This window comes from Mizuhopecten yessoensis, unplaced genomic scaffold (assembly GCF_002113885.1).
Source record: "Mizuhopecten yessoensis strain PY_sf001 unplaced genomic scaffold, ASM211388v2 scaffold715859, whole genome shotgun sequence".
Taxonomy (NCBI): domain Eukaryota; kingdom Metazoa; phylum Mollusca; class Bivalvia; order Pectinida; family Pectinidae; genus Mizuhopecten; species Mizuhopecten yessoensis.
The window spans coordinates 1-57,240 of record NW_018479827.1 but is presented as its reverse complement, the minus strand read 5'-3'; the positions used below and the strand labels follow the sequence as shown (position 1 = coordinate 57,240).

Below are 57,240 nucleotides of genomic sequence, written 5' to 3'. Positions count from 1 at the left end.
ACTGTGTAAGATTAAAGTACATGTATTTGTTACTGTGTAAGATTAAAGTACATGTATTTGTTACTGTGTAAGATTATAGTACATGCATTTGTAACTGTGTAACATTATAGTACATGTACATGTATATGTTACTGTGTCAGATTAAAGTACATGTATTTGTAACTGTGTAAGATTATAGTACATGTATTTGTTACTGTGTAAGATTAAAGTACAGGTATATGTTACTTAAGATTATAGTACATGTATATGTTACTGTGTAAGATTAAAGTACATGTATTTGTTACTGTGTAAGATTAAAGTACATGTATTTGTTACTGTGTAAGATTAAAGTACAGGTATATGTTACTGTGTAAGATTAAAGTACATGTCTTTGTTACTGTGTAAGATTATAGTACATGTATTTGTTACTGTGTAAGATTAAAGTACAGGTATATGTTACTGTGTAAGATTAAAGTACATGTATATGTTACTGTGTAAGATTAAAGTACATGTATATGTTACGGTGTAAGAGTACTTTTCATAATGTACATGTATCAAAAACTGAGCATTAAAATATTGAATTAAATTGAATTGAAATTGTATAAAAATGTTCAATTCTGCACTATCATACCGTATGGCATTTTAATGTTTTGTAAATTCTGTCACTGTTTTTGTCTTGTCCGTTATGTCGTAAAACACAAGGAATAAGGAAGAATCTGAATGCAACCTCGGTATAAAAACCCCTTTCATCAGGGATGTGGCAATGACTTCGATCGTGGCGTACATTTACATATCCCTACACGGCCTTACTACATTGGATGTTAATCCCCTTCTAGAGATCAAACGGATATAATCGACCGGTGACAATCACCTCTAAAAGCTGACTCATGATTTAGACCATGGGCCTTCGGGTCGAGTGACGTCACGTGCAAGTCTAGACTGCTGTTACGTCATCATGGGCCACCATCTTACCGGGTCAGTTGGCCACTTTCCCGCCCACTACAACCGTAACACCCTAGGCGTTGTGAATGAATAGGGAATGAGTGTAATCACGTTGGTGTGTATCAGATAGGACAAGCTCGTGCTGATTTGGCATAATGTGATGATACATATGTTATCAAAATTAATTAAAAAGTTATATCTGTAAAAAAATGAAAAACAGAAACATACAGATAATTCAACATTCATTCAGATATATGTCTTCTTGTCAGTGGGACATATTTGTATTTTATCGGTAATAGGAACATGCATATGAGTATCCAAGACCTGAACAGTGAAAATCATAATATCTTCAACTAACTCTGTTAGGGCACCGTATATTCCGAGTTTTTTTCGATTACAACACTATGCATACGGAAACCGGAAACACATAATTAGATTTGAACAGCAAGTTCAAGGCCAGTTAGGAAACGATATTGCAAGTAACCTTTTTGGGGGTTAAATTGATAAAGATATCTGGGAGTTGTTGGAAAGATTGTGAGTAGGATTTTTTTTTTAGATCAATGGCTTATATAACGTAGGTTCTTCTTAAAAGAACAAAATATTAAAATTATCAATAATACACGAATCTTTCGGGCGAATAGTTTTGAAAAAAAGTTGCCCGTAGTTGAAATATGCTGAACCACTTCAGGGAAGTAGCTTTTCAGATTGACAATGCTATATACAATGTTTATACAATATGTACTTCGAATGTTTTGCTATTGTTTAATTTCAAACGAGTAAACAACTTGTGAAATAAACGCATCTATTATGCTGGGATGTCATTGGGGACAAGAGGAAAGGAAGTTAAATAAAAAATATCTGACCATTCCTCACCCGAAGAACTTTAACATGCGAAGACAGGAAAATTGAATAAAAAGGAGGAAATACTGTAAAAAATGGAAAAACCGCATCGCTGATTTATCGTACTGCATTACTGATGATTGTCCGTGAAGGAGAAATTCGGGGTCATAGGTCAGGATTCTAACCAATCAAATGAAAGAAGTCATGTGTAATTAACCGACACCTCTACCGTTTAATGAATGGCCCCGGAACCCCCGGATTCGATGACAACTTCACGGTTTGAAGGTGATGGTTTACATTAGTATAATGGTACCTAGTTGGTCTCCTGTTCATATTGTATGTATTATAATATGTTAGACATGAAATACATGCATATTGAAATTAAATGAATAAACCTTGAAGATTTAATTAAAATATTTAAATATATTAAAAACTTAATTCTTTCCTTACTCCTGCATAACTTTACCTTTAAAAAAAATGTAGGACCAAGTGCAATCTCTGACCTTACAATGTTAAAATAACTAAAAAGTTTTCAGTTTCTCAAACAAATTTTACCTGATGGCCCATATCAGTAAGATTTTAAGTCGATAATAATAATAATATCACTTCACATTTGTCAACTTCGACACTTCCATTTCCGATTCTACTTCCGGTTGAACAAAAACCGTTAAAGTGTTAAATGGTGTGTGTGTGTGATCTGATTAACCGATAAAGTAAACATTGTCCTACCATAGACCTTACAGAGAAGTACTTTAATGGGCTGATTACCGTTCCACGTTACCACACAATTAAACCCTCGTCTATGGTAACATTAACAGTACACGAACTTTATCACACTTCCCATCTAATACCTATGACTTTTCACTTAAACTCTCACAGGAGCGTGTAAACCCACTCTTCCGTAAGAGATAAATTGTCGGCATAATTATTCCATTAGATCTGGTTTGGCCAGGTGTATCGGCTTTTGGTTTCCACAGAACATGATGTGAGTCATTTGGGTCTAAGACTCTTCCTTTGTGTATAATGGTATCTGTCTGTCAAACGGATTTGTGGTTAGATTCTTTTAAAGAGCTGTTCAAAGTAAAGGAAAGTTGTATATCAGAACCTACCGTTGCATTAATACTTAAAATAATATACTTTAAACCACTAAAATGCAGTCGACCCAAACCTGTATTACATTTATAATTAAGCATTGTTTACCTGGGTCTACCAACCGGAACGATAGCACGTGAAGCTGACAATGCTTTCTATGAGGGTCTGTCGCCTACACCGATTTGACCTATCACCTGCTGTTTAACCCTTGACCTTTCTGTTTGCGGTTGTTGTCAAGGATGACGCATCGTATATACCTGTAGATAGGTAATTCGGCTGTCAAGTGCAACATGAATGTTGTGATTGTGGTGATAGTACGTAACACCTGCTTCCGACCGTAGACAATCTATCAACACTTCCGCGTGTTATTACACACAATGAAAAATATGCAATTTTAGACGTTTTTATCTCGTAATTTCTGTCGATCCTGACCAATTTGTCAGCACTTCCGGCGCCATATGTGCAGCTTCTAACATAGATTTTTGCTATAGATTGTTGATTCGCCGTGTTCTTCACAAAATTTGTCCCGTTTCTTCCGTCTTTCCGATAATTTTAAGTGTACTGTTCACACACATAAATTCGTGGATTCAAATAGCATTATTATGGTTTGTGTTTATCTCTGTCATTTAACATGCATACAACCTGAAATAAAGCATTTGTTTAAAAAAAATAACTATTTTTGAATGGTCACCAAGACAATATTCTCGTCTGACATGTTTGCTTAATATATCATATAGTGTACGTTTAGTTTCAATACAAATATTGCCAATTATCTTACATCTTAAATTGAAACCACAGTACGTATAATATCCGTATGTTCTTCAAAAAGGCGACTGACCAGGGCCACCTCCGTTTGAAGTGGACCCAACAGTGTGTGTCTATAATCTAAAATTGAACAATGTCTCATCTCAGATTATAAATCTGGAGTTCCTACGAATATCATCATGAATTGCAGTTTTATTAACTACCGTATTTGTTCTACTTCCGAGAATCACGGCGATATCCTCAGTCTTAGTCACGCCCAGTCTTCAATCCTTGAACCGGATCTACGAACCAGGCGTACATTAATACCATAACATGACCCTACTGTTTGTATCATATTTTGTTCATATTTGTGTTAGGTGTCTGCAGGTGTTTTGACGTATTTTACCGCTGTTGAGTAGGTGTCGTTCAATTGTAACATGATAAATAAACAATGCCTGCAATGATTTATTGAATTACGGTAATATTCCCTGATCGTATATTTGGTGCAGGTTTGTGTGTTTATTTTGTATCTGAATATGGTAGCTATAGAATTGATGCACATTTCCCGTGGTGCATGATACATCGGCAGGCCAGCTAATGTGTAGGCGTACACTTCGTCTTCGGAAAAACCACAACTACTGTAGATGATTAAATCTGTCGCATTGACTCTTGAATAACATATTGAAGTAGACGTTATCGTTTAAGGGAATCACATTGTCATATAAAGGCCTAGGTACCACTGCACAGTCAGTATAATCGCGAAGAAGGTTTTTTATGAATTTCAGTAAGTTATTAAGATAGTCATCTTTCGCTTTGATGTGGTACATATGTGATTCCTGAAAGGCTACATCGGTGGAATGTAGGATTGGCAGTAGGTCCCGATTTCTATCCCTGTTTTNCCCCCCGAAGACAAATTTAAACTCTTCCAATACAAACGTTGGAATAGGTTATTATGAAAATTCAGGGGTTAATGAGTTGATAAAAATTATTCTAATTTTAAACAACTAGAATACATCGAAGGAAAAGGACGTCAATAAATATTTTGTATTAACTTGAATTTCGGCTCCTTATCTCAAAGGAGAGTCTGTCTGTTCGGTTCAATCGTAGAGAAGCAGTACTATAGATGTGGTTACCGGAAATGAGTTTTTTTATGATTATTTAAATGCATGTTTGTTTTCACACTTTAGTTTTGCATGTTCGCAACAGCTATGGTCACGTGACAACGGCTGTCACAGAAGATGGGGTCAACACGACAAAATGTCACCGTGAAAACCCATCATCATTCTGACTACTAGCTCACAAGGGCCGAATTCGTTCATCGCAATCCAAACGGTAAAACCGATTGATAAGCTCGGACCTAGTAATTTGATGCTGCTTTCAGGCAAGCCTTGCAAGCCTAGCTGTATATCTCGAAAATGTTATATTGTTCTTACCAAAAAAAAGACAAACCGGTTGAACCGGAAACGCGAAAGGGGCCTAGATAAACCTAAGGAGGTGTACCCCCATGGGTGAACAATAGAACAAAGAAAAGATGGATGTTCCAAGTGGAAGATGGGGGCAACAGTTCAATCATATTCTCTCTGGTGTTGGACTGGGTGAAAACGTCCGAGAGCCCAGTCCCATCCCGGTCTCACACCCACGTAAGTCACATGAGTTGAAATGCAGGTGAAATACACATCCGCACACTTAGACAAACCGTCAAACGAACCGCAAAAACGTCGACGTTGCGAAAGGTCATGATATCTAAACGAAAAGTGCGACTCTCCATCAGAACGTATGACAGTATCCGGTTATTGATATTTAATGCAATACATATGTTCTCCAGATAGGCTGGCTACGTACGGCACGGAAAATACGGACGCAGCAAATATTTTACGCTAATTCAGCACAACTTTAAACACAAGATATAATAATTTGCATCCATTCTCAATTATCGTGAAAGGAATGCCGTTTAATTTTACCACGCATGAGTGACTATTTCACAACGTCTATTTTTATACGGACAGGAATTTCATTCATGGTCGGGATAGGGACTAGAAGAGTGACAGGAAGATTGAGTCGGCGTTGTGTGGGGGCGGGCCCTCCAGGTCAGCATGGTGTGGACGGCAATCGATTACCACATTAATTCTATAGAATGGAAATCACTGCATGTCAAAGACGGTGAAAGGGTGACAGCGGGAGCTGATCTAAACACACATTACCTGTTGTTGATCAGTCCTAATTACGCCGTTTTAGGATTGGTCACGGTACATACAATACACTGATAAACTGCATCACGTGTGGCGATCATCTATAGGAACGCTTTTCAGTTTTCAGTTTCTTTATTTCCGACAACAGACTCAAAGGTTAAATGGCAAACAGTTGCATCATGTAGTACATGTACAATATATTATCATACAAATTTAAATTGATAAAGCGGAGAGTGAGCTTACAAAGTACATAAGTAATGTTCCATACCGGACATTGATTTCTCTACGTTTTCTCGTCGCACAATATAAATACTTTCCGAGATTACATAATTCTTTTACATTATAAGTACTCTATAATTTCGCTAACTTCTGTGATAGAATCGCTTGATATATTTACATCTCAGGTCTTGATATAATGGACATTTTAGGATGAAGTGAAATTCATCTTCTATATCACCAGAAGCACAGCGAGTACATGATCTGTTCTGTCGAACAACGTTGATCCGTCTACCCACTTCAGTATTTAAATTATGAGACGACAATCTTAAACATGTTATAAGACGTTTGTACTTTGGTTCTACAGATTGACATAAGTAAAATTGAAGACAAAAAATATCAATAAGGTGTTTGTATGTTTAACCTTTAGATGACCTTGATGCATTTGCTAACATATTCTGTCTACAATTATCTTTAACAATCTTTGTTCTATAATCTTAAAAGCAACATTAACAGGTAAATTGTTTTTGAACATACATTCCAAACCAATACTAGACAACTCATGCTGAATATTAACTATCCAGCCATCATCTACATTAACACATTCATCATAACGTGATTTTAACATACATGCAATTGTCACTCTGTTTCACCTTAAGCAAGTATCTAAAAATCGTTAATTTTCTTTGTATTATTTTAGGTATATCTATATAGCTACCATAAAATTCATGGTAAATATATACGCTTATATAAAGTGTGGAACTCCACGCTAAATAAAATCGTCTATTTTAAAGGGGGAAAAACCCACAATTTATATACACATTTGAAAATTGAATAAGAATAATGATGCATTGATAAACAGACACAAATAAATTTACAATTATTAGGTTTGGAAACTTCCAATGTTAACGTAAGTCCAGGTAAGATACGGCTCCATACCTTGCATATCATTGGTCACAAAGTTAAATGTTCCCCTGTGCATCGTGTGCTACGTACACCACGCCTATTTCGTCTCACTCTGATTAACAACCTACAGCTAAAAGCAACAAGCAAATTCATGGAAATTCTATCCCCCGCTTGCAGGTCATATTGTAGGTAAACATTATTGAGGTTAGGTTAAAACATGTGAGTATCGTGCTGTTGAGACATAATGTATAGCTTGAAAGTTGAAGGGATAAAAGCCCTATACCTCATTGATTATCCGTAAAAACTTAGCATGAGTTGGGTGTGCATAAGGAATTTGGTTGAAACATCTTAACAATAAATACAGCAACAAGCGCTATTTGTAATGGGAGACCATTACAGATGTCTCCCAAAATGCCCCACTAGTCGCAATGATGCATCAGAAAAGGATCGCATTGCCATAGTACACCTGCAAAGTACATACTAAATTTGAGTGAAATTGAGCAATTTCTAAATTGCATCCAATCGGAATCCTCTGTGTAGTTGCTATTGGAACGTATGCGATTGAACTTGCAGTCCCCTAATACCCCTATATATCAATTTTCATCGAAATCAAACAATATCTAAATTGCGACCAATCAGAAGCCTCCGTGTGGTTGCTATGGTAACGAAACTTATGCGGTTTTATTCGCAGTCCCCTAATATCCCTATATACCAATTTTCATAAAAATCGAACAATATCTAAATTTCGACCAATAAGAAGCCTCCATGTGGTTGCTATGGAAACGAAACATATACCACTCTATAACGATTTTTATCAAAATCGAACAATATCTGAATTTCCACCAATCAGAAGCCTTCTTGTGGTTGATATATGGTTGCTATGGCAACGAAACATATGCGATTGAATTCGCATTCCCCTAATATCCCTATATACAAATTTTCATCAAAATCTAACAATATCTTAATTTCGACCAATCAGAAGCCTTCGTGTGGTAGCTATGGCAACGAAACCGATGCGGTTGAATTCGCAGTCCCCTAATATCCATATATATATCAATTTTTATCAAAAAGTTTGAAGAAAATCGGTTAACATTTGTTATAGCTATTGTACAGAAACAAAATCCAGCAGATAAATACGTTTTTCGTTATTCAAGGGGCCATAACTTCGCCAAATGGGGTGTTGTGGTTGATATATGGTTGCTATGGCAACGAAACATATGCGATTGAATTCGCAGTCCCCTAATATCCCTATATACCAATTTTCATCAAAATCGAACAGTATCTAATTTCGACCAATCAGAAGCCTCCGTGTGGTTGCTATGGTAACGAAACTAATGCGGTTTTATTCGCAGTCCACTTATTTCCATATATACAAATTTTCATCAAAATCTAACAATATCTTAATTTCGACCAATCAGAAGCCTCCGTGTGGTTGCTATGGTAACGAAACTATTGCGGTTTTATTCGCAGTCCACTTATTTCCATATATAGAAATTTTCATCAAAATCCAACAGTATCTAATTTCGACCAATCACAAGCCTCCGTGTGGTTGCTATGGTAACGCAACTAATGCGGTTTTATTCGCAGTCCCCTTATATCCATATATATGGCAATTTTCATCAAAATCGAACAGTATCTAACTTCGACCAATCAGAAGCCTTCGTGTGGTACCTATGGCAACGAAACCGAAGCGGTTGAATTCGCAGTCCCCTAATATCCATATATATACCAATTTTTATCAAAAAGTTTGAAGAAAATCGGTTAACATTTGTTGTAGTTATTGCACGGAAACGAAGCGCGGCAGATAATGACGTTTTTCATTATTCAAGGGGCCATTACCCCGCCAAATGGGGTCCGCTGAAAATGATCATCGAGCTTGGCATTTAACCCTGTGACCAAGTTTGAAGAAAATCGGTTAATATTTGTTGTAGTTATTGCACGGAAACGAAGCGTGACAAACAGACGGGCAGACAGACAGACCCATATTAATATCCCCCGTTTTGGTGAAAGCGGGGGATAAAAGTAGCCCGTTATCGGTTTAAAACTAATCCGGTCAGCTTAACTGTGCGAAAATACTCATGTTCTTACAGAATATTTCTCAAAAATTATAATGTTGAAAAAAATGACATCAAAATTAAACAGCTTACTTATAGATCCTGCTGTAAAAATTCCGCGTCTATAAATACCTCGATCTCATTGGGGATTTTGTGTAAATTTACCAACGTCTTCATAACCTAGTTCGTCACACAAACAAAGTAGGTTTGAACGGGTGTTGTCATGATAGAATGCGTCTCGTCAAATCAAACGACAGTGCTGCATTAATAGTTTTATATAGTTTAGTTTGGCCCAGAATGACGGAAATTGTCAATGGATGGTAAAATAATAAAGCACCATCTTCTAATATATTACTGTACATCTACCATGGAGCACAAAACGTTTGCATTTCCTGTAACTTCAATGAAACATTGATGTCAGAGAGTGTTTGAAATAGTCATTAGTTTTGTCTCAAACAAATAAACAAATAAATCACCTAATAGTTTTTTACATTGTGAACACATGACAATATACATGACGGTAGCATCAAATTGAAACGCAACTATTTTATTTACTGGTGATTTCCATCAGTTCGTGGGAAACAAGTACAGCATAGTGATTGTTCGGCTACTCGGACGAAATCAAACGATATTGGTCAACAACTACAAAGTGTACCGGTCATAAGACAACAGATGGCGCCTCGATCTCTAAGGTCATTTCAAAATGCTATGTCATTGTAGTCTCGATTAACCAGACTCTTGTTGTATGCGCATGTTACGTCAAAGTGATCAAGCGTCTGACTCGAATAAAACTTGAATATGACTCATATCACTGAAATGCCATAATCAGTACAGAGTAGTATTTGACACTTCCACGGTCACATCATTCTAACATCGGGTTAGACAGAGATGTTTGGGGAGATGATGCCTTAAAGAAGAAGATAACAGTGACAACAAAAAGACATATGACAGGTTGTTGCAATGGGGACAGCAGATTAATTCTACAAGGGGTCATCGTACAAAGTAAGCGCCCCCTTACGACCATTTGTAATGTCCTTTTTCACTGTTGTTTAATTCATCTTTCCAAACGCTTTGTTGCCGGTGGTCCGTTAAAACGTCACAGCTTTTGCTTACCGGAAGTGTTTACTAAGGACTGATTTTAAGGCTCAAAGAGCAAAGGTCAAGGTCGCTGTTGATAAAAATCATTCCAATGCTATGTCTATATCTCATCACTGAAAATGTAATAACTAGAAAAAATGTTTGTTAAACATCCATGTGTCCCCGTTGAACATCCACGTGTCCCCGTTAAACATACACGTGTCCCCGTTAAACATCCACGTGTCCCCGTTGAACATCCACCTGTCACCGTTAAACATACACGTATCCCCGTTTAACATACACGTGTCCACGTTGAACATCCACGTGTCCCCGTTGAACATACACGTGTCCCAACTTAAATATATACGTGTCCCAACTTAAACATACAAATGTCTCCGTTAAAATACACGTGTCCCCGTTAAACATCCACGTGTCCCCGTTGAACATCCACCTGTCACCGTTAAACATACACGTATCCCCGTTTAACATCCACGTGTCCCCGTTAAACATACACGTGTCACCGTTAAACATACACGTGTCCCCGTTAAACATACAAGTGTCCCCGTTAAACATACAAGTGTCCCCGTTAAACATACACGTATCCCCGTTAAACATACACGTGTCCCCCCGTTAAACATACACGTGTCCCGGTTAAACATACAAGTGTCCCCGTTAAACATACAAGTGTCCCCGTTAAACATACACGTATCCCCGTTAAACATACACGTGTCCCCGTTAAACATACACGTGTCCCTGTTAAACATTCACGTGTCCCCGTTAAACATGAACGCATCCCCGTTAAACATTCAAGTGTCCCCGTTAAACATACACGTATCCCCGTTAAACATACACGTGTCCCCGTTAAACATACACGTATCCCCGTTAAACATACACGTGTCCCCGTTAAACATACAAGTGTTCCCGTTAAACATACACGTGTCCCTGTTAAACATTCAAGTGTCCCCGTTAAACAGACACGTGTCCCCGTTAAACATACACGTGTCCCCGTTAAACATTCACGTGTCCCCGTTAATCATACACGTGTCCCCGTTAAACATACACGTGTCCCGGTTAAACATACAGGTGTCCCCGTTAAACATCCACGTGTCCCCGTTAAACATACACGTGTCCCCGTTAAACATATATGTGTCCCCGTTAAACATACAAGTGTCCCCGTTAAACATACAAGTGTCCCCGTTAAAATACACGTGTCCCCGTTAAACAGACACGTGTCCCCGTTAAACATTCACGTGTCCCCGTTAATCATACACGTGTCCCCGTTAAACATCCACGTGTCCCCGTTCCTGTTTTGGCGCTAATCGCAAAGACTAACCAAAGAAATGGAGCCAAAGCCAAAGTATACACTAAGTCGTTGAATCGGAAAATATAGGTCGCAGTGACATTCGTCTGAATAAATTATTGCAGTGTTCCTCAACATATATCTTTATAGTTATGACGTTTACTACTGTTGGACCTACAGTGTTAGAGCAATGGAGTTAAACGCAAAGTGTTTTCAACGTCAGCGCAGTGCAACGGTTACAGTGACCTACATTTAAAATATTTTGATGTCATACTCCCGAATATATATATATACATATACTTATGTTTAGCGGCTATACAATCTGGGTGATATTTTGGCTGTCCGTTAAATTATGCATTTGTAAATTAATGAGAAGCTCCCATTTAACGTTTAAATTGTAGAAATAGCAATATCTGCCCCTGCAAACAACGTCTACTTAATTACATGTATATATATCATTCTTTTCTTGGAAATTAAACAAATGACGTAAACAGAATTTGCTTATTTTAGACACCGTCAGCACTACCAACAGCTAATAAATGACAAGTTTAAGTCATCGCCACTAACTTGTGATGATTCAGGCGGTACATACGTAGAATAAGGTGTATGTGAGAGATACAGGTCAAGTGCTGTCCCCGCATTTCGTGATACACGCTGCACTAATGGGACGTGTGACGTCACGCCAGTCCCGGAAGTCATGAAGCGCTCCACACTCTGCCTTGTTACATCACTTCATCTCGAATATGAATAGATATAAACATTTTTTGAAATGAAATATATAAACTTAGTGTAACAACGGACCAAGATATGAATTGTGATAAGTAACATGACCCAGTGTTACGTCCCTTTGCATCTGTTAAAAACTTGCAAAAAGAGGATCTACACGGAAAATATACCATTTTATTCGTGTTATCATGAAAATAACCATAACAATGAAATGGATGACAGTTTACAGGTCCGTACTATGGCCATGGCTACAGATTTATCTAACATCCGGGCTCTTTCGGAAATTCCTTTGTTTGAATAGTCAACAACATATGAATACTGTAGTTTTCTGTGCGAATTAATGGTGAGAAATGAAGTTTTCTACAATATTCGAAGTCTAAGACTTATCTTATCCAACTTAAACATAATTGTGCAATTGTCATGAATCTAAAAATTGTACATACTTTGTGAGTCCTATGAAGACGGGTGCCTTTGGGAGAACCACAGTTTACTAAAAATGTAACATAGAATCAAGGTCCAAGATATTAAAATCGGGTAGCAAGTCTGTTTGGGTTTATTCAATGTTTCCTGAGCAGAAGGCACAGAGAAATTTAAAAAAAAACGGTTCTACAGGGGGTCCCACATCATGTTTGGAAAAGAGCGAATACTTTGGTGAAAGATCTAACTGTCCGGTTGTAACATGTCAACAACAGTAGCGACTCGAGATAGTCATCAGTAGAATTCGGGTTTTAAAAGGTACCTAAATAACACAAGTTTGATGTAGCGTTGTACCTATGTTTACGTCACTGTACAAAAACGTTTAAAGATCTACTTCCTTTTTGTCGACATCCTTTTAAGTTGAAAAATTGACAAAAAATATGAATAAACAAATTTGTTTTGACAGAAATGCTTGTTTATTGCTTTTTGAAATAATACGAAAATAGATTGGTTTGGCGTTCCTTTACAGACTCTCCCAATGGTTGACATTGTTTCATGTTGAAAAACAGCACTTGTAAATGAACAAACAACATATTTTGACACACAGCAGGTTTATTGCCTTTTATATATAGAATAGGCTGTGTATGGGACTATTATATCGAAGTATGTGGTGTATATTTGGTGGTGGCGAGTAGTTAAAAGCGTTTCCTGTATTAAGTGTATTGTTTTGCATATCTCCGTATATGTCGCCCATATACTTGTATCCTTAATTACGCATAACCTTATAAGGGCACAAGCCATTTTACACACTTAGTGAAGATTTGTGATTAATTTATGAATTTTCNCCCAACCCCCAACCCCCAACCCCAAAAGAAATGGTACCAAAGAGTAAAAATGTAACAATATCTCATATTTAAGTGTTTTTACATAAATGAGAAAAAGTAAAACATTGCATGACGTAAACATGTATGACGTAAGAAGTAACGTCAAAGCAGCGGATACAGTTTTACGTCTTCGCGGCAGCCAGCGACAAATTAGAAAACGATGTCTGAAGATTACGGAGCCATTTAAAGCGTCATCTCACTGAAATATCATAGCCTGGTCACGGAACAAAGAAACACAGCAGGTCACACTATTCTGATGAAACTAAGCAGGTCACACTATTCTGATGAAACTAACCAGGTCAAGTTATTCTGATGAAACTAACCAGGTCAAGTTATTCTGATGAAACTAATCAGGTCAAGTTATTCTGATGAAACTAATCAGGTCAAGTTATTCTGATGAAACTAATCAGGTCAAGTTATTCTGATGAAACTAATCAGGTCAAGTTATTCTGATGAAACTAATCAGGTCAAGTTATTCTGATGAAACTAATCAGGTCAAGTTATTCTGATGAAACTAATCAGGTCAAGTTATTCTGATGAAACTAATCAGGTCAAGTTATTCTGATGAAACTAATCAGGTCAAGTTATTCTGATGAAACTAATCAGGTCAAGTTATTCTGATGAAACTAATCAGGTCAAGTTATTCTGATGAAACTAAGCAGGTCAAGTTATTCTGATGAAACTAATCAGGTCAAGTTATTCTGATGAAACTAATCAGGTCAGGTTTTTCTGATGAAACTAAGCAGGTCAAGTTATTCTGATGAAACTAAGCAGGTCACATTATTCTGATGAAACTAAGCAGGTCAAATTATTCTGATGAAACTCAGCAGGTCACATTATTCTGATTAAACTAAGCAGGTCACATTATTCTGATGAAACTTAGCAGGTCAAATTATTCCGATGAAACTAAGCAGGTCACATTATTTTGATGAAATCCCAGCAGGTCAGTTAATCTGATAAAGACACCAATGTCTAAAAATTGAAACAACACCGAACAAAGCTTTAGAGTCTTATTAACAGCTAAGGTCATTAGGATGAGCCTCCTGCGTATTGTATCATTGGGGTAGTTCGAGTCTGATTAGAGTACTACTTCACGGAAATACCATGCTGAAGGAAGCCAGCACAGTAGTCCATCCGCTCACAGTATACCTACAACGGATAAACCAGCGTTTTGCGCTTACCATAGATAAGCAATTTAAAAACGATAAATTCTGGGTTTTTTCTGTGTGACCTAGAAGAGGATACAAACATCTGTATGATAGGGTAAATAAACTTCCATAGCGTCTACACCTCGTCTTCTCCTCTATAAATGTTACGAAGATAACCTACACATCGTCAAACACGGTGTGACAGGTGATGATTAAACACTAATATAAGTTATTTATAGAGATTTTAAATCGTTCTCGTTCCATATCATTCACTTTGTAAACAGCTTCAATTTGAGCGTGACTTCCCAAGCTCAATAAAAAAATAAAAAATAAATTCAAACCAGTGATATCGTTGTTTCACGAACTACTAATCAAAGCACTACATATATAAAGTTAAATTAAACAGATTCGATAGCCCTTATTCGGAATGGCCTCATTTTAGGAGCGGATCCAGGGCAGGGCCTTGGTAGGAGAACAAGGAGGTGCAACAAGTCTGGTGGATTCATCTGCGAACCCGAGTATAGACAGCTACACGCATGGTTACCAGATCTGAAAACATCCATTAATATAAGCAGAAAATTTCCAAATTTGTAAAAATATTATGTATATAAGCTGATGCAAAAAGTTTCCAAATACAAATCCGGGTAAACACAGCTTTTAAGCAGACACGGTGTTGCACTGACTGTGATACCAACCTCGTCATCTGACAACATTAAAAATTCATGAGTGACACGACCAGCGACGATTGTAACCATCAACGGGAGCCAGGTTTGCTTCCGGGCACGAATTTAAAACAGATATACGTGTAAAATGTACATATCTTGTCTTCCATATCTCAGTAATATAACTTGTTTTTAAAACACTGAACCGCCATGCCCTATTATGAATGATAGCAGACACAGCTGAAGTACCCGAGCAGCAGCCTCGTCAAAATATCGGGGGTCTGAAAACAATCCGTCGCAGACGTACGCCCCCCACATTATGTAGATATAATTAAGTGATAGTTTACATCCTATCGTGTTTTAATATCAGTTAGACACTTAACATGTTCTGATAGTCTGACCTCGGACTTACCACAAACCAGCTCGTCCTATCCCCACCCACTCACACGTTCAGCGTCACGTGTAACCGCGATAAGCTCTATATTATCTCTACAGCAAAATATTGATGAAAGGGAAAATATTCTCAAATTTTCGCTAAATTTTTCATGTTTTAAAAAAACGTACGCATATCTTCTTTATCTCTATATTTCAAAAATAGAGATAATTACAACATTTTTATCTCGATATTTTAACTCTCTGCTCATCTTTTTTTATCATAACTATAATATTTGTATGCATATATGAATACATTTTTTTCTCTCCTCTATCATTCTTTTCTCTCCCTTCACTTCATACGTTATCCCTTCTAACTCATTTTCCAACCTTTTCTTCGTCTGCTGGATAACCAAACTACTCAGTAGTGAATCGAAGCGGACGTAAAACCATTAAAATAAAAAACATTTCTTAAACTCGATTGTTGTAACAACTTCTGATTTTACAATAAAAAGTATGTATTTCGATAGTGTGTATCCTGTCGTCAATCCCAGTTCGGAAGGTTTCTCTGGTTATCGTATATAATAGTGTCAGTGCGGTTATGATTTATAGTGACCCTTGATCACGCGTGCCCCCCAACATCAGCGGACATCGTACGTTAATGGTGAATCTAGATCTTATTAAATACAACAAATAATTGCAATATATTAATAATCACATTATCAAATTATCATATCAATCGATTTTGTATTTGAAAACTTGCTGATAATCAGATAATACTGACTCTGCATCCTACAGCATTTCTCAAACAGTAATGCTGATAAGGACGAACCCATCCCAAATCGTGGAGTTTCCACGGTCACGTGATACACATTCCGATGATGATATGGGTCATTATTTGGAGCTCATTTCTGCACATTAATTTTCATCCTGATTACAAATGAAGCATTCTCTGGTTTAATCTGATACTTTTTATTACCCACCTTTAAGCATTTCTTAAGCTTATGTATAACATTGAATTACTTTTAATCTTCCTTAATTTCAGTTCCATTTGGTTTTAATTAATTATATTGTAAAAGCAGGCGAGCGTTACTTAATTTTTAGAATTGTCTTTATTCTTTCCCGTAAAGTGCAAAGCTACCACATGTAAGCATGCATATCTAATAAAAGGTGTATGTCTATAAAATATGTATGGTTTATTTATAAAGCTGATGTAATCTATGTAATGGTTTTCTCAAGGGGCAGGTGTGGAATCTAACGTTCCTTTCAACTTATTCAGTCTTTTTCATTTCCTTCCGTTCTATTTACATAATATATACCTGTGTATTTCCATGTCAGTTAATAAATACCTGTCTCAAAGGGCAACAAAATACTCTGTAGGTGTCTGATGAAAATTATTATTTATTCATGCGGCCTGATCTATAGTATCACCTGGTCACACGTGAACTACGGGGCTTGAACATTTCATAGCGATCGAAGTTTCCATAAAATGTTTGTCAAAATGGGTTAAATACATAAAGAACACCTGGCAATGATTCAAGGTGAACAGGGTAAGGTGTGGATATGGCCGGGACTCCCCCTTCGATATTTACCTTTTTATTTGTATACACACAAGCTGTTCTCTACCGACATGCAAGCTATATATACTGTATTATCGATATACGTATTACAATGAATTCATAAACAGTTTTGCCATCGCGGCCATACACACTTAATGACCTAGTTATGTTAAATGATATATTATTTGATATATACTTTAGTCCCCTAGATTGTTATGTATATAGTATGCTAATCAGATCGTTGCCCAGTTGTACCGGTAGTCACACACATGCTAGAACATGCCTTGTAGGTTTTTTTCCTTTCAGGGGAACCCCCTCGATTATCTGGTTTTCCATTGGGCGCTATTATTAGACATGACGCCTACGTGGAAATTCCTCGACTAGCCACTATCCTATACACCTCGGCGTAGCCCATTCACAATTCGCGTAGTGCTTACACTGTGTTGGTCGTCATTTACTATCGCGCTGAAATGTACATGGTGTCATGTTAGTAAGAGTATTATAAAGAAGTGAGCTGTACATTTAAACGAAGTTGAACAAAATTGTCAAGATGCCGACGAGTACTTTAGCGGAAGATTGTGGTAGCAAGGAACTTAATTTACAGGCAGGGTCACAGAAGAAAACTTCAATTCAGGAGAAAAATTTCAAGAAACTTCAAGTTTCGTTGAAAAACACGAATGATCTGGACAACGGCTGCATGAGCCCGGTGGTGGACAGTGCACACGTTCTCCTGAAACCAGCGGAGAACGGTCAAATGTTCGTTGGTCACTTTGAATATGAACACCCACAGAAACATGGGCAAAGGCCGAACGAACACATGAACGAATACGCCGCCTCGTACGTGCCTTCGCAGGGCGGCAACAAGATGGACTCGTACGTAGATCTCAGTCAGTGTGAAAAAGAAAACCAAAGAAACATGCAATATGGACACCAACAAGTGAATTACGCTGAACATCCGAACGTCCAGACGGTCACTGGACAGGAACGGTATGGACATAATAATATACAAACGCGTTCACATAATAACAACCAGTGTCCAGTCTCTATTGAAACCCGCGCTCCACAGAACCATAAACAGCACGTGTGTCGGAAATCTTCCAAAAGATGTTGCTCACCTTTGACATGTTTTATTGTTGCAATACTGGTAATCCAAGTAATATGGATGGGACTATTTGCATGGCTTCTGCTAGACAAAATGAACTTATCAGATCGTAATGAGGAGCATGCCGGGCATGTGCCCAACAAAGACCACAAGTCGCACCACATTGACGATTTTAATGAAATCACGGTAAGTTTATTAATGCATTATTTCCCAATGTTAATCTTCTTGATTGTTCAGTTTACCACCATTAAGTTCTAATTTCTGTAACAATGGCGGGAATTTGCCCAAAGCGGAAAAACACCGCTGATATATTATATGTAACTGGGAATTGTTATTATCTTTTTGTTACAAACGTTTAAACGTTTAAACTGGAGTTGTTTCGGTGTTAACCTCTTTTCGGTTATTTGCTGTAAATATTCTGTTACATTGGAAATGTATTGAAATATTTCGTCAGACTTTCTTTGTCTCGCCGATCTTGCCTCCCCACTGCCTTTCCCTCCTACCCAGACCTCGTGTTCCTTTACCCTCCCTCCTGCCCCCAAAATCAGAGACTGTTCAACACCCCCCTACTACCACGGTAAACCGCTGAACACCTTACATAGAAGGTATTCCATTGGACCACCTTCTCAGTTTAATTTCCCCGGCCATGTATAACTCTGACGAAATCCTGGCGTTGGAATGCGGCGCGAGATAATATTACATGTAATCTCGTACAAGTGGTGTCTATCGCGGACTGAAAGCCAAACACCACCTGTACACTGCAACACAACAGACATTAATTAAAGATAAACCTTCAGACTAACACCATGTACAACCATTACTGTTTGCGTACATGATTTATTCCATCGAAAATATTTCCCTTACTCGGCAGTTTTTACTTTATTTTTTAGTCTTGGGACATTTTTTGCTTTGCGATTTAAATATAACTTTTTAGATATATGTATTTTTGTATCCGGATCATTTCGTGAGACTGTCGGAAGTTATTTTGAGCGAGTTCCCCCGATCCATGTCGTGTCGTAGTGAGTCATACCTATAGGTACCCACCTGTACGCATACCTGTCGTTTTGTACATATATTTGCTTACGGATGTGGTAAGGTTAACTTTACCCCGGCCATTTGAATTCATAATGAGGTCTTAACTACTGTTTGAGGATAAATGTGATATGTTTGTCGTGTCTGAATTGAGTCCCGTTTAGTGTGGATCATATAACATGTAAACGTCAACCACAGGGGCCCGAGAATAAAGACATAGAATTAATTGACATGCATGCGAGACCCTCTTCTGGTGTATATGCAGGGGACATTATTAGACGTTTTAGGGTACATATATAAAATTAGAGGACTTCGCTTCGAGCTACGGAGGGCAGAGGGAGAGGCCAATACAAAACCAATATGGAAGGAGTAATTTACAGTCAACAGTATGATACTAGATCATTATTGAGGAAGACATTTTTACCCGAGCTGGTGTAAACTTCTAAAAAGTCCGATAATACCTCGTACACACCAAGATAGACTACGGCCTGAATATAATACTCTGTCTTAATTCCCGGGTCCCTGTGATTCGGCAACGGCCCGAATATAATACACTGTCTTAACTCTCGGGTCCCTGTGATATGGCTACGGCCTGAATATAATATAATGTGTCTTAAATCGCAGGTCCCTGTGATTTGACAAGGCCCGAATACACCTTCTGTGTCACAATTCTTATGTCCCAGTGTTTGTAGCCATATCGTCAGACACATGAATAATGTTTCGGTTTCCTCTGTGGTTATTTGTTTTCCAGACAATGATAATATATAGGTTTGTTTAGGTATATACAGAAGTTTATTTCATATCAATGGTCATTCATTTCGTTTTGACAGTATTTTTTCAACATTTAAGGTTGACACGAAACACGCGGACATCTTACATCGTTTAGTTTTGTCTATGTAAGACTCGCTGTAGTTCCCGTTCGGGGTAAAAAGTATGCGATCAAGTTGTTATTGGTGTTTTAGTTTAGTATCGGACTTGGCTTGTTCACAGAACCGTGTAAATGATACTAAAGCCAGTGTCACGATTTGTCGGTGTAGACCGATAACCTACTTACCTGTCACCCGGTCTCTGGGTTTTTCCACCCGGCTTACTGACGTCACTGAACTATTTGGAAAAACGTCTGACAGCGACCCATCAAAAAACACGACCTTGACCATGACGAACACTGCACAATGTTTGCTGTGCATTACAACTCGACGTTAAAGATAGATTGACAGAGTTAATATGCTTATTACAGGTAAACTTTCCAGGTATAGGTATTTATAGAGACATGAGCTCTACAGACAGGTGTGATGAGATTTTAAAAGGGGATCTACCATGAAAACCCATACCGTGGAAAACCAACGGTTTTGTTTGGGCTGTTGTAAAATAAAAAGATATCTAGAGAACCCATGCAAGATTGAATGTTTCAAGTCTGATCAGATATGAGGAAATAGTACTTTTGTACACTCGGTACTACCTAACTCTACCCTGCCCTCGCCTCCCCTACCTCCACTACCTAACTCTACCCTGCCCTCGCCCCCCTACCTCCACTACCTAACTCTACCCTGCCCTCGCCTCCCCTACCTCCCCTACCTCACTCTACCCTGCCCTCGCCTCCCCTACCCCCACTACCTAACTCTACCCTGCCCTCGCCTCCCCTCCCTCCACTACCTAACTCTACCCTGCCCTCGCCTCCCCTACCTCCCCTACCTAACTCTACCTTGCCATCGCCTCCCTTAACTCTACCCACTCCCCTCCCTCCACTACCTAACTCTACCCTGCCCTCGCCCCCCTACCCCCACTACCTAACTCTACCCTGCCCTCGCCTCCCCTCCCTCCACTACCTAACTCTACCTTGCCATCGCCTCCCTTAACTCTACCCAACCCCCTACCTCTACTACCTAACTTTACCCACGATCCTACATGTACCTCCCCTACCTCACTCTACCCTGCCCTCACCTCCCCTTACCTCCACTACCTAACTCTATAGTCTACCCTGCCCTCGCCTCCCCCTACCTCCACTACCTAACTTTACCCTGCCCTCGCCTCCCCTCCCCTACCTCCACTACCTAACTTTACCCTGCCCTCGCCTCCCCTGCCCTCGCCTCCACTACCTTATTCTACCCTCACCGTACTTTCCAATTTCGCCCCCTGTAAAGTGTAAACCCAAACTACACCCGAAGACCCCGTAGACCGTATTCTCAAGTAAATCACCCGCTGTCATCCTAAAACCACAACAAAAAACGTTTACCGAGACACCTTCACATCGCAGATTTAACAGCTTTTTCTGCTTTCTTGCGTTCATTATTTGTTAGTATTTGTGACAATTTGAAATAGTGACATCATTTCCGTTTCTTGTACATTGCAGAGACCTCCTGTAAAATATCAAGACACTCTTCATTACCCGACGCCCGCCCCTCCCAGGACGAAGGGACCAATCCCAGAGGTACCGACCTTGGGCATTAAAATGGAAATTGATCCTTCCTTTTTATCAAGTAAGTGTTGGTATTTTTATACAAAATGAATAATACCACGAGAGTGAAAAACAAAATCAACTGTTCTTGGCAGTGGGGTTTGAATATTTTAGAGTTCACATGAGCTCGGTTTTCAACATCGAAGCTGAAACTTAATAAAAAAAAAATGCAGCATGCATTAAATTTGTCTTTTCGAATTAGTTATAGGTTTTTACGACATCGTTTGTATATAAATGTACGTTTTATTTAAGATGACCTCACATAAATACTCATGTTGTTCGTTTCTGTTTTCAGGTCAAGGAAATACGGTGATGTGGACGTACCCAGATGAGCGCCACCTAACGGGGATCGAGTACCACAATGGTTACTTCCGGGTCAACGTCACTGGCTTCTACTTTGTCCAGTCGACATTGAGTCTTGACCATCGCCCGATTACTGACAACGAGTCCGGTACCATCCGTTTTATCCACTGCATCAAAGTTGACGGACGGCCCAAGATGGATGTTTGTGAAAACAAAGAACTGTCGCCAATCAAGTCGGGCGGAAGTACCGTCCAAGACCCTATGATGTACCTTGAGAGCGGAAGTAGTGTGTATGTGTCAATTAGTCACATGACCAAAATCTACGACAGTGTGACAGAAAATAAATTTGTTATGTTTTTACAGAGAATTTCATGAATGTTATAGATTTGTGTAAGGGTATATGTGTGGGTGTATGTGTCTGTGTGGTCTATAACAGTATTCATCAGTTGCACGTGCTTCCGGATTATATGTTCTGTACGTAGCTTCCGGTAGGTTCGTTCGGTACAGAATGCACCCTCTCTTTAAGTCAACAAATACTTTGACATGTGGTTCATCGTGTTCAAAAAATGCAAAACTTTTCTAAATTAAAAGCTCATCAACAGCAAGTTTCGGATATCTGCTGTAAGAACAGACGAACGACATATTTGAATTTCGTGATTTGCATGTGCTTTCAATCAAATTGCAAAAATTACATGTGACCGTTCTTATCAGACAGAATACATCCTGTTTCCGTACAAACGAAGTAAAACTATCAGCCTATCGATCGTCTGTTGGTAGACTCGCCGTTAAGAATATCATAATATGTGCCATTCCTATTCAAAAGCTCTTTTGAAATCATGTACATATGTTTATGGCGTTTGAATCTTTTGGAAACCGCAGAACAGGGGAGAAAATGATTATGCGATGTGAGGGAGTGGTGAGCGAGCTTTAAGCGTTGTCTGTATAGCAAGCGAAATTGATAAAACGAGAGAACACGTGTCTTGCGGTTTAACAATCATTATTACAAGGAGCCTCCATTGGCGCCACACGTTCATTTTAAGGTGTTGTAGATTAATTTTAGAGAATGAAATTTAAAAAAATATATAATTAAAAATTATACTTTCAGACACGTTATGAACCATGATGGGATTTTGATGGACTTTTCAAAAAACCAATGTGAATATTATGGTTGATATTTATATTTATCTCGTCACTATTCTTGACAAAGGATAAGAAGTTCTGATAGATGTGGTTGTACAATTAATGATCGACTTGTGAATGTTTGAAAGAACATATTGTGTAAGGAATTGGCATTGCTTAGAATCAAAAGTTTTTATAGCCGATTGAACATATACTTTACTCGGAACAGATTTATATTTTTTTACGGTATACCCATAGCTTTATATATTGTAAATATTCATAGTATTTAAATGTTGTGAATAACTGGCACACAACTCCAATGACAAAATGGCGATAAATACATTATAGGCAAACAAATATGCGTCTCATTAACAGAAACAAAAACTTGTTCGGTAGATATGAAATTATTGTGGGCTGGAGTTATCTCTCCTCACTTCCGGTTCGGAGATGCATTTCGTGAACAATTCGTGTTTAATTTACTCATTAAAACAGCTTCTCAATGGGAATATTTGCAAATGAAAAAAAGGAAAAGAAAATGACATTTTTTTATTTTTTTTTCAAATATGTCCTCATTATCTTTTCAGGATTTCCCGGTTATTTTATTTATTGTTGACTTCCATCTCGCGAATCATGAGGAAATATTGACGCTCACTTTCCAGTTTCCCGCCATTTTGTCTGGGGTTGTTCAGATCCAGTTGTTACACAATAGTACTAGAGATGTTAACTTGTTATTGTGATACTAACAAGGGTTGTTACGTTTTGGATGAAATATTTTCATTGAATTGTATATTTGATGTAAAATGTTTACTGTGATATTAAAATAAAAAATGTGACTTTAAATATTTTTGTTAATATTGTTATTAAAATTGACTGATACATATGCAGTAGTATTGTGGCTCACAATGAAGATATAGCATGAACTGCTACGAAACGATGTCAAAGTATAATACAAGTTTTGTACTTCTATTTTTTTTTGTGCACAATTATTTTAATTTGTCTATGAAAACGACCAAACCGGAATAGACAAACAACAGGATGTGGCCACAGTAGAGAGGGCGTCTGATTGGACCATTAAGTATGTCAACGGTAGTCCGGAACACCACTCTGGTCTCTTGAACTACACCGTTTTCTAGCAAAACCTCTTCACAGCTTTTACTGGAGTAACTGATAAATGACCTGATAGGGGGGACAGGTTACGCTTAGCAATGTAGGAGTTAGACGACTGGTTCGCCCGTTGTTAGTATAATGCCAACGGGTGGGGTGTCCTGCTGGGTGTCTTCGGCAGTATGTTTCAGTGAGGTAGCACTATAAAGTCAGCATCGTTTCCAGGCTGTCACAAGGAGACAAACAAGAACATATCGCACCCTCAAAACACACACGCATACACTACACGCATTCATCTTGCAAGCAGGGGAGGCCGTCCTTAAATGACCATAGCTGTTGATAGGACGTTAAACAATACTAAACCAAACCAAACCAAAAATATATCTGGTAGAACCTCGTTTATCAGGTAAACGTACCTTCCGGGCGTTTTCTTTTGTGACTAAATAAGTTTTCCGTCTATAACAATACTTGCTCCTATTTATTATTTTTCTTTCAGAAACAAAAGTGTCCGAACGAGCGAAATTCCACTGAACACAAAAATCAAATAGTCTTCACTAACGAGGTTTCACGAAACAGAAAAACACCTTGTAAAGGCTAACGAATTCCCATTGCGTAATGAAATATGCGTCTAGACATGGCAAACAAAAATAACCGGACTAAATGGTTCCACTAAACACGCAAACCACAGTTTCCAGACTACCAAGGTTCCACTAAACACGCAAACCACAGTTTGCAGACTAACAAGGTTCCACTAAACAGCAAACCACAGTTTTCAGACAAACAAGGTTCCACTGTACACGTAAACCAAAGTGTCCAGACCAATAAGGTTCCACTGTACACATAAACCAAAGTGTCCAGACTAACAAGTTTCCACTGTACACACAAACCAAAGTGTCCAGACTAACAAGACACACCAAAGTGTCCAGACTAACAAGTTTCAACTGTACACACACACCAAAGTGTCCAGACTAACAATGTACCACTGTACACACAAACCAAAGTGTCCAGACTAACAAGGTACCACTGTACACACACACCAAAGTGTACAGACTAACAACTTTCCACTGTACACCCACACCAAAGTGTCCAGACTAACAACTTTCCACTGTACACACACAGCACAGTGTCCAGACTAACAAGGTTCCACTGTACACACAAACCAAAGTGTCCAGACTAACAAGGTTCCACTGTACACTCAAGCTGCTCACACACACCAAAGTGTCCAGACTAACAAATTTCCACTGTACACACACAGCACAGTGTCCAGACTACCAAGTTTCAACTGTACACACACACCAAAGCGTCCAGACTAACAACTTTCCACTGTACACCCACCCCAAAGTGTCCAGACTAACAAGGTTCCACTGGACACACAAACCAAAGTGTCCAGACTAACAAGGTTCCACTGTACCCACAAACCAAAGTGTCCAGACTAACAAGGTTCCACTGGACACACAAACCAAAGTGTCCAGACTAACAAGTTTCAACTGTACACACACACCAAAGTGGCCAGACTAACAACTTTCCACTGTACACACACACCAAAGTGTCCAGACTAGCAAGGTACCACTGTACACACAAACCAAAGTGTCCAGACTAACAAGGTACCACTGTACACACACACCAAAATGTCCAGACTAACAAGTTTCCACTGTACACACACACAGCACAGTGTCCAGACTATCAAGTTTCAACTGTACACACACACCAGAGTGTCCAGACTAACAACTTTCCACTGTACACACACACCAAAGTGTCCAGACTAACAAGGTTCCACTGTACACACAAGCTGCTCACACACACCAAAATGTCCAGACTAACAAGTTTCCACTGTACACACACACCAAAGTGTCCAGACTAACAAGGTACCACTGTACACACAAACCAAAGTGTCCAGACTAACAAGTTTCCACTAGACACACAAACCAATGTGTCCAGACTAACAAGTTTCCACTGTACACACACACCAAAGTGTCCAGACTAACAATGTACCACTGTACACACAAACCAAAGTGTCCAGACTAACAACTTCCCACTGTACACACACACCAAAGTGTCCAGACTAACAACTTTCCACTGTACACACAAACCAAAGTGTCCAGACTAACAAGTTTCAACTGTACACACACACCAAATTGTCCTGACTAACAACTTTCCACTGTACACACAAACCAAAGTGTCCAGACTCACAAGGTACCACTGTACACACAAGCTGCTCACACACACCAAAATGTCCAGACTAACAAGTTTCCACTGTACACACACACCAAAGTGTCCAGACAAACAAGTTTCAACTGTACACAAACACACACCAAAGTGTCCAGACTAACAAGGTACCACTGTACACACACACCAAAGTGTCCAGACAAACAAGTTTCAACTGTACACAAACACACACCAAAGTGTCCAGACTAACAAGGTACCACTATACACACAAACCAAAGTGTCCAGACTAACAAGGTACCACTGTACACACACACCAAAGTATCCAGACTAACAAGGAACCACTGTACACACAAACCAAAGTATCCAGACTAACAAGGTACCACTGTACACACACACCAAAGTGTCCAGACAAACAAGTTTCAACTGTACCCAAACACACACCAAAGTGTCCAGACTAACAAGGTACCACTATACACACAAACCAAAGTGTCCAGGCTAACAAGGTACCACTGTACACACAAACCAAAGAGTCCAGACTAACAAGGTACCACTGTACACACACACCAAAGGGTCCAGACAAACAAGCTTCAACTGTACACAAACACACACCAAAGTGTCCAGACTAACAAGGTACCACTATACATACAAACCAAAGTGTCCAGACTAACAAGGTACCACTATACACACAAACCAAAGTGTCCAGACTAACAAGGTACCACTATACACACAAACCAAAGTGACCAGACTAACAAGGTACCACTGTACACACAAACCAAAGTATCCAGACTAACAAGATACCACTGTACACACAAACCAAAGAGTCCAGACTGACAAGGTTCTACTGTACACACCAACCAAAGTGTCTAGACTAACAAGGTTCTACTGTACACACAAACCAAAGTGTCCAGGGTTTCAGTGTAAACAGAAATAGATATAACCTAAACCGAGATAACCACGGGGTGAGTATATCAACCAATAATAATCTCACTTATTCATATTACGCCCATGATTGTCACACCATCACGATCCAGGATATTATAAATATTTACAACACTGAACACTTGGCTTTATACGGAAGCCTCGTAGTGGTACTTGTGAAACGGATCTAAAACTCGAACTGAATTAACTAAACTTACAATTCTAAAAGCGGCGAAATGTATGTTAATGACAATGCTATGGTAGAATGTCTCCCCTCGTTTACCCTCCATAGGTACTTTGTTTTCCAATAATACGGAGAGCTTGTTTGGTACGTGTGTGTCTTCCGTCCTATTGACAGCTATGGTCATTTAAGGACAAGCCAGATTTTGATGGTGGAGGAAAGCCGGAGTACCCGGAAAAACCGCCAACCTGCGACGATTATTACCTGGTGACTGACAACGTAGCCCTCGAACCCGCGACCCAATGGTTGAGGGCTAGTGATTGTATACGGGCAGACGGCTTTACCACCCGGTCATCGCGGCGATACGGAGAGACCCGCGGCGGATCAAAGAGGGTGGGGTTAGCGGACTCCTTTTTCGTTGGCCATTCACTAGTTTTTTTTACTATATTAAAGAATAATAGAATCCTAGACTGATAATACGCACGTTTCGTTAAATAAGTTAAGGAAGGAGGGAAGGGAGAAGAACAAACAATCCATATTTTCAGGGGGACACAAGACGGATGCCTATAAGAAAGGGTAGAGATCACAACTACTGTCATGTGGGTGGGGGCAGTAGATCTATTTTTTTTCTTCGATGCCCCGAAAGCAAAATAATATTAGCCGCCTGTTACGATTAACATGCAGAGGTTTATATCTGAAAGTGATACTCAAGTTGACAATCTTCACAATGTTGGACCCGGAACGTTATTAATGCAAAATTAGCTGGGAAATAACACCAAAACAGAAAAAAATCCAGTTATTGTCATTGCAGCCCGTCGTTAGTCAACACCGGAATATGTGGCGGGATTTCCTACGTTAATTGGTCATCCTAATCGTTGTAAAAAAGTATTTCTAAACCTTAAGCGGTGTTGTATTTCCCATATAACAATACAATGTCTTTATATAATGCGTAAGCAAATAAAAAATTAAAATGTAAAGGAGATCTACCTAACACCATGATACGTTACGCTGCGGTACAGGTTTTGTGTTGACGGATGTGAAAGTCCACACTGATAGTGTATCAGAGGTACGCTAGGGTATTAAAATGAGATAACAGAACAATTCAATCATAGCGATTCGTAGTTAAATGTCAAAACACAATTTAGTCTTCAGAGAGTTGAAGGGACGTAATTATGGTGTTTACATTTTGATATATGACTATATTATCGTGAAATGACTGTGTGGAAATGAGAGATATGATATTACTTATGATAAATTCGCGATATGTACGTGGTTTATATAATATGAAGTATTTATTTAATTAAGAAAATAAGGCTAGTATTGCATATATATGCTTTACAACAAGTGAAAGGATTAAAAAACAACGACCTAGAAAGATGAACATATTTGTGACGTCTCTCTGCCGTCCTTAAATGACCATAGCTGTTGATAGGACGTTAAACAATACTAAACCAAACCAAACCAATCGTATTCTCTCTACATTACCTTCAGAACATTGGCAATGAGTGCAGTTGTAGACAGGAAGGAGACAAATCAAAGTACAAAATTAATAACATAATAAAGAAATCGAATACTCTGAGAGTGAACAGTGTCCCCCACTAATGTTACCCGATTTACAATAGTTTGTGGGTGGGGTTACAATAGTGGATGTTCCAGTGCTAACAAGTTATAACGGGAGTCGGAAAATGCAACTTACCACGCATGTCGCGTCTCAAATTGGTGTCCTCCAAACAACGAGACAGATATTAACATGTTATTATCACGTGATCGAATTCCCTCTCAGCAGGGGTTTTGAATTGTGACGTCACATTCATTGTGACGCCATAGATACTTATCTTGGATACTGTAAACGCAGATTGCCCCACACGCTTTTTATGTCTGACTTAAATTGAGCATTTTTCGTGTAAACACCTTCACAGAATGGCAGTCAATGTTTTCAAGAAGATTTTAGCCTGTAAGGTGGCGCCACTTCTCGTCCCTGACGATGTTGACGGATTGGGTCGACAGAAATGCCCAGAGGAGCTCTTCCGAGCCAGGAGGGGATTCGAACAAAGTGAATTGAACTTTCTGACTACGGTGGCTGACAACTGGGATGGACAGACCTCAACAAGTGGATTGTTTTATGAACCATTTTGTAATCAATTGAAGAGCACCAGAACAGACAGCGGGACGTCTGCCCAGTACAAATTGGAAGCGGACCGGAACGGCCACGCTTCTATTGGACAGAAGGGGAAACCACGGAAATTCAGGCCACGGAAGATTCTACGCAAACTGGCCGGGAACTTGGGAAACACAATTCAGTCCGCCTCCGGGTAGCACACTAGCAACTGGAGATAACTGCAATCACAACGAAACAATGGACGGAAGGAGCCATGTTGATGATGGGTTTTAGAAGGAAGAGAACTTCTGTTATAAAAAAAAAAAAAAAACGAATCACATTATAACAATACATCGATATTGTAAATGTTTATTGTATGTTTGAATTTATAAAAAACTTGTTTTGAAGTGGAAATGATCATTTGAACCTATATTATTAATAATAAAACATCTTACAAATACACGTACACATTTTGTTTTTCAATCATTAAAATACAGAGTATCCTCATTGAAACTATATTACGGCCGGTGTACAATTTAGATTACCCAGCTGAAAGCATATGTAACCCAAACCTCGTTATGTCGTTGGAACGATGGACGAACTTGTTCGACATATCCGACAACAGGGGGCGTCGACTCGACTGATGTGAATTTATTTTCTGTTTTATGCTTATTTCATTTATAGAAAATACTTTACTGCTGAAGTATTATTGCATTTTAGTCCGTTTATCAGGCTCTCGGTATAATGATACAGTTTCGGGATGGTATACATGTATTTGGTATACATGTATATACATATATAATACGTGCCAAAGTATAGTAGAAAATGGGGTTACGCGGGCAGATGAGTGCAAACACATCTTGGGAATGCTATTGAACGAGATTTATGTATACACACGGAATAGTATTGTTATACCGACCCCTCCCTCCCCCGGGCCGACCGTAATCGTGTGTCGGCCACTTGCTGGGGACACACGGAGAGATGCACCGTGTGTAAGGTTTCCTGTGTGTGGCCAATATCGTTACGTATACAGGACACATAGTCCTCGACTGACTCAGAACGAAACAAAAACTAGTTTTCAATGGAAATTCCTGCGGTCTGTCGATCTCGTCATTAATGGGTATCTAACTGTGACCTTCGACTTGATTAGGTGTCCTTCGCCCCGATATAAACACTATTTTTACATGAGAGTATGACTGGAATGTCCCGAAACCACCAACCCTCCTATGATCCCCTCCCCCTCTATAACAATGGATAGTATTTAATCTTTACCGTCGTACGACAAACCAAACCAGATATATTATATTGATGGCAACAGAAAACACTAAATAGTATCCAAACTAGACTAAAACATCCATGTAAATCTCGTTCTTGTCAATTTAGTTTTAACCGTGGTAACCATTGTGGAAATGCCTATCACTTCAGTTTTTATTGCCAATCTCATTTAAATGTTCGTCAGTATTGAACTTCTACTGCTATTCGGTGATAAATATCTGGCTTTAGATGTGGACTGTGATATATATTATAGGCTTTAGATGTGTACTGTGGTATATATTATAGTCATTAGATGTGGACTGTGATATATATTTTAGGCATTAGATGTGGACTCTGATATATATTATAGGCATTTGATGTGGACTGTGAGGTATATTATAGGCTTTAGATGCGGACTGTGATATATAGTATAGGCTGTAGATGTGGACTGGGGGATATATTATAGGCTTTAGATGTGGACTGTGATATATATTATAGGCATTAGATGTGGACTGTGGTATATATTATAGGCATTAGATGTGGACTGTGATATATATTATAGGCATTTGATGTGGACTGTGATGTATATTATAGGCTTTAGATGTGGACTGTGGTATATATTATAGGCTTTAGATGTGGACTGTGGTATATATTATAGGGTTTAGATGTGGACTGTGATATATATTATAGGCTTTAGATGTTGACTGTGATATATATTATAGGCTTTAGATGTGGACTGTGGTATATATTATAGGCTTTAGATGTGGATGGTGATATATATTATAGGATTTAGATGTGGACTGTGATATATATTATGGGCTTTAGATGTGGATGGTGATATATATTATTGGCTTTTGATGTGGACTGTGATATAAATTATAGGCTTTGGATGTGGACTGTGATATATATTATGGGCTTTAGATGTGGATGGTGATATATATTATAGACTTTAGATGTGGACTGTGATATATATTATAGGCTTTAGATGTGGATGGTGATATATATTATAGGCTTTAGATGTGGACTGTGATATAAATTATAGGCTTTAGATGTGGACTGTGATATATATTATAGGCTTTAGATGTGGACGGTGATATATATTATAGGCTTTAGATGTGGACTGTGATATATATTATAGGCTTTAGATGTGGACTGTGGTATATATTATAGGCTTTAGATGTGGACTGTGGTATATTTTAAATGCTTTAGATGTGGACTGTGGTATATATTATAGGCTTTAGATGTGGACTGTGATATATAGTATAGGCTTTAGATGTGGACTGTGGTATATATTATAGGCTTTAGATGTGGACTGTGATATATATTATAGGCTTTAGATGTGGACTGTGATATATATTATAGGCTTTAGATGTGGACTGTGATATATATTATAGGCTTTAGATGTGGACTGTGATATATATTATAGGCTTTAGATGTGGACTGTGATATATATTATAGGCTTTAGATGTGGACTGTGATATATATTATAGGCTTTAGATGTGGACTGTGATATATATTATAGGCTTTAGATGTGGACTGTGATATATATTATAGGCTTTAGATGTGGACTGTGATATATATTATAGGCTTTAGATGTGGACTGTGATATATATTATAGGCTTTAGATGTGGACTGTGATATATATTATAGGCTTTAGATGTGGACTGTGGTATATATTATAGGCTTTAGATGTGGACTGTGATATATATTATAGGCTTTAGATGTGGACTGTGATATGTAGTATAGGCTTTAGATGTGGACTGTGGTATATATTATAGGCTTTAGATGTGGACTGTGGTATATATTATAGGCTTTAGATGTGGACTGTGATATATATTATAGGGTTTAGATGTGGACTGTGATATATATTATAGGGTTTGGATGTGGACTGTGATATATATATTATAGGCTTTAGATGTGGACTGTGATACATATATTATAGGGTTTAGATGTGGACTGTGATATATATATTATAGGGTTTAGATGTGGACTGTGATATATATAGTATAGGGTTTAGATGCGGACTGAGGTATATATTATAATTCAAGTTCAAATTATTTTTTAACTTTAACCTTTTCAACTTGTCAGTATACAGATAGCATTTAAATACAGTGGTTATGCAGTAGAGAATAGACGAAATAACGTAACATTTAGTTTACCGTTACAGCATGGTCTCTCTTCAGGATCCCTGTACCTCTATCAAAAAAACTGTCACTAAACACTGGAAACCGGTTTTTTTTGTTTGTTTTTTTTGTTTTTGTTTTTTGTTTTTATCTCTTATTTTTTCATATTTTTATATTTCTAATATTAACAGAACATGGTATTCATTTTCTGTATCTTCAGAGTTGAAAACTTTGCAAAAATGTTCATGTCTATGAACATTTTAAAATAATTGATTAATAATTAATAATGATTTGAAAGTGTCTGTTTATGTAGGAGAGATGGCTTCATGAGTAGTTATAACTTTTACCCAATCGTTTGTACCAAATTGGGCAATTATTTTTTTCAAGTCAAGAGTGTCGAATTTATCATAAACAACCATCGTATAATAACTACAAAACAATAACAATAACAAAACAAAACACCCCCGCCCCTCCCCACCTCATCAACCTCACTGTGAGTTAATAGAAATCCTCCCCACCCCATTCACCTCACTGTGAGTTAATAGAAATCCTCCCCACCCCATTCACCTCACTGTGAGTTAATAGAAATCCTCCCCACCCCATCCACCTCACTGTGAGTTAATAGAAATCCTCCCCATCCAATCCACCTCACTGTGAGTTAATAGAAATCCTTCCCACCCCATTCACCTCACTGTGAGTTAATAGAAATCCTCCCCACCCCATCCACCTCACTGTGAGTTAATAGAAATCCTTCCCACCCCATTCACCACACTGTGAGTTAATAGAAATCCTCCCCTCCCCATCCACCTCACTGTGAGTTGATAGAAATCCTCCCCACCCCATCCACCTCACTGTGATTTAATAGAAATCCTCCCCACCCCATCCACCTCACTGTGAGTTAATAGAAATCCTCCTCACCCCATCCACCTCACTGTGAGTTAATAGAAATCCTCCCCACCCCCACATCCCCTTGGCTTCTACGCCACCAAGTTCCTCCACTACCTTATCAGCCTCTGTTCTCATAATTAAGTACAAAAAGATCCAAAATCTTAAACTGAAATTAAAAACATTCCACATACGCTGAATGCTGTCTAAACCGAACCCTAGACAGTGGTCATTTCCGTTCGGAGAACACAGGTTTCTGTGTTTCCCAGGTTTAAGATACATATGTAGATGGGCTTGAGAATATGTCTATAGCAGGGCCATAGGATGGTTGAAGGAGGGTTGAAATTGAGGGAGGGGGTAAAGAGTCTGAATACACTCGAGTTTGGCTGGTCCAAGCTAGCTACTTTGTACAAGTTTCCGGATTAAATCAGATTCGGTTTAGACTTTGACATATATTCCACGCCGTATGTTATTCCTGATATTTCAGGCTATATATATGTTTGTATCGTCTTTGTCCTTAATAAACAAACTTTACCGGGAAATTAGTCAGCTTTAATTACAGAATAAAAAAATGTATTTTCGATTGAATTTTTTAAAAGTTTTTGTAAATATTAAGATTGAAAAAATTAACGAATCATACGTACTGATCGTATCATTATAATGAGTTTTTAAATATGAAAGTTAACTATACTGTATAGACATCTACCTAGGTAACAAAACAAACTAGATGTTTGTGAAAGGTAAATTTCAACAACAAACTTCATAGACAACTGTTAAAAATATTTATTATTTTATTTTTACGAGCCTCTAGAATTTTATTAACAATGAGACGGTATTAGGTTTCGTCAGTAACTGTGGTCTCGACCGCAGCTTTGAAATTCAGTGAACGGTGCATTTCTCATTGACACACGCTTCCGAAAATGAAAGTGGAGAAGGATTTTTAGAAAATTTCGATTTCACGACATGTGGAGTATGCTAAGAATCAACTTCCAGTCGAGAAACACTCATCGGTGTTTTTGTCAGTATCAATAACTGAATTCCCATTCAAGAGCGGCCCGAAATTAAATGACACATCGGAAGTGAGCATGCATGTTTTTCACTCGGCGTACATGACGGTGACGCAAGGAAGATATATTGACAAATATATTTTTACTAGATTTTCAATGGATTGTCATTTTAAATATCAGCATGTACTGCTCTGTGCGTTCAAGTTTTTGTTCAATCATTTAAAAAATAGTTAGACACAAGTTTGTTTTCGGACGTTTCGGAAGTACCGTGGTACAACATGTATTTACGTTATTTGGTCGTACCACGGAATTAGATTATCTAAGCCCGTGGTCGTACGTGACATTCTGCAGTTTAAAAATCACCAGTACTTATAAACTCTCCAATGAATACTACAGACACTTGTGACAGTTTTATCAAATAAGTGGCTCACCATTTCTCTCTCCTGGGTTATTTTGTTATGTAATTTTCATAATTTCAGATTGTAAAAATTACATCAGTCTATACGTGACGTCACCCTTGCATTATTGAAAGCAATCACGGCTTACTTTGAATTGTGAATAAACTCGCATGGTGTACGCACCCCATGTCATCGTAACCCCTAGGCCTCCGCTCTCTATCCTGCCCGTCCAAATAACCCACCCAACGCCTCTCTATCTCACTGTACACGTACGTACTCCATCCCGACCCCGCACATACTTTCCCGCCTTACAATACAAGCTGTACCCCATACTGTGTGTATCTTCATCGATCTGTATGTGTGTAGGTGTACGTGTGTAATTGTTTCTCATGTACATTGTAACCCAAAAACCATGAAAAAGGTGTAGACTTCAGCTCAAACTCAAATGTCGATAAAGTATACTCCCTTGAAAATCAATCCAATTTTGGCATTATATTCTGTACTTGAATTTAGGAAAATTTGATTTCAGGATTTGCATAAAACCTTTTAAATTGTTAACACTGTCAATTTCAAATGTCAAAATTGTACATTCAATTTACAACATTCTAAAATGATCAATATTGTTATTTATAAAGTGAATCAGAATATATATTGTTTCTGGTACAACTCACTTACCAAAGCAAATAGCTTAATAAATGATATAATTTTAATCTATGTCGTTAAATGTAACATCGTTATGCTTCTGATGCCTGTGTGTTTCCTATACGGAAATTGTGTCCGATTCTTTTGGAATTTTTAACAATAAGATATCCTTACAAAAAAAATAATGCATGACCTGAAGGTGGAAAACATAATTTTGAAAAAGATGTCAAATGGAGTTAATTTTAAATGATTAAATATTCCCGAAACCAGGGAATAACCGACTATTCTGACTTCCCGTTCAATTCGAGACATATTTCATACACATACTTTACTTGTACAGGTAGGAGACAATAGGAAATGAGGTAATGATTCACATTGTGCATTATTTATGTAAAAACCAACAAAACAGATCGACGTACACGCGTTATATTTACCTGGCGATCTTCCCAGGTATGTAACGATATATACACAAGGTAACGTTCCTGGGGAAGTACCTGGATTATTTACTAACGCTTGGATACATTACAGCGGTGTAAATATAGCTAATTAACACGAATCCATCATTTCTATTGTCATTAAACAAGAGGTCTAAAGGGCCTACACGGCTCATATGGTTCATGCGGAAATTCACTGTTAGTGCCAAATATTAGTAGCAGTCTTTGCTATTACTGCTTTGAAACAATACGAAAATGATATGATATACCTATATATATATATATATATCCAAAAGTATTCAGCAAAAAAGAATTTGTGGAGGGGGGCCATGTAAGGTCTGTACGTATTTGATCCTTGAAACCTTGAAAAATACGTCACAGTTATATGTTTTCAGAAAATTGATAACCCTATACTGCAAACCGAGATTCAAAATCGGACCAACTCAGCTATATTTGGTAACATGAACCGGCAATGGCTTTAGTGTTGTATCACGTGATCTTTGTCCGTCTCGAAGGGGGTATCTGGTTGTGACGTCACATTCATTATGACGCCATAGATACTCATCTTGGATACAGCGACGCAGATTTTCGCGTAAACTTTTTTGTCTGACTTAAATTTATCACCTTCTCGTGTAAACACTTTCACAGAATGGCAGTCAACGTTTTCAAGAATATTTCAGCCTGTAAGGTAGCTCCACTTCTCGTTACTGGCGATGTTGACGGATTGGGTCGACAGAAATGCCCAGAGGAGCTCTTCCGAGCCAGGAGGGGATTCGAACAAATTAAATTGAACTTTCTGACTACGGTGGCGGACAACTGGGATGGACAGACCTCAACAAGTGGATTATTTTATGAACCATTCTGTAATCCAATGAAGAGCACCAGAACAGACAGCGGGACGTCTGCCCAGTACAACTTGGAATTCGAAGCGGACCGGAACGGCCACGCTTCTATTGGACAGAAGGGGAAACCACGGAAATTCAGGCCACGGAAGATTCTACGCAAACTGGTCGGAAACTTGGGCAACAAGGTTCAGTCAACCTCCGAGAAGCACACTGGCAACTGAAGGGGACTATAGCTAGTACAAAGAACGACCTATCATCAAGGCTGAATAGACGGAGGGACCAGGCTGATGCTCTATTTCAAAGAGAACGAATCTAATGACATGTTATCATTTTTAAATCTACAAATTTATTTTTTAAGCTAAACAAATAATCTAATTTATGTTTGTTTGGGTTTTATAATAAAAACAAAATGTCTTCAATTCTATAGACTTGTTTTTATTTGTTAAAATACTGCGTTACCACGTTGATCTACACATCTAATCCAGATGGAGTAAAATAAATTGTATTGTTTAACAGGCGAATATATCGTTTCATAAGAAGTTGTCATTTGAATGCATTCGACCCCTCTTAGGTCAAGGTCCGCTATGTTCGCTTCTTTGTAGCACACCATGCCAGTAAGGTACTGGTCAAATAATGACCCTAGAACTTTCGATTTTTAAGAAGTCGATAAAAAGATTTAGAAAATTAGAACCAGATATCATTAACTATAAGTTTGGTAATTTTGCTTAGCAAATTTTGTATCTCGTCATACCGGCAAGTTAGCCAGCAAGCTTCTGTCCAAATATCGTAACTGTAGATAATGAAAAGGCCGTTTGAGCGATTTAACAGATTCGTCGGGTTTGTATCATTAAATACTTGCAAGCTGTCAACTAATCATAAATCTCCGGTACTTTAAGTCCACTAGCAATCATTTAAACTTTTCTTTTTTCTTTTGTTTCTTTTTAAAACATATTTCATACACATGCCACGAAAGAAAGTCGGGATCTGGCCTCATCACAGGAAGCTTTCTGCGTTAAACATGTATTTTGACCTTTTATCCTATGGTATTTAGAGTATAGACGCGGCACCGTCCTATGTTCTCAAACGGCCTTGTTTGTCAGATGGGCTAAAATTGCACCAGAAATTTATATATTGGTCTTTTTTACTTGTTAGATACACTTTAACAGTTGATGTTTTTAATATGTTTTTCATAAATGCATCCATGTTGTTTAATGTCATTTTGCGTTTCCCGTCGCGTTGTCGGAATCCCCATCGCGTCATTTGACTCACACACTACAAGTTCACATTTAAGTTCCTTTTTGTTTCCATAAATTACACAAATGCTGAGAGGACATATTATGTGATTATACAACGGTATGTTTATATATGTATACATGCACAGTTTATTGTCCCGTAGGGCTAATTTATTTTTAAAACAACAGAAATTTGCATATGTTGTTCGTGGTAATATAGTTCGTAAAGTTCATAAGGTTTTATAATTAAATAAAGTGTAATCTAGTTTATCGAGGGTGAAGATGCTAATTTTTATGGTTTACCCAATGTTGTTTCCGTCACTTAAGGTACAGTAGTACGTTTGTGACAAGCATGCTACCATGTCGTTAACCAACACATATTATATCAGATCAAAAAATAATACTTCAGTTTATATATAAATCTTAAACGACACACAAGAAGACTTTAAACATTATAGAATGACTTGAGTTGCCTGACCTAAAATAAACATATTTGTCAGTTATGGACTTTTAAGGCGAAAATGTGGTTATATAGACCTGAAAAATGCGATAACAACCGAGACGAAGTCGGGGTTAATCTAACTTTTCATCTGCGGTCCATATTTATCTTTATTATATGACTGGTGCTAATTCCCAGCCCTGATTGGAGGAGCGACGGCCTCTATGAATATTGTTCAGACCAGGTCCATAAATCAGGGATAGAACTCACCTGAAGTCCATAATTGTATGTTGATTTGGATTTAAACATGTTAATTGTCCCACATTTGAGCAGAGGATTAGGCACAGGTTATATCAACTTATTAACGTCTTTTCCTCTCTATCACTTTTATCAATTATCGACTCTTTGTAGATGATTCTGTGGTTATATGAATCTTAGAGAGAGATATTAAACGAGGCAAAGCCGAGGTCAATACCGCTTTTCCTGTTCATCTAACCACATATTCACTTCAATAAAAGTGACGTCATACAGAGAATATTAACTTGCTGTTTTTAAAACCGTAACATGGAGTAAATATCTTGCATCACCGACATCCACATGAGTATGATTCAGTTAATGAGGATGTACGAAAACAGATGAGTAGTACAAAAGTACCGCTTTTGGCGCAGTCCCCCGCCTATATAATCCTTACCACCACCCCGCACCACCCTGCAGCACCACCCTTACCGGATGGTACCGATCGATGACGTCACAGGGGGGTTCTCATGTATTTGGGGGTTTCCTGACTGCCTCTATTTATAGCGACAACCTATATACGAGGGGGTACCGATCGATGATGTCATAGGGGGTTATCATGTATTTGGGGGTTTCCTGACTGAATCTATTTGTAGCGGTCCGATTGCAGCTGTTGTTGTTGCTGTTGCTGCTGCTGCTGCTTTGTGACTCCATCTCCATAGTTTGTTGCTGGCATCATAACGGTACCAAACGGTTAGGGTGGTGCTGCAGGGTGGTGCGGGGTGGTGGTAAGGATTACATAGGCGGGGGACTGCGCCAAAAGCGGTACTTTCCTACTACTCAGATGTCATTGTCAGAGCTACAACTGAAGCGAAGTCATGGAGGGAGAATATTAACCGGCTGTTAGGAAAACTGAATCGATATCACAAACCACTCATAATTCACGTGATTCTGATCTAACCAAGGAGGATGTAGGAAAACTTTGTGTAATCATATCGTCATAACCACTTCAGTTCATGATTGGTCAAAAGGATCGCCATACACCATACACTTATATTAGTTACGTGTTTTTGACAAACATAGTACCTGTTCGCATTATTTTAGACCCTCTTAAAGGTTCCACTTTGAAAATATCCGAATTATAATACCAGCTTTACAACTGTGTCAAGTATATTTACTAACGGATCAATGGAATTTGATACATGATCAACAATCAATAAAATAATTATCTATTCATCTAATTATCTGTTTAATTAATTTGATTGATATTTGTTATGTTCAATAATATCACTCATTATATCAATGCATGCTGACCAAACAAAGGGAGATAACTGACATAAACTATGAACTTACGGTGAAATCCATCTTCATCGACTTCACGTGTTTTATATGACTATTGTTGTAATTATTAAATAAGATATATGACGATGATGGAATATATATTTAGCTTCTGAATACGTTATGGGGAGATAACTCCAACATAGCCTATACGCTGTTTCTTGAAATAAATGTTACAGTCATTTTGTTGCGTTTTTGCATAACATCGTTTGTTACCATTTCAAAAAATATATAATGATTCAAATATTGGCGCATAAAATAAAACATTTCGTAAAAAAAAGTATTTAACAGACATCTGTTCTGTCGTTTTCACAATTTCTTTAATTATTGTTCACGAGAGAGCTTTGATTATGTTGCTATAACTTGTGCCTGATCCTTTTGTTGAATTTAAATGCAATACAAATATATTTAACTGATAAAGCATCATTATAGCTTTCTATGGAGAATAATTAAATTACTTCTTATGATTCCTAGCCTGCCCAAACATCGCATTATCCCATTAGAAAAATTCCAATCACAAATTCACACAATTCATTCCGTAGATCGATCAGTCCTGGCACCATTCCTCGCGTTTTAATCAGCACTTTAGATATATTGATGTAATGTGGATACAATGTTACCAGGAACATTTTATTGAAATGATTTATTTCTTTCAAACTCCTTCGTGTTGTTATAAATGTCACAAATACAAAATTATATCAAATGTTTTACCAATTACCTATAAATTCTGCAATTTATCTTTTTTTAATAAATGTATTAAAAACCCCAATGAGTTTATCATCCCCGTCGGAGGCCCCTTATGTCATCTGTCAAATCGGGAAACCCCGACCGGAACAAGAATGACGTCAGCCCACCTCTCGGTCCGTACAGTATCTATACACTACTGTCAAAGCCGGCAGTTGTACATGTGTTCGGGGATACAACAGACTTGTGTTATATAACAGGTTACGTGATCTGTGTCAATCAGTTGTTTTATTTCGTGTCGGATACTTGTTTGTGTTTACTTGGACCACAGGTGGACCGAATCAGACCCAAGACGAACTGTAAAATAGCGCCACAGCCTACACCGCATGTAAACATGTGACCGACATGTGTGGTACACGTATATTTATTACCTGTACAGTGTAAGAACCTTCTCTCAAAATCAGAATTTATTTACAAAGCCACAAAGATGCCTACACCAAGCTGGCCGAATGCTGGCATAGGACCCGATGGGTTCTCGTTTCCATCTACATTCCAAGATAGTTTTCACAAGCCAGTCCAAATTGATGAAGACGTCGAACCTGAAAACACCAACGAAAGAAACTCGGAGCAAAATAGACTGGATAGAGTTCGAAAAGGATCTGCCTTGATCATCAACATTCCACAGTCTAGCGGTTATGACAGTTATGACGAAAATCCGAAAAGCATTAAATCAAATATGCTTAACATGGATATTGAACAAAATAATACTGATGATAATCAACTTGAACAAAAACAGTTTTTAGATTCTGCAGACGGACAAGGCGAGGCCGAAAGACGGAAAAAGAGGAAGATATTTAAATGTTATTTGTCTAAATGTAGATTAGCGTTTGCTTCAGTGGCAGGGATCTTTGTACTATTCATTGTGATATTTGGAGCGATTTATTTAGCAAAACATTTGGATTCTGATGATGACAAGGATAGTGATGACATTTCCACAAAACCACTTCAAGTTGATATTAATGATATTGTTACAACACCAAAACCTCCAGTAAGTTTTTACAATCATCTTATTGTTTTCATGTTCAAAAATTCTTTGGAATGTAGACAGCTCCTATTGATGATGAGTTCTGATTTGTCAAGTTTATAATTTATTCAATGTATGACGGGACTCATTTGATCTTCCAATGTCAATATACAATAAAGATACTATTAGAAATCAATTCCAAGGAAAAATGGGGATGTGGTGCGACCACGGAGTTGGGATGGGGTGGGGCCGTGTTAAGTAAATGGGGTGGGGGCCAGGCCACCGACGAACACATGGCTTGTATATCTCGGGGTCGGGGTGTACAGAAATACGTGTTTTATTGCGATTTGGTAATTCGGGAACAATGATAATGACCGAGTTGTCACTAAAATACGTTGCTTCTAAAACGTGACAGAAAATGTAACGAAACATCATGGCTTTGATTAATTACACCTCAACGGTCTGTTTGTTGTAGAAACACTATGCTGCTCGTGGTCTAAATGATTTATAACGAAGAGTATATCAATAGCATTGTCAGCTTGACACAACCTATGCGTCCTATATTAAACACGTTATGTTATACACATTAAGCTACCTAATACCGGAATCGATTAACCCATAGTTGTTACATGAATCATATTTATTGCGGAATCGATTAGATTTTAATTGTTACGTATTAATTAATTGAATCCTAGATAGCAGTCTATAAGTTAGCACCACGTCTAGTTGCTGTTGACTTTTGTAAAAAAAAAAAATTGTTGGTCTTTATCTTTCAATATACGCGTGGGTGTTTTTACACAGCGATACATAAATTAAAATCTAGTTTTACCCCCTATACAGTTAATTTCATTGTAAAACCTTTAGCGGGCCCCACCCTCGGCGTTAACTTGGATAAATAAAACATGTGCCGTTATCTGGGGCGATGTATATACCGTATACACGTTTAACAAGGTGTACGGTTTCATCCGAAACACCGACCCACGCTTGTTATACCATTAGTCGTCTTTTCGGACATTAGACTGACCTCAGGTGTCCGAAATGTACTTTTAAGGTTGAGGTGTCACGTGAACTTGATCAATTCAAGCACTTCCCATCCAATTACCGATTGCGAAACGATCAATTTTGACCTATATATGAAAAAAGCAGACGACACTTCTACTTCACAATCTGGATTTGAGTCGGACGAGCCGGATATGGTTTGCGGTAGTTTGTATCTTGAGTATTCCGTAATGGGGGCCTATTGACACCTCCGTGACCTTTGAGTAGACTCAAATGGGGATCTTTTCACTCGAGGTCGAGATTCAATGTATTGATTGATTTTCTGTACAATATATATCGTGTGGTTTAACCGTATAGTAGCGAGGAATTTCATTCATAAATCGCCCACTCCCTCTTCGAACATAGGGATTGGCGGTGGGCCAGCTGTCACCTTTTAAGTATTGTCATCTTACAATAAGCTTTATAGGACTTCTCAGTTAGTCGTTAATTTTCTGGTGATAATATGCCTTTGTCGTAATAAAGTTCAATTAATGTCATTGTTAATATGACACAAATACAATTATGTTAGATAATAAAACACGCATCAGTCATTTATTTTTGAATATGTCCGTAATTTTGTGATTTTGAAATCAACGCGACTGATCCAGGGCTAATTTTGAAAAGAGGTTGTTTAAAGTTATACTGTCCGGCATGTTGTCATGACTTTATCCTACAATCACACCTGATATTAGATAATTGCTATTTTTTCAGTAAAATGTCCACAGTTTTCTACCTTTCGTACGTCCGTACGGCGATATATTTTGTCAATATTTTGCTTGTTAATAAAACTGGGGTTATTTGGTTATTAACAGCTTGTTAGCACCGATAAGGATACGACGAATGTGAAACTAATTTTTGACCTATTTAAGGAAAAGATATGTCCGGGTTTTCCATTACTCAGACTGTTCACTGAATCGAGGCTGCGAAGTGTCCTCTGCGTTAGTGACAGAGGCCCAAGGAGGGGGGACTGTAAAGACGTAGAAATAAATACTAACTGCAGTTTCTTATCGTATTTTTTTTTAACAGATTAACACAGACATCTCACCCTCGAAGGATCCCAACCACCCAGTAGTGGCGATTAAGATGGTTGTGGACGAAAATTATGCACAAAACGGTAAGTAGAGATTTCCGTCCTTAAAAATTTAGCCGTCGTCTGTCAACATTCTGTTTTATATACCATGATTTCTTCAATACTTTATTTAAACGATGAATTATTTTCAATCTTGTTGAAATCCAATAATTATCTAGTCCGTAAACCGAGACCCCAACATCGGTCATAGGAAGCAAATGAAGATTGAATATTTTATGTTTTGAACTTCAGTAATTAAAAAAAATTGAGTATATGATAATGTGATTGATTTACACTCTTTGAGCACATCAAAGACACAACACCGAAACAGAAAAACAAAAAAACACTGAACACCAAAAACATGACATCAAAGACACAATAACTGAACACCAAAGACACAAACATCAAAGACACAAACATCAAAGACACAAACACAAAAGACACAAACACCAACGACAAAAACACTAAAGACACAAACATCAAAAGCAAAGACAGAAACATCAAAGACACAAGCATCAACGAAAAACACTGAACACTAAATGCATGACATCAAAGACACAAACACTGAACATAAAAGACACAAACACTGAGCACCAAAGATACAAAAATAAAGGACACAAGCACTGACCATCAAAGACATAAACACTGAACACCAAAGACACAAACACTGAACACAAAAGCCATAAACACTGAACACCAAAGACACAAACACTAAACACGAAAGACACAAACACTGAACACCAAAGACGTGACATAAAAGATACAAACACTGAACACGAAAGACACAAACACTGAACACGAAAGACACAAACACTGAACACCAAAGACACAAACACTGAACACCAAAGACACAAAAACTGAACACCAAAGCCACAAACAATGAACACCAAAGACACAAACACTGAACACCAAAGACACAAGTACTGAACACCAAAGACACAAACACTAAACACCAAAGACACAAACACTGAACACCAAAGACGTGACATAAAAGACACAAACACTGAACACAAAAGACGCAAACACTGAACACCAAAGACACAAACACTGAACACCAAAGACATGACATAAAAGACACAAACACTGAACACCAAAGCCACAAACACTGAACACCAAAGACACAAACACTGAACACGAAAAACACAAAGACATAACAACAAACAAACAACACTTAGCACCAAATACAAAAGCACTGAAAAACGAATACAGAACATCGAGCACAAAACACTGAACGAACACCAAACATATGAATATAAAACAGTGAATGAGGAACGCTGAACACTTGAAATGACCACAATTTCGATAAGTAATCATAAACCTTTTAACAGGAGAGACACGCTACCGGAGACCAAAAACACAAAACGAATTCCCAAACACTGCATTGAAAAACCCCATCATGTTGATTATCAAAGAATCAACATTAAACCAACTCATTGAACCTAAATACTCGACATTATCAACAACGAAACAACGATCAGCACCAAACCAAAAATATAATCGTGAAATTTGAACACCAAATAAAATCAACATTACTGAAAATTTAGGAGACTAGACAACGAAAAATCATGAACAATTTAGCGAGACGAACGAGTTATATTTTATCAACTACGATCTATCTGTTATAGGTAAAGGTCACCTAGTGCTGTGGAAAGCACCCCAGGGTAAACACGTCCACCAGGGAATCACCTATAACAACGGCTCCTTCACAGTACCGGTCGACGGGTTCTACAGTTACAAATCCACTCTCAAATTTGACACCCGCAAAGACAACTTGGAATCCGAAAAAGAACTCCATTTCCACCATTGTATTAACATCAATGGCACACAGAAAAGTACTTGCACAACAAATGGAATTCCAGTGAATGCAATTCGAACCAATACCGCGCAAGATTCTTGGGTGTACATACGCGCAGGACAGGAAGTGTACGTCACAATTAATAAAGTCGGTTTTATTTCGGATTCAAGCGACAGCAATACATTCACAATGAGTTTACATTCGGGTTCGAAGGAATCTCGGTGAGCCACTTCCGGTAATCATCCTAAAAAACGGATATGTGTAACTCTTTACTGATATGAAATCGACTTCCCCGTCGATGAGGTTGCCATAGTTACTTCCGGTAATCATCCTAAAAAACGGATATGTGTAACTCTTTACTGATATGAAATCGACTTCCCCGTCGATGAGGTTGCCATAGTTACTTCCGGTAATCATCCTAAAAAACGGATATGTGTAACTCTTTACTGATATGAAATCGACTTCCCCGTCGATGAGGTTGCCATAGTTACCGAGCGCTGCAATTGGACATCTTGGCATTATTCCAGAAAATGAAGGTCATTTCATATTGAAATTGACTCCATGATGACCATGCGTCAGTTCTGCGCAGTGCAGAAAATGTGACGTGATGGCATCACACAAAGGTCGGTGGAACGTACTTTTGACTCGCTTTTCAAGCATTTTTCGTGTTGTAGACGAAACTCGTGAAAGAGATCTGTCAATTTAAGTATCCGTCCTTAAGGAAATGGATGCCTTCTTTTCCAGGACCGGAAAAAAACATTGACCTTTGTTTTCTAACAGACTTGTGAAAAGCGCAGTCGGAGAACTGACATTTGAACTGTGATTTTATAAATCACTTGGCTTGAAGAGCTCTGATCAATATACAATTGATTGCCTTGAAAAATCAAACATTCATTCGTTGCGATTTTATTTGAAACCTAGTTTTCCATAAAACTGAGAACCTTTCCAAGGAATTGATGTTGGTTGTTAACTTGTCAGCAAGAGCTGATAACTCTGAAAAATAGCATTAAATCCGTAGTTATTTCGAAGACAGCTGCTGTTGCGGATGTTGAATGTGTACGATCAAAACTGGACATTGCGTGTCTTGGGCCAGCAAATAAATCTGTTGCATGCAATGAATGAAAATAGGGTAGTTTTGTTGTTTTAGTTTTTAGTATACCGTTAACCTAAGTTTTATAGAGCGTATTTTATTACTCCAACAATGATTGTTTAAGATTAGCATACAAAACATGTATGCGGCTAGTTCGTCACCGTTTAGAGCAGGTCGAGTTAGTGGAAACACTGGTTTTAGACCAGTATCTAAGTAACTGTATTCTGTAACTTTGAGCATTTTTCATGAATTTATAAATAACGAAACAAATTCAATAACTGCAGACACTGGTCATTGATAAAATACGTTTACTGTATCTATGTACATTTTTACGGAGGTGCTATTTCAAGGCAGTGCTACTACTGTTTTTACTATAGGATAATAAGTGCTATTTTTTACGGCAGTCCCATTTTCACAGAATTTAAAACGACAGCAAAAAAATTAGGTCAATGTGTGCCTATCAACACAGGCCTAACACAATATAGAAACCGCAAATTAATCAGTTTACAAATGTTTATTAAATTCTTCATGAATGAGAGATTATCATTGAACGGATTACAGAGTTCTGCCCTATAAGGTGACTCGGCAACAAAACGTCTAAAACGTCTCTGTGATGTCATTAAATATTGATCAGTCAAGCATCTTAGTTTTTTTACTTAGCATTTCTAGTCTTTGTGTGCAATGCTGTCATAACATGCAACCTGACTTCGTTATTACGAAGTCGAATATCGAACGCCATACATATATCGAAGTCGTTCTTTTGCCTCCCTATCATTTTGTTTCTAAATAATTAAACCCAGATATATCTAATTAGTACCCCTCTTATCTCGATGTTCCACCTTGGTCCTCACGACTTCGACATAACTTGGTTTGACTCTACTATATGTGTCATGTCTGGTAAGGTTTAAAAGTTTTAGTACAAATTTCTCCGTTTTTATAAAGGAATTGGATACATTCAAATTCAAATTCTTTATTTCATCTTGAGCATACACATCTCATCGATTCAAAGGAAAATTTCATAATCAGCACAGGCTGTAAGATACAATCAGCATATGGAATTTATAATATAAATACATTCAATCCATGCGCCTATTGATATAAATCATTTTCTTTGTTCTTTGGTTAGAAATAACGAATTAAATCTTGATAAAAAAATGATGTAATGATTTTGAAATATTGAAATTCTAAAATGAAAAAATAAAATAAAAAAACAATACACGTGTTTATCATGAGGTTAAAAATAATGATATGAATATTTTGTTGTTCCTTTTTTTTGGAATTTATATCAATAGCTTATTTAGTTAGATATTACTGAACCCAAAATCTAGCTGTATGAAGCTTATTTTTTCTCCGGGACATACATTAAGTCAAATTTTTAATTTCATATTAAAAATCACAATTTTGGCAAGAATATGATTTTTTGGGCGTACAAGATACAAATTACAGAAACTTTATTTAACGTCGCATACATCAGGTAAACAAGGAACAATTGAGAGCTAATATTGCGACCATGTATCTGAGGACGATAAATTCTAATTTAAGGAGGTGCATAGTTTGTTTTCCGATTTCATAACGATTCAAAACGGCATGTTTCAATTTAATTTCAGCAAATCTGAAATAAATCTGAAGACTTGAGTTGTTTAAAGTTTTTTTAAATTTACCCCTTTTAATGTAAATATTTCACATAGTCTTGCATTGTAAAAGAATCGACTTTAAAAGTAAATTTGCATTTACATTAAATATATAGCATATTTGTAAAGTTTGAAATATTTCTAAAGATACATATATATCGGACGAAAGTAATGGAATGCTTTAATTTGGAACTTATGTATTTAACTTTTGTATGACTACTGGACATTTTTTAATGTATTTTTTTTTAAATGCTATTTTTGTAGGCCATTGCCCGTAGCCGCGATCTCTTTGATAATTAGTCATAGTTTTTGTGGACTGACTGTGTATATATATTTTGGATAATATTTTTGCATAGTCACATATTTATTTTAAGCAAGCTGACAGATTCATGCTAGACAAACACACACACACATTGCTTTGCAGAATATCGAGTTATATTTAGAAAACTATTTCGTTATCTACGATGAAAATATCACAAGTATTAGTCATTCCTGATAAAATTATGTAACCAGCTTACGATCATCTTATCACTGATTTCTGCTGCTTCTGTAGGTTGTGAGTTTACATAACTTTTTCATTTTCTGCTGATAACAATGCGAGAAAGAATTTCATTCATGGATGCAGTCTGGGAGCTAAGTGTGATCTGGGCGCGTGAACGAATCCGGTTGATTCGTAACAATTTAGAACATGCAGTGATGATTTATGTTGTAAAAAATAATATTTTGTTTAAAACAGTGCACATGCGGACAAATGAATATGTGAGGACTAAAGATGTTTTCTCAACCCCCTTACCTGCCGATCCTCCATTCTCCAATCCCACCAAACCCTCACCAAACCAACCTCATTCCGTCATGTCATTTTTTGTTCCAAAAACCATAGTCATTCCGAAAATTTGATGAATTTAACCCCAGAAATTCAAGTCTTAAAATCCCACATACTCTCTGCTCTGCTAAAGCGCTGAGCATTTTCTGTATCGCTTGGTATTTTTGTTGTTGTAAATTTAAAGATCGTTTTGGTTATCGACGCCTTGTGATAATAAAAGGCTGCATGTATTGGTACCATTCAGCTTATATGAAATTGAACAACGTCATTATAAAAAAACAATGTAATGATATTTTGATAATGATATTTTTATTTTATTTTTTTATTTGCACATTTGAAACTAACTACAAAGTAGTTTGAAGGCAAAAAAGAAAATATGTCTACTTATCCTTCACATATAATGTCGGGTTTCCCCCAAGAAAATCAAGATAGATATATTAAAGTTCATTCACAATTCATATAAGAACATTATTAGAATTTGCTTCAGACGATTAAATTAATGGAAACAGCTGAATGGCTACCAACAACCTAACTAACCATTACCGTGCGACCAAGCACAGGTTTTATATGTTAATAGGAAATGTTGACTTGTATGATATGATATAAAGTTATCACTGTAAGACAATTAAGTTATTGTTCTGTGAATAAAAATGAAAAATACATAAAACAATGTTTATTTTTATTTCATTGTTGACAGCACCCCTGGAGACACATTTGAACTCATTGGAATAGGTCATTATGAAATTTTAGGGGTGAATGAGTTACTAACAGGTAGCATCAATGATCATTAAGGACCCCTGTGTGACTGTCAAAAAAACAGCAACTAAATTGTGTTCATTGAAAAGAATCTTTCCGACATGACTATGGCTTTGATAAATCATTTCTGAAAAGAAAATCTATTTCTTATTTTTAGCTCACCTGGTCCAAACGGGTTCGTTGAGCTTATGCTATGGCGCGGCAGAGGGGCGGGACCCAATAGGGGGAATAGAGGTAAAGCCTTTAAAATCCTTCTTCTATCGTAATGATAAAGGGATTTTATCAAAATTTAGTCAGGAGCATCCTTGGGCCAAGGGACTAAATTTTGTATAAATGATAGGTGTGGCCCCCCTGGGGGCAGAGGGGTGGGGCCGAATAGGGAAATAGAGGTATACCTTTAAAATCCTTCTCCTACCATACAGATTAAGGGATTATATCCAAATTTTGTCTGGAACATCCTTGGACGAAGGACTCTCAATGTTGTATAACCGGTGGATGTGGCCCCCTTGGGGGCAGAGGGGCGGGGCTCAATAGGGGAAATAGAGGTAAAATCTTGAAATGCCTTCTTCTTTCGTAGGGATAAAGGGATTTCATCCTAATTAAGTCTGGAGTATCCTTTGGCAAAGGGGACTCAGTTTTGTATAAATGGAGGATATAGTCCCTCTGGGTGCAGAGTTGTGGGGCCCAAAAGGGGAATTTGAGGTTTAAGTATTCAAAATCCTTTTTGCTCTGTCCCATTTGAAGGATTTCATCCGTATTTGACCTGGAGATTCCTTGGATGAAAGGGAACAGATTTGAATAAATGGAGGGTGTGGCCCCTTTGGGTGTCAGAGTTGCGGGGCCAATAGGGGAATTTGAGGTTGAAATCTTTAAAATCCTTCTTCTTCTGAACCATTGGAGGTATTTTATGTAATAAGATTATTTTTTATGATACAGGCCCTCTGGGCCTAGTAAAGATAAAGTAACAAAAAAGAATGAACGCCTGTGTTATAAGTGTAAAAGGAACAGACCAGCATCTGAACCCTGGATCTTCAATCATTTTATTGTCGCTCAAACCAGCTGAGCTGCCTTGCCAACTGTAGCGACGTGATCCCGTAACGTTACAGTTAGGTCCAAAACAAATTAAAGGGAGGTAACTGTGTGTACTAACTTAAGTGTAATTCCTTAACACTAACAGGTTTGACTAGTTATAGACAGGTGGTCTCTGAGGCAGGTTTGACTGTTGTTACAGACAGGTGGTCTCTGAGGCAGGCTTGACTGTTGTTACAGACAGGTGGTCTCTGAGGCAGGTTTGGCTGTTGTTACAGACAGGGGGTCTCTCAGGCAAGTTTGACTGTTGTTACAGACAGGTGGTCTCTCAGGGAAGTTTGACTGTTGTTACAGACAGGTGGTCTCTGAGGTAGGTTTGACTGTTGTTATAGACAGGTGGTCTCTAAGGCAGTTTAACACTAACAGGTTTGACTAGTTATAGACAGGTGGTCTCTGAGGCAGGTTTGACTGTTGTTTCAGACAGGTGGTCTCTGAGGCAGGTTTGACTAGTTATAGACAGGGGGTCTCTGAGGAAGGTTTGACTGTTGTTATAGACATGTGGTCTCTGAGGAAGGTTTGACTGTTGTTACAGACAGGTGGTCTCTGAGGAAGGTTTGACTGTTGTTACAGACAGGTGGTCTCTCAGGGAAGTTTGACTGTTGTTACAGACAGGTGGTCTCTGAGGCAGGTTTGACTGTTGCTACAGACAGGTGGTCTCTGAGGCAGGTTTGACTTGTTACAGACAGGTGGTCTCTGAGGCAGGTTTTACTGTTGTTACAGACAGGTGGTCTCTGAGGCAGGTTTTACTGTTGTTACAGACAGGTGGTCTCTGAGGCAGGTTTTACTGTTGTTACAGACAGGTGGTCTCTGAGGCAGGTTTTACTGTTGTTACAGACAGGTGGTCTCTGAGGCAGGCTTGACTGTTGTTACAGACAGGTGGTCTCTGAGGAAGGTTTGACTGGTTTTATAGACAGGTGGTCTCTGAGGCAGGTTTGACTGTTGTTTCAGACAGGTGGTCTCTGAGGCAGGTTTGACTTGTTACAGACAGGTGGTCTCTGAGGCAGGTTTTACTGTTGTTACAGACAGGTGGTCTCTGAGGCAGGTTTGACTAGTTATAGACAGGGGGGCTCTGAGGAAGGGTTGACTGTTGTTATAGACAGGTGGTCTCTGATGAAGGTTTGACTGTTGTTATAGACAGGTGGTCTCTAAGGCAGTTTAACACTAACAGGTTTGACTAGTTATAGACAGGTGGTCTCTGAGGAAGGTTTGCCTGTTGTTATAGACAGGTGGTCTCTGAGGCAGGTTTGACTGTTGTTACAGACAGGTGGTCTCTCAGGCAAGTTTGACTGTTGTTACAGACAGGTGGTCTCTGAGGCAGGTTTTACTGTTGTTATATACAGGGGGTCTCTAATGCAGGTTTGACTGTTTTTATAGACAGGTGGTCTTTAAAGCAGGTTTGACTGTAGTTATAGACAGGTGGTCTCTAAGGCAGGTTTGACTGTTTTTATAGACAGGTGGTCTCTAAGGCAGGTTTAATCGTAGCTATAGACAGATGGTTTCTAAGGTAGGTTTGACTGTAGTTATAGACAGGGGGTCTCTAAAGCAGGTTTGACTGTTGTTATAGACAGGTGGTCTCTATGGCAGGTTTGGCTGTTGTTATAGACAGGTGGTCTCTAAAGCAGGTTTGACTGTTGTTATAGACAGGTGGTCTCTAAGGCAGGTTTAACCGTAGCTATAGACAGATGGTTTCTAAGGCAGGTTTAACCGTAGCTATAGACAGGTGGTCTCTAAAGCAGGTTTGACTGTTGTTATAGACAGGTGGTCTCTAAGGCAGTTTTGACTGTAATTGTAGACAATTGGTCTCTAAGGCAGGTTTGACTGTTGTTATATACAGATGGTCTCTAAGGTAGTTTGACTGTAGTAGTAGACAGGTGGTCTTTAAGGCAGGTTTGATTGTTGTTATAGACAGATGGTTTCTAGGGTAGGTTTGACTGTTGTAGTAGACAGGTGGTCCCTAAAGCAGGTTTGACTGTAGTTATATACAGGTGGTCTCTAAGGCAGGTTTGACTGTAGTTATAGGCAGGTGGTCTCTAAGGCAGGTTTAACCGTAGCTATAGACAGGTGGTGTCTAAGGTAGGTTTGACTGTTGTTATAGACCGTTGGTCTCTAAGGCAGGCTTGACTGTAGTTGTAGACAGTTGGTTTCTAAGGCAGGTTTGACTGTAGTTATAGACAGGTGGTCTCAAAGGCAGGTTTGCCTGTAGTTGTAGACAGTTGGTTTCTAAGGCAGGTTTGACTGTAGTTATAGACAGGTGGTCTCTAAGGCAGGTTTGACTGTAGTTATAGACAGGTGGTCTCTAAGGCAGCTTTGATTGTTGTTATAGACAGGTGGTCTCTAAGGCAGGTTTTACTGTAGTTATAGGCAGGTGGTCTCTAAGGCAGGTTTGACTGTTGTTATAGACAGGTGGTCTCTAAGGCAGGTTTAACTGTAGTTATAAACAGTTGGTCTCTAAGGCAGGTTTTATTGTAGCTATAGACAGGTGGTCTCTAAGGCAAGTTTGACTGTAGTTATAGACAGGTGGTCTCTAAGAAAGGTTTGACTGTAGTTATAGATAGGTGGTCTCTAAGAAAGGTTTGACTGTTGTTATAGACAGGTGGTGTCTAAGGCAGGTTTGACTGTAGTTATAGACATGTGGTCTCTAAGGCAGGTTTGACTGTAGTTATAGACAGTTGGTCCCTAAGGCAGCTTTGATTGTTGTTATAGACAGGTGGTCTCTAAGGCAGATTTGACTGTTGTTATAAACAGGTGGTCTCTAAGTCAGGTTTGACTGTAGTTATAGACAGGTGGGATCAAAGGCAGGTTTTACTGTAGCTATAGACAGGTGGTCTCTAAGGCAGGTTTGACTGTAGTTTTAGACAGGTGGTCTCTAAAGCAGGTTTGACTGTTGTTATAGACAGGTGGTCTTTAAGACAGATTGACTGTTGTTATAGACAGGTGGTCTTTAAGGCAGGTTGACTGTAGTTATAGACTTGTGGTCTCTAAGGCAGTTTTGACTGTAGTTACAGACAGGTGGTCTCTTAGGTAGGTTTGACTGTAGTAATAGACAGGTTTTCTATAAGGCAGGTTTTACTGGTGTTATATACGGGTGGTCACTAAGGCAGGTTTGACTGTAGTTATAGACATGTGGTCTCTAAGGCAGTTTTGACTGTAGTTACAGACAGGTGGTCTTTTAGGTAGGTTGACTGTAGTAATAGACAGGTTTTCTATAAGGCAGGTTTTACTGTTGTTACATACAGGTGGTCTCTAGTGCAGGTCTGACTGTTTTTATAGACAGGTGGTCTCTAAGGCAGGTTTGATTGTTGTTGTAGACAGATGTTCTCTAAGGCAGGTTTGACTGTTGTTATAGACAGGTGGTCTCTAAGGCAGGTTTGATTGTATTTATAGACAGGTGGTCTCTAAGGCAGGTTTGACTGTAGCTATAGACAGTTGGTCTCTAAGGCAGGTTTGACTGTTGCTATAGACAGGTGGTCTCTAAGGCAGGTTTGATTGTATTTATAGACAGGAGGTCTCTAAGGCAGGTTTGACTGTAGCTATAGACAGTTGGTCTCTAAGGCAGGTTTGACTGTAGCTATAGACAGGTGGTCTCTAAGGCAGGTGTGACTGTTGTTATAGACAGGGGATCTCTAATGCAGGTTTCACTGTTGCTATAGACAGATGATCTCTATCGCAGGTTTGACTGTTGTTATAGACAGATGGTCTCCAATGCAGGTTTGACTGTTGCTATAGATAGGTGATCTCTAAGGCAGGTTTTACCGTAGCTATAGACAGATGGTCTCTAAGGCAGGTTTGACTGTTGTTATAGACAGGTGGTCTCTAAGGCAGGTTTTACTGTTGTTATAGACAGGTGGTCTCTAATGCAGGTTTGACTGTAGCTATAGACAGATGGTCTCTAAGGTAGGTTTGACTGTTGCTATAGACAGGTGATCTCTAAGGCAGATTTGATTGTTGTTATAGACAGATGGTCTCTAAGGCAGGTTTGACTGTAGGTATAGACAGATGGTCTCTAAGGCAGGTTTGATTGTATTTATAGACAGGTGGTCTCTAAGGCAGGTTTGACTGTAGCTATAGACAGATGGTCTCTAAGGCAGGTTTTACTGTTGTTATAGACAGGTGGTTTCTAATGCAGGTTTAACCGTAGCTAAAGACAGATGGTCTCTAAGGCAGGTTTTACTGTAGTTATAGACAGGTGGTCTCTAATGCAGGTTTGATTGTTGCTATAGACAGGTGATCTCTAAGGCAGGTTTTACTATAGCTATAGACAGATGATACATACAGCTAATCGATGAGACAAGTTAGACTGTTTTCCAGCTATGTAATTCAAAACTTGTGTTGCATTGTTGCAGCTTCAGCCTGAAGGCTTTTATTCTCACAGACAGCATCCTAACATGTTTATTCACTTGAAATAACATTGCAAACACACATTTAGACTTATGAATTCTGCAAAGTCTTGTTATACCACCAACATTTGTCTCTCAAGAAGAGTTTCGCGTCATACCTGTTAAAGAGCTTGACAATATATGTTAAATTTTGAAAAGTTTTAAAATCTTGAACATCACATAGACTACGATCGAATCGTGAGTTTCAGGGGAAATTTCACAACTACAAAGGAAGAAACTCGTTGATTCGTTGTGTTTTAATTGGTCGAGTGATAAGTCGTTTTTCCCTGCAAAAGTGTTATATACGTATAAGTTAAGAGTAATGTATATACTTATGGCCACCCATTGTTCACTTAACATAAACTTGAAAACGCTCTAATTACATACATGACCAACAGTTCACTTATGTTTCCTTATTGGCTGCACGCAATGTTGTCAAACTCTACGAAGTCCTATAGAAAAAAATCAAATACGTGTATCGTCCTGTATCTTCATGGACAGAATTCCGATATCATCACATTTTAAAATTAAATCAGAAAAAAATAGATATCTAAAAAAACCTATGAAGAGTCTTGAATTGGTAGCCGGAAGAATGGTAACGTTATGGGTTTCGCTGATCACATGCTTATCAGTGGGGATCCCTTTGATATTTAAGAACACTATGACATACTCTCTCTCTCTCTCTCTCTCTCTCTCTCTCTCTCTCTCTCTCTCTCTCTCTCTGATGTCCGATTGAATTTTAAACTAGGTCGTCCTTGGCGCTAGTCCGAATTATTCTGACGTTTTATCGACTTTTTTCATGTGCGACTACCTTGGCGCCTGTCGAGGAACCATACACAACAACCGCTGGTTAAGGGGAGACAACTGTAATACATATTTTAACTTTACACTGTTTCAGTGTGCGCTTAAAAATAAAAATGAAACTAACAATGTACAGGCAATACTTATGAGTCAACAATCGCTATCCTGACTTTCAGATTTTTTAGATATGTAACAGACAGTCAGACAACAGAACTACAGACAGATATGTAACAGACAATCAGACAACAGAACTACGGACAGATATGTTACAGACAATCAGACAACAGAACTACAGACAGATATATAACAGACAATCAGACAACAGAAGTACAGACAGATATGTTACAGACAATCAGACANTCAGACAACAGAACTACAGACAGATATATTACAGACAGTCAGACAACAGAACTACAGACAGATATGTAACAGACAGTCAGACAACAGAACTACAAACAGATATGTAACAGACAGTCAGACAACAGACGTACAGACAGATATGTTACAGACAGTCAGACAACAGAACTACATACAGATATGTTACAGACAGTCAGACAACAGAACTACGGACAGATATGTAACAGACAATCAGACAACAGAACAACGGACAGATATGTAACAGACAGTCAGACAACAGAACTACAGACA

The 57,240-nt window shown here is 38.2% G+C and overlaps 2 protein-coding genes across 5 annotated transcripts; both read left to right on the top strand.

The window, feature by feature from the left end:
- Nucleotides 1–17,516: 17,516 nt before the first annotated feature.
- LOC110441318 lies at nucleotides 17,517–23,952 on the top strand. The gene is made up of 3 exons (XM_021484430.1): nucleotides 17,517–18,395; nucleotides 21,592–21,718; nucleotides 21,992–23,952. Exons 1-3 carry the CDS (start codon nucleotides 17,658–17,660, stop codon nucleotides 22,372–22,374), a joined length of 1,248 nt encoding a protein of 415 aa, XP_021340105.1. The 5' UTR covers nucleotides 17,517–17,657; the 3' UTR covers nucleotides 22,375–23,952.
- A 17,307-nt stretch (nucleotides 23,953–41,259) lies between these two features.
- LOC110441317 lies at nucleotides 41,260–47,154 on the top strand. Of its 4 annotated transcripts, none has more exons than XR_002461857.1 (4): nucleotides 41,260–42,148; nucleotides 44,189–44,276; nucleotides 45,857–46,308; nucleotides 46,396–47,154. XR_002461857.1 is itself a non-coding variant. In XM_021484429.1 (4 exons), exons 1-3 carry the CDS (start codon nucleotides 41,588–41,590, stop codon nucleotides 46,249–46,251), a joined length of 1,044 nt encoding a protein of 347 aa, XP_021340104.1. In that variant the 5' UTR covers nucleotides 41,260–41,587; the 3' UTR covers nucleotides 46,252–46,270; nucleotides 46,358–47,154. The 4 variants fall into 4 exon arrangements, 2 of the variants coding, with proteins under 2 accessions (XP_021340104.1, XP_021340103.1); XR_002461858.1 differs by having other exon boundaries at nucleotides 45,857–46,416; nucleotides 46,504–47,154; XM_021484429.1 differs by having other exon boundaries at nucleotides 45,857–46,270; nucleotides 46,358–47,154.
- The last annotated feature ends 10,086 nt before the right edge of the window (nucleotides 47,155–57,240 follow it).

Bases quoted from the DNA above. Each gene is read 5' to 3' on its own strand.
- LOC110441318 (XM_021484430.1), top strand. From the start codon at position 17,658: ATGCCGACGAGTACTTTAGCGGAAGATTGTGGTAGCAAGGAACTTAAT. The intron at 18,396-21,591 runs GTAAGTTTATTA...TGTACATTGCAG, and splicing joins ACGATTTTAATGAAATCACG to AGACCTCCTGTAAAATATCA. The intron at 21,719-21,991 runs GTAAGTGTTGGT...TTCTGTTTTCAG, and splicing joins TGATCCTTCCTTTTTATCAA to GTCAAGGAAATACGGTGATG.
- LOC110441317 (XM_021484429.1), top strand. From the start codon at position 41,588: ATGCCTACACCAAGCTGGCCGAATGCTGGCATAGGACCCGATGGGTTC. The intron at 42,149-44,188 runs GTAAGTTTTTAC...TTTTTTTAACAG, and splicing joins TTACAACACCAAAACCTCCA to ATTAACACAGACATCTCACC. The intron at 44,277-45,856 runs GTAAGTAGAGAT...TATCTGTTATAG, and splicing joins CGAAAATTATGCACAAAACG to GTAAAGGTCACCTAGTGCTG.